Raw genomic sequence first — 69623 nt, forward strand, 5'->3', positions numbered from 1 at the left:
ACTTGGAGATTTGTGGGAAAAAGGTATCAAAAATACATCTAAGCCGTGGGAAATTGGTTTTACTTTCTACTCGATCGAATTTTGGAATTCATGAGCATGTTATAGTTATGCCGTATGCCATCTTTGCTTGTGAGATGTTAGAATTTAAAAGCAGGTTTTCAGGTGATAAAGAACATCTTGAAACGATGGAATTGATGACACTGGATGTACGGAATGTAAATGGTCACATGTATGTTGGAATTATTTGAAGGTTAAGCTATGCCTACATGTGATTGGGCTTGAAGGATTTGGAAAAAGGAGCCAGTGAATCTATGCTTGGAAAGGGACAAGCACTTGGTATATAATTTTGTGCAATCATCAGGATGAATTCAAGGATGTATTGAGGTGAATTGACACATGTATATGTCATTAAAAAATGGAGATGTCCTATACTCCTTGGGGAATTTTGTGTGTGAGTTTCCTTGTTAGATTTGGTACCTACTCTCACAGCTAGAAGTCTCGTACTTTCCTGGTTATACCGCACACGTCACGACAACGCGGGCATCGTTTATTAATAAATAGGCATAGTTTTCTTAGCAAATCATAGTTTGGTTTGCAATTTACATCATGGGATGAGGATGAATTTGGGTTTGGGACTTAGAAAAATTTGGAGCAAGATGTTATGTGCAAAAGATGATTTAAACGCATGACCTTGGGACCCCATTGGAAACATCTTACTATTACACAATACCTTCAAGCAACAAAACCATGTGGTTTTAAGCTAGTATACTCTATGTTTTTCACTCCTAGTTTACTTGGCATAGTTTACTCGGCGTAGTTTACTTGTCTGAGTTTACTTTATCCAACGGCCCAAAAAAGGCATCGTGATTTTGAACAATGCCATCCATCGATGCATGTGACAAGGATCTTTACGACCCCATGGGAGATAGTGTTTAGGCTGGTCCACCCTCGCTACTGGTACTGTTAGTATTGAGTGGGTTGAGACTCTTATGTCGACAATTTCAAGGACTCGGCCTACCCTCAGAACTAAGTGCCATGGGGTCTTAAAGACCCCGGTCAGGTGAAATCAATCGGCGAAGGGTTGATGCAAAAGTTGGCGTGCAAATCATGGCCGCCAATTCAAAAGTAAACTAGGGCCGATAACTGCATAGCACCAAGAACAGCGTGGGAAAACATGCTGAAGGAATAATTTTTAGTTGGTGAAATATAGAAGAAATAAAATGGCATGCACAAACTTTTAGGTGGATATAGCAGGAATAATCAAACTTTGAAACATGCAGAATTTTGGAATGAGAAGGGATTTTTAGGGAGAGGCACTTCAATGTTTTTCTTGTGTATGGTGTCCTAAAGTAAATTATGTGTCCAACGTGAAGGCTACAAGTCAAGGTAAACTAGGGCAGCTCATGGTAAACTAGGACAAAACCTAGGAATGAGCGCTCTGAAAACACAAACATGTAGACTGATGGAGGCAAAACCTCTCTCTCTCTCTCTCTCTCTCTCTCTCTCTCACACACACACACACACACACACACACACGCCTACTTGCTGTTGCCAGTTAGCCCGTTATGTATGCGGGGCGGCATGGGGCTTGAACATGAATGAGACAACTTAAGAAGCCCCCCTATATCTATGGAGGTAGCGTGGGTCTAGGCCCTAAGCTCACCAAAGGTGGGCTAGCATCTTGACTAAAGGGCACGAGATCTTTAATAAGAGGGGACAAGATCAACGATGCACTCACAATCACTTTTCTCGACTGTAATCTGGGAAACTATGACACCCATAGTAAACTCCAGTGAGCTGTTGATGTGGCTAAAACGGCCAAAAAAGGTCCCACGTGGCTAATTCACTTTAGAGAAGTGTAGATGGTGTAATGAAGTAGATTTGGTATGCACATGCACATGGGGGATGGGGCCTAGGCACTTGGTCTTATGGTCATTTACATGCGTAGTTTTAGGGGCCTTGGGATATATTAGGCATAGGGCTCATGGGAATTGTATCTTTTTTATCATATTTTACTCTATAGATATCTATGTCTTCTTGGTGCTCATGCTAAACCTATGTATTGGACTCCATGTAAACAATGTCCCGTGTTCCCGACTCCACATAAACGAGTCATCCTCTTCCTTCTTTCTTTCATTGGTATCAAAGCTCATGCCTTTGATCCATTTCTAGCACTTTCTTGAGTTTTCTTGATGAAGAAGATGGCTATAGTGATCTTGAATGGTGAAAAGTAACGTTTCTATGGTTAATTCTTGAAGCTTTTGGGCTATGGGCTTACTGGGGACCAAATTTTCAGAGAGTTGCACAAAAATTTCAAATTTCAAGATCAAAGATGGGGGAAAATCACCAATCTTAATTAGTATTGCTAATCAAAAATGTTTTTCACTTCTCTCTCTCTCGGTGCTTGTTTTTTGTGAGCTACGATGCCTTCACCTTGCAATCTTAGCTTGTAAAATCTTGGGGTTTATGTTAGGCAGAGCATAAGCTCTATTTCAAGGTCATATGGAGGTTTTCTTGCTCACCTTTTTCGTTGTTGTTAGGAGACCGACTGCTACACGCTTCATTATGGAGTACTATGGAGCTCAAGACTCACTATGTTAGCCATTATAACAACTAGTAAGATATCTAGTATGGCTAAGCTTCACAATGGTACTAATGGAGACGAATTTCAGTGCATTTTTTTCACCTTGAGGCTGTAGCCATTTTTGCTTAATTACATGGCATTTTGTAGCTTAAGGGTCACATTCAAACTTGGCTAAGCTTGGAAATATGTAAAGCAAGCACACGCTTCATCCCAAGCTTGGCAATGGTGTGATTCTTGGCTATTTTACCCTTGAGGAGGGCCGTGAGCTATGCACGAATTTGTGGAGATTTGGAGCTCTACTTTCACAAATTAGTTACATTAAAAATTTTGGAAAATTTCTTCAATAATCTCATTTTTCATGATTATCTCTACTCATATATGTGATTAATTGTTGCTTAAGCATGGGATTTCATGGGATTTTTCTCTATCTTGCATATCTTGAGAATTCTTGAGAAATTAGGTTTGCTCTCTTCTTTTTGGGGATCCATGACCATAATCTTGCTCATTAGCCTTTCCTTTCATCATCTATGCATTCATTGCATCAATATGATGGAAACATTAGGGTTTCTTGGTTAAAAAGGGGTTTTAGGGCAATAGGGTTACATTTGGGGATTTCTTGGCTTCAATTGCATAATCACATTTCCATTGACTTCATTGATTATGCCGTACATTGCTTTTACTTTGGGAATAACATTCATCAAGTTTTGCTCATTGAGACCAAGTGCTCTTCATCTTTGGGGGTTTCTTCATGCATTCATGCATAGCAAGCTTATTGCATATGTGCATTGAGCTACTTGATGAAGACGATGAAGAATTGGAGAGGAGTTTGAGAAAGAAGAAGCTGTGTGACCATTGAGCTTCATCATGTACATTAAACTCTTGTATTGGTTGAGTAGTATGGCATGCATCTGTAAGTGCCTTGGATGTAAGTCTCTTCTCATCGGCATTTGAATCATTGGTTCTCACACACACATTTGTAAACACCTCGAAATTGAAAAGCTAGTTAGAATGTGTGTGAGGCTAACCTTAACATCATGTGGAGGAGAGGCCAATGGGGAGCATGGATTGAATCCACCTTGCTGTGACTACCGTGGGAAAGGAGTAAGGTGGAGGATTAGGTATAAGGTGGCGAACACATGGCCCAAGTCCTTGCTCTTGGATTTTAAACTAAGGGGGTTGGAAGAGCTTGGCCAAGAGATCCAACAAGCTTCAACGCACTTCATCGACAATCATCTTATTGGTAATTGCATTTGGGCAAAGAAAGGGTACATGACATAAGTTGGTAATTACATTTGGGGCAAAGCAATGGCACAAACAAAGTGAAAAGGATTGCAATTGTTGGTATATGCATATTGCCCATGGTTGGGCATTGTTTATGGTCACATTTTGGATTGAGTTTCAATAGCAATTACCCAAAGGTCATGTTGAATTTTTTTTCAAAATGTGATGCCAAATGCTTCTCTTGAGTCAATACATGCTATTTAACATTGGTAAGTTCATTTGTGGTCAAGCTTGATGCATTGGAGGCTAGTGGGACAATTTTGACTAGGCAGTACAAAAAAGCTTAATTCAATCACAAACGATGCAGGCTGTTTTGAAGGGGTTTAGAGTGTAAGATAGAACTACTGAAGAGATTTCTAACAAGCATTAGAACTCCCGATTCGGAATTTGCAAAGGTGGTGAACTTTGACATTTTCCATCGCCTTGTTTTTTGGGGCAGATCGTACAAAATCTTGGCCCAGTCATAAATGCATTGAGTTGATGGAAAAGTGATCATATAGCATGAAAGTAAACATCATGAGCTTTCCATCAAGCCCAAGTATGCCTGGTTTGGAGACCATTTGATTGGTCAACTTAAAGCGGTTGACTTTTCCACTAGTCAACTTAAAGCGGTGGACTTTTCCACTAGTCAACTTAAAGCGGTTGACTTATCCACTGGTCAACTTAAAGCGATTGACTTTTCTATTGGTCAACTTTGGTCAACATGGGGAGCTGACTTTTCAAATCTATTTTCACACGTCCTTGATCTACCCCCATCAAGAGAATTCCAATGACCCAATGATCACGTAAATCGGGATTCATTTGAGTGGTGTAGTAGAAAATAGGCATGCGTCACAAATCTCAAAACAAAGAGGTATATGCATTCTTCTCTCTATTATAGACATGACAAACTAAAGCTCATCAAAGTTGGAGTGTGTTTGAGAAAATACAACCAATTTGGTGTTTCGATAACTTTTGATCACATATAGCAGAGCACTAAACCCTAATTCAGTCAAGGGAGTTTGGGGCTGATCCAAAATCAATCATTGGGATTAAATCTTCACTTTTCATAAGCTTTACAACAAGCTTTCAACCATGCCAATCGTATTTTGCTGCATCAAACCTTGTACCTGGGGCATAGTTGGACAGGTTTGGATGTGATAAGCCATGGGGAACTATGAAAGTGAAGATGATGATTGTTACTATGCGGAGGAAGATGGCTATAGCACCGACTCTACGGAAGCTACACCAATGATGAGGAAAATTGTATTGAGATTATGCTTTCAAGAGCTATAGTCTTGAAGACTCTACGAGCATAGAGGGCGATTACAATGAAGTGGTGGTCTATGCTAACGATGATCAAAGTAACCATACCTATGTCTATGATCAAAGTAACCATACCTATGTCTATGATGTTCATGGTAGTCATGGTTCTTCTTATGAGGGCATGTATGGTGAGGATTGGGACAACAAAAGTGAAGAAGGTTTAAAACTTGCCAATGAAAGTGAAGAAGATTCACCTGACACTGGTGTGAGAGAAACAATGTGGATGACCTTGTGGATAGATTTGATGAGACTGATGAAGAAGAGGAATATGAACATTTTGATGCAATGCAAGCAAGGATCTATGCATTGTCGATGCCTAATGATGGAGGAGAAATGAGAACTTGGATGTCCTCTAGGTAAGACTTATTTGATACAAGGAGACAAAAGTCTCAAGCTATGATAATCAAACCGCAAGCTTATGAATCTCTTGTTAACACTTCATATGCAAATGAAATACATAGCATTCAAGCTAATTTGCAACAAGGTGATCGGAATTGTGGGGTTCTATTTCTAGGAAGAAGAATTGGCTTCCACCATTGATGCATCAACAGGGGGGACAAGTGCATTCAGGATGCTTAAGCAACAAGGTGGGACAAATGAGTTTGATATGTATATGTATCAAGTTGGTCCAAATGTGTCGAGTACACCTATGCAAGGTTTATCTTTAATGCAAGTAAGAGGCAATGGGTTTGATGTAATACAAGCAAAAGGCAATGGTGCTCTTGCAACAAGTCAAAACACTTATGGTGAATCATTTAGTAGTCTAATGAGGTCCTTTAATGCTGCTCAAGCGGAGGTGTGCAAAAATGAAAGGATCTACAATATACTTTATCCTTGCTTAGCAAAAATGAGGCACATAGTCAAACAATATTTTCTTCAAAGGGAGTGATTGTAAGGAGGCAATGTGCAATGATTGATGCAAAACCTCTACAAGTGAAGCCAAGATAAAGAAGGGTAATATATGTGAATTTTTGGTACCTACACTTGGTCTTCCTCTTGCTTTAAGTGGGGATAGAAGATCTACTATGTGTGGATAGGAAGCTAGGTCCTCCACACTCCACCAAGAACAACTCCTCCCACTATCACCTCCAACTACCATCACTACTAGTGCCCTCCAATATCTCCAACCCATTAGGTCCTCCAACTACCAGTGGCACTTATGACGTGCATGGCAAACTCCGAGGATACTCATGGAGGAAACACCCCTCTCCCTTTCCCAAGGCAGGGCGAGATCCTCTTTGTGAGCACCATCTCCCTTTTCCAACAGAAGATCTTCCCTCTACACAACATGATGAGGGTTGGGACCTCGAGGAGGAGGACACCCAAGGAGAAGTTAAGGGGAGAACTCTCTCCTCCGTGTAACACATTCTGGCATGTAGGACATTCTCTGGTGTAGCAAATTCTCTCATGTATCACATTCTCTCTTGGAGCATAGTCTCTCTTGTATCATTCTTTTCGGCATTTTGATATACAGTGTTATGCTCTTGTGGTGTTTTTTCTATCTGTGTGTGTGTGTGAGGTGAATGAGTGGTTAGTGGTGGGTGTGGTGTGAGTGAGAGGCCTGTAGGAATATTGTGGTGCTAGGTGGTGGTCAGAGAGCACAGTAGATAATGTAAAGCATAGGTCTTGCATGTCTAGCCGGTGAGGTCGACTCTTCCTTGGGTGGGTATACTTCCCTGAGAGGATCCACACTCCATTTCCCCCAACCTAGTGTTTGTGTCAGTATTTTGCGAGTTCCCAAGCGAGCGAAGTCAACCTATGGAAAGGAAGCTAGGTTCTCTACACTCCACCAAGAGAAACTCCTCCCACTATCCCCTCTGACCACCGGTGCCCTTCGACTGCTCTCCAACCGTCATCACCACTAGTGCCCTCTAACAGCTTCAACTGCCATCACCACCATTGTTGCCATCGGACATCTCCAACCCATTGGGTTCTTTGACTACCAGTGGCACTTACGACGTGCATGGTCAACTCTGATGGTACTCATGGAGGAAACACCCCTCTCCCTTTCCCAAGGTAGAGATCCTCTTCGAGATCCTTTTTGAGCACATCTCCCTTTTCTCGACAAAAATTCTTCCCTCTACGCAACATGATGAGGGGTTGGGACTTCAAGGAGGAGGACACCCAAGGAGGAGTTAAGGGGAGCACTCTCTCCGCAATGTAGACATTATGGGGTAGCACATTTGCTAGTGTATCACATTCTATGTGGGAGAACAATCTCTCTTGTAGTAGCATTCTTTTCCACATTTTGGTATACAATGTTATGCTCTTGTGGTGTTTTGTCAATCTCTTTGTGTGAGTGAAGTGAGTGTGGTCAGTGGTGGATGTGGTGTGAATGAGAGGCTTGTAGAGATACTGTGGTGTTAGGTGGTGGTCAGAGAGCATGGTGGACAGTGTAGAGCATAGGTCTTGCATATGTAGCTAGTGAGGTTGATTCATCCTTTTGGCAGATATACTTCCCTGAGAGGATCCAGGCTCCCTTTCCCCCCCAACCCTAGTATTTGTGTTGGTAGTCCGCGAGTTCCCTGGAGTCATCCACACTATGCACTCAATATTGCAAGATTTTGTCTTGAGTAAATGCAAAATAGGACTTTCATTCACTATCACATTTGGTCATTGCATAGAGTATGACAATGTGGGTCTTTATGCACACATTGTGGGTGTTGAAGTGGGTGAGACACTTGCTGTAATTTGTGGACAACAATTAAATGAGGATATCTCGATGCCGATTCTTTCTCGACAAATCATCACCAATGTGCCTGTGATCAATGGGAATACACAAATTGAAAATGGAAATGCTTGGACCGCTTTCATAAGTGCATTGATTGATACATTTTCAGCTTATGATGTATAGAATTCAAGGAAATCTAGTATGAAATTCAGAATTTCGATCAAGAAGTTTTGGGGATTCTGATTCAAGAAATACTCCTTGTATTCAAAAGAAAATTAAACTGAAAACTTGCATAGAAATGAGATGTGATGTGAATCAGATAGATGTGAATGAATGGATGGATGTGTATGTGTATGTGATGAAAATGGAGGTGGATGTGTATGTGAAGAATGGATGTGAATGTGGATGTGAAGAATGGATGTGAATGTGTATGTGAAAATGGGTGTGAATGTGTATGTGAAAAATGGATGTGGATGTGTATGTGATGAAAATGGATGTGAATGTGTATGTGAAGAATGGATGTGGATGTGTATGTGAAGAATGGATGTGGATGAGTATGTGAAAGAATGGATGTGGATGTATGTGAAAGAAGGATGTGGATATGTATGTGAAAGATTGTGATGTGATGTAAAGAGATGTGATGTGACATGAATATATGTGGATGTGAAGTGATAGATATGAATGTATGGATAGATGTGGGTAGTCGTACATGTGAACGATTGGATGGATGTGGATGAATGAGATGAGATGTGTATGAATGAGATATGATGCGGATAGATGTGATGTGATGTTATGTGGATAGAATGTATGTGATGGGATGGTGATGAGAATGAATGTGATGGATATGAATGAATGTGATGTGATGGATGTGAATGGATGGAGGTGATGTGATGTGAAATGGATAGATGTGAGTGAATGAGATGTGATGTGAATCGGGATGTGAATGAATGATATGGGATGTGAGTGGATGATATGTGATGTGAATGAATGTGATGTGATGTGATGTGAAACGGGATAGATGTGAATGGATGAGATGTGATGGGATGTGAATTGGGATAGATGTGAATGAATGAGATATGATGTGAATGGATGAGATGTGATGGGATGTGAGTCGGGATAGATATGAATGAATGAGATATGATGTGAATGGATGAGATGTGATGGGATGTGAGTCGGGATAGATGTGAATGAATGAGATGTGAGGTGAAATGGATGTGATGTGAATGAGATGTGAGGTGAAATGGATGTGATGTGGATCGGGGTAGATATGAATGGATGAAATGTGAATGAATGTGATGTGATGAGATGTGGATATGGGTAGATGCGAGTGGATGAGATCTGATGAGGATAAATGAGGAAAGATGTGATGAGATGAAAATGATGTGATTGGATGAGAATGGGAATACATATGAAATGGATGTGGATTAATGTGGAACAATGTGGAAAGATGAGAGTTTGTTATAGAAACTGTATTTATGACCTGTTTTTAAATTACTGTTTTATGTCAAGAATGCTGGGGAATCATTTTGACCGTCTTATGAATGAGGTCGTGGAGACCTATCTGATAAAGTTGCAATAGCTGACAGACGGCGGAGAGTCAACGGAGGATGTCTCGCGTAGCAAGATTGGCTGAGGTCTTGAGCAGCCTCGGTTCAATTTAAATGGTGAGCTTCCGGTATGGTGGATGAGGGACCAAGGAAGCGGCCTATGAGTGAAGCGCTAGGTGACCTGTGAAGGATCCTAGAGGGTGCTGACCATACGGTGCTCGGGCTTTGGGTCGCCGAAGATATCCACACGTACATGGTGGAAGATATTGGAACAAGAAGATATTGGAACAAGGAGTAAGAGTTATTTTCTGAATTCGGGCATGGATCTGGTTGATTGACCTTGCTGGTCCTCAAACGGATGAGTCCATAGCTCTTTTATATGGATCTGTTGGTTGATCTTGCTGATATTCAACAGATATTCCGTTTTGATTTTTATAAGTGAATATATTGTTGGGTACTATGAGCTAAGAACTATCGAAAAGGCCCCTGTGAGTGGATAGCTGGTGAGCGTTCTAGTTGCCAATGATTCTATAGATACACAAATGAAGGAAAAATTAGAAATTAGGATTCAACCGAATATTTTGGGGGATTATGATCAGTGATACTATAGTTTCATTAAAAGATTATTTTAAAGAAAGCTGAATCTATGAAAAAGGCAATTTCATATTGGGTGTGTAAGTGGTGTGACTAGTTTTAAGTTTGCATGAATATCCGGCTAGGGGGCTTGGGAACTCTTTTCCCTGGTACCCGAGACAAAACCTAACAAAAATTCTTAAATGGATCCCATCAATACAGTGGTTGGGGGCGGTTGGCTAACCCACGGGACTGGATGGGGTTAGGGGCTGGACTGATGGATTCCTAAAATGAGACTCAATTCTGCTATGGTACGATAGATGAAGTAAATCCTGGATGAAAATTGTTCGATGGAAAAGAATTAATGGCTGTGCCTCTCAATGAGGAAAAAAGCGTTGGTCTCTATGATCTAAGTGCAATCTTTTCCTTGATTTGACTATGGGACTTATGGGTTCGGTTAGATCAGTTCAGTTAGTTTTAAGGCTCTTGACTACATTAGAGTAAAAATATCCTGGAGGAATCGCCCGTGTTTTTCGGGGGCAAGGGAAGTTTTTCCAGGTTTGCTTTTGGAAGAACCGAGGGATAAGTCTCTTGTCCAGATATACGTGGACGAGGCCCCGAGTGAGGGACCCTGCCCTGTGTAAGAAGTGATACTTCCGCTGCTAGCACCCCAGAATTTGTTGCGTGGTGGGGACAGGGATCTTTCAGTAGTTGACCTCTCAAAGTGGTCCTAGAGTATGCATATGCCACAAATAAGATTAACATCCTCCTAGAGGATGTCCATAAAGGGCATGTTCCAAGGACTTGTGCTGACCTTTATTATTTTCCTGTCCACCCTCGTGTCATAGCTTACCGCATGGATGACTTGTTTGATGTCGGAATATGTCATCATGTAGCCAATATGTTCAAAACAAAAGAGAGATTCCATATACAGATTTCCTATCCCCCTTGTTTTCGTATGGTCTTTTGCTTCTTCATGATCTTTAAGGAGGTTCAGATGGTTGCCTACCAAATGTGTAGTCAAGCATGCTAGACAATTATGACTTGTTTGGGAGTCACGAGTGCACTACGATTTTGATTGTCTCTCCTTGCTTTTTGTAGAGAAAATTTCATGTGAATATTGGGGGGAAATGTATAGGGACGCCCTTTGTTTAAAGGCAAGACAAGGTAGCTAGAAAAATCAATGTCATGCAACTTTGTTTGGCATTTTTCTATGTCAAAATTACGCACTTCTGTGGCTCAAAATTGTTGAGGTGCTTTATGTTCATATTTGTAATCGACATGCTAGTGAAAAGGAAAAAAGATCCTTCGTCCTCATCATTAAAGATGAATGGATGTTGGAGATGGCAATGTATTTTTTGCACCATAACGCTTGGGCTATGCATATCACATTTAAGACAAATATTCTCAGTCTACCTCTCTATGCAGTTGTTTTGCCCACCCAAAATGGTGTTGGTATTCCAATTTGGCTGATGATGTGCACGAGTGATGTTGGCAATAACTAGGTGTTAAAACCCTAAGATCTCTCTAGATAATTGTTATGCATAAACATGCATAAATTAGGCATAAACTCAACCACCCAACCACCCCCTGAGCCGCCCAAGGGATGCACACATGAATTATAAATGAAATACACCATACCTCTACCTTGATGTCCCATACCATCAAGAGGTATAACTCCAATCCAATAGCATGTAGCTATAGTGTGAAATGGTAGGTGAGTAGATATGGGCCTCTACACAAGAGACCATAGCCTAAGCCTATAAGCCCCCAAGCCTCCTGAGTGTGCCCCATGTCCCTATATTATATAGGAGGGACCTCAAGTGACTCTTGACTCTCCATTTCCCATGTGTGACCCTTGGATGCCTGACCCTAACCTTAACCCTTAAGGTTAGTCCTAACCCATGCTCCACTAGAGCTTGTTCCCATGCTCCCATGCTCACAAGCCTAATGTGGGTTAGCCTCCTAGTATATACACACATAATGTGCATATAACATAGCACACATAATGTACATATAACATACTTCCCCTCTCTCAAAACATTGCACTCTTGCATTGAAAAGAAGGAGAACTGCGCTGAACAATCTCAACCGACTCCCAAGTCGAATCCTCTATTTCCCTATCTTTCCACCTAATTTTAACCTCATGGATTAGTTAACTACAAAGTTTACTTTCCCTTAATTCAAGTACCTTATCAGGTTCATGTGGAACATAAGATAAATCTTTGACTTCAATGAGTTCTTGAGAAGTAACTGTGTTATCCTCACCTCCCAGTTTCCCTTTCAATCTATTGATATGAAAGACTGGATGAACTCTAACATGTGGAGGTAGTTTTAAGTTCAAACGCAACCGTGCCAATCAGATGTATAACTCTAAAATGGACCACAATATCTAGGAGATAAATTCGAGCATTTTCTTATTGACAAAGTCTAAGAATATTTAGGAACATTAAAATAAACCAACGCTCCTGGTTCAAAAGACCAAAATGAGCATCCCTATGAGTATAAAATCGTACTTTATCCTGAGCACTCCTGATAGAATCCCGAGCTTCGGTCAGCATTTTGTGCATATCTCGCAAGAAATCCCTTGATGCATCAAGCTCGATGTCCTTAAGACTGACATCAATAGGTGCCGTGGGTTGATACCTATACATAAGCATGAACGGACTAAAACTAGTAGCCGTATATTTAAAACTGTTATAGGCAAATTCCATCATTGGAAGATATTTTTCCCAATTTGATGCTTTTCTTGAGACATATGCACGAAGCATATACTCTACAATCTGATTCATATGCTCTGTTTGCCCATCAGAGCAATTCACATTCAAAGTAACCTCCTCGTTGTTTGTAAACCATTCGGAATAAAGTAGGAAAACATGGCATTATAACAGCAGAAACTAGGGATTCATCGGCGCCCCCGACATACTCACATCTGCATATGGAATAATCGACATCCCGAGTTACCCATATCAACATAGAGAGTCATCAGCGTCTCAATGAGTCACATATGTCCATCCGTAAACCATTAGGTTGACTATATAAATCACCTAACGTACGAAACTAGAGAAAGAAATGCCAACAAAGGAAGAATCCAAATTTCCTTATCCGAACATAACAAGATAAACTTGTTTGAACTCTAAAGAAAGAGGTTTCAACAAGTGAAATGTCGACGAGATTACCCTCATCAAAACATGCAGGTTATAGATAAAAGAAGTTTATCTAGAGAATGCCCACACTATAACTTCTACTAGTGAATTTAGAAAATGAGATTGTCTTTGAATGTTGAGGTCAACATACTAAGTGATGTAAGCAAAGCAACAATCTTGAACCCAGATTATCCCATAAGATAATATATGTGAGGGATCACTAGCGTCCCATACCACCATGATACCACCCATACATACCTTAACAATTTGAAACTCCCTAGTATGCCGTCTAGGAAAATATGAATAAAATCTTGTATAAAAAGAATAAGATGGCCTTATCTAAACTTTCACATACTAAAACCTGTCTCTGTATACCTGAGACTACATCAAGGAATAACTCTTTCCCAAGTGTATCATTAGAAAAGAAATTGAATTATTGGCGCCTTTCTAATGATAACTACCCAATAAACAATAAAGTTAGGGTAGAAAAATAGCTCACTTAGGTACATAAGCAACTAGGTATCCGAGTTGGAATATGAACAAGAGTACAAGCAATATACTCCAAAATTAAGTGTAAAAAACGAAGGCAAATCCTACCTTCAAAGCACATGATATTATCCAAAAGATCAAAAGATCCTTATAAAACCATGGATAAAAGCATAGAATCTCCTCAAATCCACAAAAATCATAGTTGATCAAAAAAATCAATGCATACCATCTAATGGACATTAATCATGCCAAAAGAAGTATTAAAATTAGTGGCCAACTCATCAATCCGGATTATATGAACGTGGTGTCGTTCAAGCAAAAATCCAAAGTAATCAAGTGAAACACATGTGTGTAGCACTCAATATAAAACCCCTAGATACAAGTGATCTAGGCAGAACCTGATGAGTCCATATAAAACTTGGAAAACATCCAATAAAATCCACCAAAAAAACCAATCAACTAATCCATGACAGAATTTATCTTAGGCTTAAGAAATTAAGCACAAACCACACTTAAATAAAAAGTGTCAAAGGTGAAACACACTTTGAACGTAGATTATAGCCATCAAAAGTATGGAACATGTCCAAAAAGAATGGCTAAACAATGGTAAAAAATCATGAAAACATTGTTTAGAATTAATCTTAACAAAAATAACTACTAATACGAGGTACAATTGTATTAATAATATGTGAATAACCCGCATCTATCTAATGTCAGCACGAGAAAACATACTTCAACATTAAATAACCCTCCAAAATATTAAATTCTTGAGAAAAAGATTTATCATGATTTTTTTTCCTAATTTTTCCTAATTTTCTAGGGCCTCAAAAAATGATAATTTTGAATTCCACCAAACCTATCTTATGGCATTCCAAACCTATATTTTTCCAAAAAATTTTCAACAAATAAATTTGCTAAAATACCATTGATATTTTAAAAAATACCAATTTCTAGGATTTCTAAAAATAATTTCTAGAAAATTCCTAATTTTTTCTGGAAATCCCATCGTTCACAAAATTTTCAATTCTACCCCTGACAATTCTCAAATCCAATGAAAATTTACAATTTTAATGGATTTTTTAATTTTTTGTGTCAAAAAATATATTTTAAAGGAATTTGAATGGTCACTCACACGGGCGCCCGAATGGACACACCACATGCCAAACACCAACCCCACATTTTCTCAAAATTTAAAATAACCTTTGTCTAATTTTTCACTAATTTTTAAGAGTTTTTTTAAAATTTTTAAATTACCCCGAAGAGTTTTTTTAAAATTTTTAAATTACCCCGAATGCATTTAGAATACAAATGGTCCAAAAATTTTAGAATCCCAATAGTTTTCCCAGAATACAGAAAGCCAAAAATTTTGAAAAAATGAAAAGATAAAAAAAATCAACATGTGAAAGGTCAAAAGTTTTGGGAATACGGAAGGTCAAAAGTTTTTCCAGAATTCGGAAAGCCAAAAGGTTTTTCGGGAATGCGGAAAGCCAAGAGTTTTCAAGAAAATAAATTCCAAAAATTTTCAGAGAAATTTTTCTCTCAAAATTTGGATTTTCCTCTCTTTTTTGGGCTTTTTTCCAAGCTTTTTTCAAAAGGTTTTTTTTAAATAAAAAAACTCATTTAGAAAAAAAGCTTTATTATAAAGCTTATGGTTTTTGATTTTTTAGGGCGGGGCGTTTTTTTTCCGCTGGCTGCTCTGTTGCGCAGCCCCCCTCCCCCGCCTGTGCGCAAAAGAGTGGGAGAGAGACAGAGTGGAAAAAAACTCCCTCTCTCTTCTCCCCTCTTTCCTCTCCTTCTTCTCCCTTTCATTCTCTCTCTTCCCATCTCTTCTCTCTCTTTTAACAGAGAGGTTAACATTAATCTTTTGATTAAGGTTTTTAATTAAACCCTTATATACATTAAAATTCTTAAAAAAGCTTGATTTGAGTTTAAAACAATCAAGTAGAGAGGGGTTGAGAAGAGAAGTTATTTGAGAAAATTTAACAAAAAACCATAAAATTCATTTTTACCTCAAGGATTAGCTTGCTTCTTTTTCTAGGAGTGAAGCCCCCAACCAATCAATTGGTTTAGCAAGTGGAGAAGAGAGCTCCAAGAGTTGTTGAAGAGAGAGAGAAGCTCCAAGCTCCCCAAAAGTAGAGGAAATTTAAGGGATAATAGAAAATATGATTATTTTAATGTAATACTGGCATGGTATAGCTCACAGATGAGAATACAAAAGAATGAGGGTCTATTTATAGGTGAGGGAGGCCACTAACTTGGTCCAACTGGGTTCTAGAATTTTCAAGCTTCAGTTTTTTGACTCAATTTGGACAAGATTTGGATCAGTTTGGCTCCCCTTTTGATCTAGTTTCATCCAGGAGAGAGGAGAGATACAAATATCACAATTTTTTTGAATTAAAAACCCTTCCACACATGTGAAGGAGGCGCCTACCTCAAAGGTCCCCCTCTCCTTACCAAGGTGTCAAAAATTCATCATTTCTCCAAAATATCTCATATTTTTAGTAATATCTCTTAATTTTTAACTAATAAACCTTGTACTCAGTCAACTCTTTATCTTATGTGAGAATTTACTCATTTTTGGGTATTTTCTTTTATTCATTGGATTTATCTCATCCCAACACTTGGATTAATCTTATTGGCCCATAGGAACCTTAATTGGACCATAATCTAGAAATTTCTGAAAATCTAGACCCTTAGGCTAAGGTCCCTTATATCATTTTTAATTGATTCCTAATGCACATTGGAGAATTTATTTTGAACTTCTGTTTTAGGGAAATATATTTTAGATATTAGGAGAGTTTTTATATCCAAAAATATCTCAATATTGAATTGCCTCTCTCTAGGCAAAAACAAGGAAAAATAATATTGAATTGCCTCTCTCTAGGCAAAAACAAGGAAAAATAATATTTTCTTGCATTTAGAAATAGGGAATGATTACATGGGATTGAGGTAAAGGCTTTTTCATTATTCAGGCTGAGGAGGAATCTTACAATTCTAGTGACCCAATCCCAAGGAGGATTGAATGATCTAATCCTTAAGCCAAAGTGGCCTTTATAGGGCTGACTAGCTGACATGCTATCGTGGCCACCTCTAGAACAAATACAATAGTATTTGTTGTGCAGATTGACAGAAGCAACTACTTTAACACCTGGCCAACAACCTCTTGTCTTTCCCACACAAGATTCTCCTACCCCAAACGAGTAGCACAAGATCTAAATTTTGGCTATGATCTACGTCTTATTCTTGTTTGCCTCTTCAAGATTAGCCTTGCGATTAACCAGTGCATGCCTTGCGCATGACATGTTAGCTGACAGTAGAGCAACTTCTTGTAGGGTTCACCTAAAAATATATAAGTATACCACATAAATTCAAATGAAGGGTTTTTTTAATTCAAAATTTCAAAAGCAACCTACTTTTGGTTTGCACATCTCTTTCAGACATTAGGACTTAGAATCCGTTGCATCATGTACTCTTTGTGTAAGATAGACTTAAGGATGTATTCCTTTGTTGTGCGTCATGTCTAGAAACACCAATGAATTGTTTAGCATGTTGTCTATTGAGGACAAGCTAGATGGAACCAGCTATTCCATGTGGGTATATATTATGTGTCATGTTCTGGTTGGCAAAAGAACCTATGGGTATATGTATGTTACAATGAAGGAAACCTAAGAATTGCACTCATTAGCATGGAGTACACACATGTTCCACTCATCATAGTAGGGAGTAGAACCTATTGCACTCATAATGGAGTACACACATAGCTTCTCAAGAGGGAGAAGTCCACCATGGAAGCTTAGAGCTCAAGAGTAAGAGTACTCATGAAAGTATAATGATCAAAAGGGTACAATGTCCATCCTCAGCCCTATGCCTCATATAGGGGGCCCCTAAATGTACACATGTAAATGTCCCTAAGCTCAAGTGCCTAGGCTCTGTTCCCCATGTGCATGTGCACCCAAACCTACTTCATTACAAACCATCCCCTCCTACAATGATTTCATCCTCAAAATCAAAGGGTGGTCGTGCCCAAAGAAAAGATATATACAAGTGGCTATATACAAAAGCCAAAAATCACATCCATGATTAAATGTATCGGAAGACCCGTGCATGAATCATATGACCTCCCTTGGGTCAAATGGAGAGGATATAAGGCTCCCGTTTGATGATGAGGCTATCTATGCAACCTCTTGGATCAAAGGGAAATCTGAGGCATGCAAAATCCAAGGCAATGTTCCCATGATAATTTGGTTCAAGTGAAGAGGATAAGGAACCATTGTCGATGACAAATCTAGTCGAGTATCCCCCAGGATCAAAAGGAAATATATGGTATACATCCCAAACCATAAAAGCTGAGATGGTAGTAGCTCTTGGATCAAAAGGAAAGCTTGACTCCAAAGAAATAGTAGCTCTAGGGTCAAAAGGAAAACTTATAAGCACATCCTCACAACCACACTGTGAATCTGGCATGAATGGTATATCCGCCAAAGAAGCTCAAAACTCGTGGCCAGAATGTCAAGTGGTCTTGGCACAAAAGAATCATTGTGTAGGCTAAGACTGGAATATGTCATAGATGCACCTGAATGTCGAGCCACATATCCAAAAACTATGATCCTCAAATGGCAAAGAATGCATACAAAGAAAAATGTCCCGACTTGAAAGAACATATAGGATCGTGTCGACATCCACAGGAGCCAAATGAACATAGCTTAAGATCAGCCTCATGTAGAGTCAAATGTGAACTCATGCCATCGTCACATGTAGCACCACTCAAAAAGTCAAAGGCATGATCCACCATATCAATGTATGTATGAGTATGATCCAACCCATGCACAATATATCTCCATGTGCAAGACACTCTATATGTGTGTGTCCCTCTAAAATAAAAGATGGAACATCATAAAGATCATCATCACTAAAAGTACTGACAAAGTGTCTACACAAGAGATAAGTGGAATCAGTAACTCACTATCAATGGAAGCTCCAAGGCCACTAAGGTCATCCCCAAAGGTATAGAAAAACTCCATCACTGGTGTCCCTATATGACCTAAATCCCATGATAGATTAATCTCTAATAGCAATGGATCTAAGGGAATCCTAGATTAACTGTAAAGCTCTCAAAGTCAATGTCATAGGATATGCTAAAAATATGATCGATATGCATACTCCTACGATGTCTCACCTCTATGAGCTCATCACTACTCTCATGAACTATCCCTGACTCTGAAAAGTAGGAGTAGTGGTCGTATCCAAAATCTCTCCACATGTAACAAATCTACAAGAGTAGCCCAACAAATCTAGAGGAGTAGCCCAACACATCTAATACTAGAACCTTAGGTCTATGCTCCTCATGGTCTATGATGTGCTCAACGACATATGAAGTGTCAATCCCATGTGTAACTAGGGATGTATGACTAGCCGAATAATTATGGCTAGTCAAAGGCCCATCAAGTTCATAGAATGCATCACTATGGTCATCTAATGTATCCCTATGATCACTAGGAATAGAGATAGGTAGCTCTATGATGCTCCTAATGCTCGATGTGCTCATTTGCCATCCCTACCCTTGAGATCATGTCCACATGATCTAACTCACACACATCACTCTCACTATCACTATCACATACATCATCATCATGTGCATATGTGTTAGTGGCATCATGTGCACGTGTATCACTATCATCATGTGTATATGTGTGTGATACATCAATACCATCATGTGTGTGTGCACAATACATCATCATAGGTATGTGGGTGTGATAAATCAATGTCATCACATGTGTGTGTATGAGCATCACCATGTGTACATGTGGCAACATCAATGTCATCATCAACATGATGATCATCACTATCCACATCATCATCCACTAAATGCATGTCATAATGATACCCATCCTCAGGTATATAGTCATCTCTTCTCACAAATGTAGAGCACTCAATCAAGTCCCAACATACATCATCCCATGCAAGCAATGCTAAACCATCCATGTAAAGATAACCACATAGATTCTCAACAAAATCACCATGTGTAGAACGTCTAGACCATCTAGCATAGACATTCTAGTGTCTAAACTGGCTAGGTAACAACATTTAAAGCTCAAACATCCATATGTGACATGAATATGATTTGTCATCATAGCATGATGTTGGTGAAGAAGGATCTAGAGGTCGAAGCCGCGATGTGCCAAATGACGTATGAACTCGGCAAATGATATGCACATCCTCACCTAAAATGGCAAATCAACATGATGGGCATAAAGCCAGAGTGATAAGGTATAAGCAGATGCCACATGATCAGTGTCTAGGATGGAGACATAGTGATGTCAACGACGATGTCAACGATGATGATGGTGGGTAGCATGGTGATCGTAGGTGGGGTAGAGGTAGTAATGGACCCATGTCATCCTGCCAATGCCCGAAAGTGTGGAAACACTCTCAAATGTGCTCAAGAATCCCACACCACGTGTGGAAAAGGCACCAATATGCTCAAATGGACACCCATACATGAGTAACGCCAAAACAATGACTAAAATGCTCAAAATGACCACCCGTGTAAAAAAAACAAGGGCTAAGATACGCATGTAAACGCCCTAAATACACTAAATGGCCAAAAAATGTACATGTGAATGTGTCCCCTAAAGGCCCAAAGCATGTGAACACCTCCCAAATGCACCAAATCTATCCCATGGCACATTAACAACTCTCTCTTGGCTCAAAGCGTATAAACAAACCCACACGGGAGTACTCAAAATGTAGGTGTCTAGGTGCCAATATGGATTGTGTATGAGTATAAAGGGTGCCCACAATTTGGAATGTCCAAATAATCCAAGGTAAAAATAGGGGTGTGAAGAATAAAAGCAAAACCCTAAACTCAAATCCTTACAAGTTATCTTTTATCCCCCTTTATTTCCCACAATGTGGTGACCTTTCTATGCTTCTTCTCTATTCCTACTCGGTGTGCCTTCTTCCTTTATTGGTTGTTGTTGGTAGCTATTGTGGCTCCTCCCTTTGTTGGCTGCTATTGGCAGCAATTATGGCTCCTACTTTTGTTAGTTGCTATTGGCAGTAATCGTGGTGGCTACTCCCTTTGTTAGCTATTGTTGGCAGCAATCATGGCTGCTTAGCCCTTCTCACCACCTAGCTATGGTTGCAATAGATGTGGCTAGGCATGCTTATCATCTGGTTGCATCGATTGTGACTGCTAGTCCCTCTCATCAGTTAGCTATGGGGCGGTTAGCTGTGGGGCGGCTGCAGTGGATGTGGCTAGGCTAAACGCCTTCCATATATCTGTTCTATGATACCTAGAGATGCAAACCTCTATGATGGCTAGAACCTCACATTTTGTTTGTTATATTGAAGATCTATATGGTTGTATGTGCCTTTGTTTATTGTACTGAAGAGCTATATGGTTGTATGTGGCTAACTCTGTACTATATTATTTTGATGCTTTTCTTTCTACCCAACATGTCATGTTGCATCTTGTTAGAGTGTTGGATTCAGGCATGTTTTTCTTGGAACCAAGTCAGCAAACCTTTTCCCCTTTGGTTGCAAGTTGCTTCCCCTTCTAGGACATTTGTTGAGGTCTTGTTTGGTCTTCTACACAATTGCTTACACAATTGCTTGATACACACATAATACCTAGACAATTGCTTACACAATTGCTTGATACACACATAATACCTAGACATGCACCTGCATCAAACCAGTACCCATGGATGATTGTCAAGAACCTTAGCAACACTTCTTTAGCTTGAATCTGATTATGTATTGTAACTGTTATGCTTTGATTTACTAGGTATCTTGCTACTAGTTCAATGATGTGAATCCTTGTAGGTACTAAAGTATGAAATTGTTTGATAGTATCTTGCTACAGGGAACTTTAATCACACGCTATTGACTAGTAGTAAGTTTCTTGACTCAATTCATGTTGTAAATGATATCTATGAGATGCATGTTAATCCTTCATCCCTTTCCAAAATGGCTGTAAGATTCCTCCCCAGCCTCTTAAGATGTCTACAATCTTCCCCTTTAATCAAATCCCTCTTCAGAAATATAAAAGATCTTGTTTCTACCAGTTTTGGCCTAGAGAGAGAAAATGTTTTAGAGAAAGAATATTCAGATTTGTTAAGCTAGAGGATAAGAAAATGGTATTTTTATGCTTTTATGTTAACAAAATAATGGCAAATTCTTTTAGAATATTTATAAGTAGTTAAAAACTACTTTTATTGATTCTAATTTTTGATAGAAAAATACCTCATCTTATTAAAATAAGTTTCCCTGAAACAGAAGTTCAAAAAGATTTTCAAAAGGTGCATTAGAAATTAAGTATAATCTGTTCAAGAGGCATTATCCTGGGGGTCAAGATTTTTTCGAAATTTTAAATTAAGGTTCCTATGGACCAATAAGATTCATCCAAATGTAAGGAGGAGATAAATAGAAGAATAAAAGGAAAATCCCCCAAAAATGAGTAAATACTCACATAAGATGAAGAGTTGACTAAGGACAAAGTTAATAGTTAAAAAAGAGAGATATTTAGATGAAATGATGCATTTTTGACACCTGAGTATGGGGGAATTCCCTTCATGAAGGAGGCGCCTATTTCATATGTGTGGAAGAGTTTTAAACTCCCAAATAATGATATATTTTTATCTCTCCTCTCTCCTGTTTCAACTAGATCCAAAAGTGGACTAAACTGACCCAAAAATGGTCAAAAATTGACCAATGGAAAATTCTAGAATCATTTGGCTTGGTAAGAAGCTCACTTTTTCCTATAAATAGAAGCCTTCTCCTTTGTTAAAACTTAATAGTGTTTTGCACTGTTACCCTGCCTCTCCCAAGTGCCAAAAACTGTGAATTTTACTCATAATTCATTAGTTTTTGACCTTCCCTCTTCTAAAAGATTGGTGGCCACTCTTGTTTCAAACAAGAGTAGAACCCTCAAACCATCAAGCCAAAGGAAAGCTCTCAAATTATCCATGTAAGTTGGAGATTCTTCTCTTTTCTATTTCTTTTATGGTTTTTTATGATTTTTGTCTTCTCTAAATTAAATGGATATTATGCCTCATTAAAAAAAGGCATTCCCCTCTCTTCTTTAGTAAATCCAACCATTCTTTATCCTAGATGATTGATTATTGGATAAAATCAAGTTTTCATAACGTTCTCTTAAATAAGTAAAAAATGTTTACGCTAGAATGATTTAAATACTCTTGGTGAACTTCTAATTAATTTTAGTGAGTTAAAAATTGAAAAATGGTCAGCCATTCAAAGGAGGTTATGGTAAAATTTTTTGAAAATTTGTGAAATAAATTTCATCTTTTATTAATCAAAAAGAAAATCCCCATCGTTAAAGTATTCTAAAAGTGTCATTTTCATTCATGCATAGAAAGATGCATATTGATTAATTTTTATAAAAGAATGATTTTCAATAGAATTAAATTCTATGAAAGATACTTATTGATAAATTTTTTTTGAAAGTGTTACTTTCTTCATTATGGATTTTTATGCATAAAATAATGCATAAAAGTATATATTTTTTTAATTACAAAAGAGTTACTTTCATCATATTGATTTCTATGCATAAAAGTATGCATAAAAGAATATTTTTTTATTATAAAAGTGTTATTTTTATCATTATTGATTTCTATGCATAAAAGTATGCATAAAATAATATTTTTTTAATAAAAGTGTTACTTTTATCATAAATAATTTTTATGCATAAATGATATTTTTTTATATATTAAAAGTGTGATTTTCATCATAAATGATTTTTATGCATAAACATATGCATAAAAGATATTTTTTATATTAAAAGTGTGATTTTCATCATAAATGACTTTTATGCATAAACATATGCATAAAAGATATTTTTTATATTAAAAGTGTGATTTTCATCATAAATGTTTTTTATGCATAAACATATGCATAAAAGATATTTTTTATATTAAAAGTGTGATTTTCATCATAAATGATTTTTATACATAAACATATGCATAAAAGAAATTCTTTTGTATTAAAAGAGTGATTTTCATCATAAATGATGTATATGCATAAAAGAAATTCTTTCATGATAAAAGAGTGATTTTCAACATAAATGATTTTTATGATAATAAAAGTGTGACTTTCATCAGAATTGGATTTTATGCATAATTAGATGCATATAGAATCTTTATAATTAAATAAGGGTTCTCCTTAATCCTCTGTTTAATTTTTGCAAAAATTGGAAAAATGAATAAGTAGATAATCTGTGAGAAGAAATGCTACCGTTTCATATTCACTAAGATGGTAATGAGAAAATTCAATTAAACTATCGAAGTCGGAGATCGAGATAAATGATTATTTTATTCCTCATAAGAAATTCATGTTTTAGAAATCTGTAAGCAAATATTCGTCGAGCAAAATTTAGAAAAAGAGAGATTGAAATAGTACCTTTCGAGAAAGATAGTTTAGGAAGAACCTTTCCAGACCCAAACTCTGATTCAGACTGTTGACCAAGACCTAATTCCTTCGTCAATTTCAATCAATGACAATGTGCCCAGTTCAAGAAAATGTACTCAAATCCTCCACCGAATCTGAAACTAAGTTAAGATTTTTGATTTTGATCTGAGGATCAAGTTAACAGAATTCGAGGAATTCTGTTTGGAATTCAGACTTGGATCTAGAAGTATTGGGATACGGATTAAAGATTATTCAGGGTTTTCAAACAAAATCAAAACTGAAAACTTGCATAGAGACCCTGTTTTCTTAAAGGACTGTCTTACCCAAGAATGCTGGAGGGCTTTAACCCATACAATGCTTTGTGTAACCTGCATACTTTATGTTCCTCACCAGGAACTACAAAACCAATGGGCTGATTTACATATACTTTCTCCTGTAAATCCCCATTTAAGAATGCAGTTTTGATGTCCAATTGATGCATTTTCCATCCTTTATGTGCAGTCATTGCAATCACTGATCTTATTGTAGTCATTCTCGAAGTAGGAGCAAAAGTCTCCTCATAATCTATTCCCTTTTTCTGGGAGTAGCCTTTAGCCACAAGTCTTGCTTTGTACCTGTCAATAGTACCATTAGACTTCCTTTTGACTTTGTACACCCACTTTGTTTCAGAGCATTTGGCATATATGTTTATATAAGGGAAGTTCGGTTGCAACAGCTGTGGTGGCGGGGAGTGTTTGAGAGATAGCTCATGCGGTAAGAACCTGCCCACGTCTTGACCAGCCTGGATATGGTGAAAAATGGTGTGCTTTTGGTACGATGGGCGAGGGCCGGCGAAGCAGTCCCTGAGTGAAGTACCAAGACACCTAAGGAGGATCTTGGAGGGTTCTAACTAGGCGATGTACGGGCTCGCGGTACTTAGCACACTCATACGTATGTCGAGGAAGATATATATATGTATGTTGATGAAATGATTATTGTAATATGTTATTGGATCTCGTTGTTGACCAGCTGGTCCCAACGGAGAGTCCAGAGCGGTACTGTTTTTGTGAAACAAGGGATTGAATAGAAATTTTGAGTTATGAAATCTGTGATCATATCTATATTGTCAATGGATTATGTTTTTTATATTAAAGTTTTAAAGAGGAGTGTGTGCGTATCTGTTTTCTAAAGCTAAAGTTAAGAAAGGCATTTCAATTATGGGTGGGTGAGTACTTGTTTGGTTCTACCGATTCCAGTGGTGGTAGGGTGGTGGGAAACCCATGGGCTGGATGGGGTTAGGCTGGAATCAGTGGAGTTTTAATAATCAAACTGAAAAATATTAGGATTACGCTAGGGTTCGAGTAGCTAATTAATTCCCTGATAAATTTCTCAATTGAGTGTTTCAACGGCTGTGCCTGATCTTGATTAGGAAAAAAGCGTTGAAATTACTCAGATGATCAAATTATATTCAGTGATAGTTTCCTTCTATCTGGTTTATTCAGCTGAAGGATAGTTTAGAATTGATCTCGTTAAAAAAATTCGTTAAGAAAAATTCAAAAAGGTGGAATCGTCCCTGCTTTTCGGGCATGGGAAATTTTCTCGGTTTTGGTTTTTGGAGTGACCACCAGCCTATTCTCGTGCCCAGACATTCGTGGGCGAGGCCTCGAGTGAGAAACCCTACCCCGTGCATGAGGGGACTGCTTCTGCTGTCAGCTACCTACCGGGAGTCCGGCGCGCGGAGGGGGCGCACGGAGGGGGCAGAGGGATCCTACAGATGGTATCAGAGCAGAAATTACCTAATTTTTTAATAGAAATCTGGGAAAGAAATGTTTTTCACTTGTTAATACTATGTGAATGAACTTCAAAAATTAAAAACTTATAAATTGAATTGGAAATTTATAGATGGACACCCCGAACCTATCTGGAATTCCTGGACTCTCTTAGAGTCAAGATATGATAGCTTTTGCATTTGATCACCTCATCAACTCTGTCTATGACCCGAATGAGCAGAGTGAGACTCGCTCGCCATTTTGAGAGTCTTTACTTTCCTGATCCTCTTGAGCGATGTCGGTATATGTGGTTCAATGGAGGACGGTGTATTAATATCAGTACCAGTCAACGTCAGAGGCTCAGGCAAAATATTTCCTTGGCCATGATTCTGATAAGACTAGGGCTTGTTCAGCATGTTCAACTCTTTGATCATTCACCCAGGAACTTCAGAACTTCATGCCGATTTTTTAGACTCCTTAGCCATTTTATCTCGAGAAATAGAATTACAGCACCTCTTTGTGTAATGAATCGTGTGTACCATGGTATGTCTTCTTCACAGTTTTGCTTCTTTATATGATTACGTGACTGAGGCAGTGATTCTGGAGCCGAGCTGCTCTATGTACATACTGCAACTTTTATATAAATATAGAAATGTTTTCTGGAGAAAAAATTCCCGGTTGTATAAGTGATTGTTTACAGAATCATGAGATGAGGAAACCATGAGATGAGGAAACCGTGGACGTCAGCAGCAACCAGACCCTCTCTTTGAAGATGATGAGCTTGACCCTGATGTTCGCAAGGCTCTTCATAGGACTCAGCTCTAGGACCCTTCAAAGGAGAAGGGGAGAACCTAGGCGAGGCTATGGAGAAATGGGTGGAAGCCATGGAAGAATATTTTAACGTCACAGGCTACAATGAGCGAAGAAAAATGGCTCTTGCCCAGCTGAAAATAGTGGAAACAGCAACGATAGCATGGAGGAATCACTGTGACACCAAAAGTCTCGACAGAAATACTCAGTCCTGGAATGACCTAAAAACCTATTTAAGAAAGAGATTTTGTCCCCTTGGATTTTTGGAAATCAAAATGAACGAATTCTTAGAGCTAAAGCAGGAGAGCAAAACCATCGAGGAATATCACCAGGCCTTTGCTCTTCTACTCAAATATTCACCACCTCTAGATGAAGAACAACTCATGGCTAGGTTCATTCGGGGAATGAACGAACCCTTGGACACACTGGTCAAAAATGCCAAGCCAGTGTCCATGGCTGAAGCAGTAAAAATGGCAAAGGATTTTGCCAAAGCCTTTGTAGTAAAGGTCCTGCCAAAGCCTGCACCCTCTAACTTTAAAAGATTCCAAGCCCAAGGAAGTACTTCAAACTTTCCACCCCGGAAGAGGCAGCAAGGCCCAAATCAGAATCAAGATGCAGGAAGATTCCAAAGTGAAGGAAGAACCTTCCCCCAGAATACTTTCTCAGGAGCCCCCCCCTCTTTCAAGAAATCAGAAGGATGAACTTAGAAGTGAAAACCGATGTTTTGGATGCCAAGGTTTTGGTCACCAACTGAAAGACTGCCCGACTCCTGCCATGTCAAGGGGACAGGGAAGTCAAGGACCCTGAGTTCAGAGACCAACCCCTTCATACCAGTCTAATCAAGGTTCATCTCGCCCAAGCCAGGGAAACCCCAGAAGAACTCCAGCTTAGCCATCTGCCTCTGTGTCCAGAGTAACCTCAGAAGAACTCCAGCTTAGCCATCTGCCTCTGGTCCAGAGTAACCTCTGAACTCCTTCCCAGAACTGGGGCAACCAAAGAGAAAGAGTTCCACCTCAGACTGCAGCAGCCAGAGTAGTCACAATTTCAAATGTAGTAGGAGAGGAAAGAGGGCAGATCTTTGCTGCAATTGAAAACCAAGGACCTAATTGTTAGTTCTTAGTCATCCATACTCCAGCAGAATATCAGGGTAAGCCTTTTAAGCTTTTGATTGATTCAGGCAGTTCTCCTTCATTCATTTTTCCTGGATGCTTGCGTAAGCTAATCTTACAACAAAAATCAGGGAAACCTATGCAAGTTGAATTGGCCAGTGGGAAGACTCTTTTCACTTACCATGAGATAGATCTTATCCAGTTCAATCTAGATGGTAATGTAACCGATTGTCAGTTCAAAGTCTTACCTCTGGGAGTTTTTGACGGGATCCTTGGAATGGATTGGCTCCACAAAAATCAAGCTGACATACATTGTCACAATGAAACCATTTCCTTCCATGACCTACACGGGAACAAAGTTCAAGGAACTGGAGTTTTCGGATCCCCAGACCTTCAGTTAGTAAAAGCTTCTAGGTTGCTGAAAGGACTTAGAAAGAAGCAGCAAATTTATGTTGTCAAAATTAACCCAGTAGACTCAAAGCTTAAGGCTAAAGAACCAGAATGGTTAAATGAATTTGATGAATCTATTCCCAGCAGAGCTAACTGAAATGCCTCCAATTCGGAAAGTAGATCATGTGATTGAATTGACCCCCCCCGGAGCTCAGTCAGTAGCCCTGCGTACGTACAAAATGCCAGTTCTTCCTGAAGCCATCAAACTCAAGGAACAGCTTAGATAGCTGTTAGAAAAAGGGTTTGTATAAGACCCAGTGTTTCACCTTGGGGTGCGCCAGTTCTCTTTCAGAAAAAGAAAGATGGGACGCTTAGACTCTGTGTGGACTAGAGAGGTCTAAATTAGTCCTGATGACAGTTAAGAATAAGTATCTTATCCCAAGAATTGATGAGCTTTTGGACAGGCTAAATGGAGCCTAGATCTTCACAAAGATAGATCTCAAATCCGGGTATTACCAGATCAGGATCAATGATCAAGATATACCAAAAACAACCATCAATACTCGCTATGGGCATTATGAATTTATTGTCATGCCGTTTGGATTAACTAATGCCCCAGCTACATTCAATCGCCTAATGCAAGACATCCTCAGAGAATACTTGGATGATTTTGTTCTAGTTTTCTTTGATGACATTCTGATTTATTCAAAAAATGCAGCTGACCATGAGACTCATGTCAGAAAAGTTCTTGAGATTCTAAGGAAGCACCAACTCTTTGCAAAAAAGAGCAAATGCACTTTCTCTGCCGACCATGTTGAATACTTGGGCTTTCTGGTATCCAAAGATGGAATTTCTCCAGATTCCGCAAAAGTCCAAGCAGTCATAGATTGGCCTGAACGAAAGACAGTGAAAGAAGTCAGAGGATTCTTGGGATTGACTAGTTGGTATAGGATTTTTATACCAAAGTATGCTCTCATAGCTTCCCCCTTGACTAACCTTCTCAGAAAGAATACCCCATTTCAGTGGTCTGCTAGGTGCCAGAGTGCTTTTGATAAGCTGAAGACTGCCTTGGTAACCAATCCCGTTCTGAAGCTGCCAGATTTCTCTCTACCCTTTGAGGTAGTAACGGATGCAAGTGGTTTTGCCCTGGGAGGTGCACTCATGCAAGAAGGTCATGCAGTGGCCTATAAATCTGAAAGCTCCGAATGCATGAGAGGAATTATGCTGTCCACAAACTGGAATTACTTTCAGTAGTCTATGCCTTAAAGTTGTGGTGGAGACATTACCTACTGAGAAAAAGATTCACTTTGATGACAGATCATTAGAGCTTAAAGTGGATCTTTACTCAGAAGGACCTCAACATGCACCAAAGAAGGTGGATGGAGACCCTGCAGGAATTTGATTTTGAAATCAAGTACCGCCCAGGCAAAGAAAATGTGGTAGCAGATGCCCTCAGCAGAAAAGCCTCCTTGCTTGCAATTACTATGATATCAAATCCTTTGATTATTGAAGCAAGAGAGAAGATAATGCTGGATAGATTCTTTGGCCCTATTGCTACCCTACTTATGCAGGAAAGCAAAACTCCACAGGAGTTGAACAGAGTTCAAGGGTACAGCCTGGATGATGGCATTATGTATTATAATCGCAGGCTATGCATTTCCAATGATGAGGGAACCAAGGATCAAATTCTGAATGAAGCCCATGACAGCCTTATAGAGCAGGACATCCAGGTTTCATCAAAACCTACTGTATGTCTGTAAAGAAAAGCTTCTTTTGGCTTGGTCTGAAAAAGGATGTACTGAATCATGTACGTCAATGTCTGACATGCCAGAAAGTCAAAGCTGAAAGAGTAAAAATGCCTGGGAAGTTACATCCATTGGACATCCCCCAGATGAAGTGGGAATGTATCAGTATGGACTTTATTACTGGATTACCTTCAGTGTAATCAGGTTACAACTCCATTTTCATGGTAGTTGACAGACTAACCAAAGTTTCCCATCTGATCCCCGTAAAAGAAACCTACACTGCAGTGGATGTGGCTAGAGTGTTCCTCAAAGAAATCTTCAGATTGCATGGCCTACCCAGGAGAATAGTAAGTGATCGAGATCCCAAGTTTACTTCAAGGTTTTGGACTGCATTTTTCAAAGCAATGGGAACTTTCTTGGATCTCAGCACAGCTTATCACCCTCAGACTGATGGTCAAACTAAAAGGGTAAACCAAGTAATCGAAGATATACTTCGGTCATGCTATGGTGGCAGGGAACCCAAGAAGTGGCTAAGCTATCTGCACCACCTAGTCGAGCTCGCCTACAATGCTTCTTATCACTGAAGTATCGGGATGAGCCCTTTTAAAGCTCTGTATGGACAAGATTGCTTAACTCCATTAACTTGGTCCGACCCATTGATTAGGGTTGAGATGTCTAGACAGATGCTTGACGACATGGAGCAGTATATGTAGCCAATTCGTAAAGATATTAAAGCTACCCAGGATCGATAGAAGCAGTATGCAAATAAGAAGAGGACAGACAGAAAGCTTGAAGAAGCAGATATGGTCTTCAAAGAAAGTAGGTGACTTAGCCTACGAGCTTCTTCTGCCTCCTCATCTCAAAGTTCATAATGTATTTCATGTAAGCATTCTAAAGAAATATGTGCCAAGCCCAAGTCATGTACTTGATGATGAAATCCTAACCTCTTCAACCCAAAGGCAGATGGAACTCCAACCTGAAGAAATTCTTGATGTTCGAGAAAAGATTCTTAGGAACAAAATTCTTAGAGAATTATTGGTAAAATAGAAGTTTTACACTTTTGAAGATGCCACCTGGGAAAATGAAGCCGATCGAGTGCGGGATTACCCCCAGTTTGCGAGATGAGCACATCTCGCGTTTTTCAAGTGGGAGAGAATGTAAGATTCCTCCCCAGCCTCTTAAGATGTCCAACATCTTCCCCTGTAATCAAATCCCTCTTCAGAAATATAAAAGATCTTGTTTCTACCAATTTTGGCCTAGAGAGAGAAAATATTTTAGAGAGAGAATATTTAAATTTTAAATATTTCTGGATAGAAAAATACCCCATCTTATTAAAATAAGTTCCCTTGAAACAGAAGTTCAAAAATATTTTCAGAAGGTGCATTAGAAATTAAGTATAATCTGTTCAAGAGGCATTATCCTGGGGGTCAAGATTTTTTTAAAATTTTAAATTAAGGTTCCTATGGACCAATAAGATTCATCCAAATGTAGGGAGGAGATAAATAGAATAATAAAAGAAAAATCCCCCAAAAATGAGTTAATACTCACATAAGATGAAGAGTTGACTAAGGACAAGGTTAATAGTTAAAAAGGAGAGATATTTAGATGAAATGATGCATTTTTGACACCTTAGTATGGGGGAATTCCCCTCATGAGATATTTTTATCTCTCCTCTCTCCTGTTTCAACTAGATCCAAAAAGTGGACTAAACTGACCCAAAAATGGTCAAACATTGACCAAACTGATCTGCAAAATTCTAGAAACAGTTGGCTTGGTTAGAAGCTCACTTTTTCCTATAAATAGAAGCCTTCCCCTTTGTTGAAACTTAATAGTGTTTTGCACTGTTACCCTGCCTCTCCTAAGTACCAAAAACTATGAATTTTACTCACATAATTCATTAGTTTTTGGCCTTCCCTCTTCTAAAAGATTGGTGGCCACTCTTGTTTCAAACAAGAGTAGAACCCTCAAACCATCAAGCCAAAGGAAAGCTCTCAAATTATCCATGTAAGTTGGAGATTCTTCTCTTTTCTATTTGTTTTATGGTTTTTTATGATTTTTGTCTTCTCTAAATTAAATGGATGTTATGCCGCATTGAAAAAAGGCATTCCCCTCTCTTCTTTAGTAAATCCAACCATTCTTTATCCTAGATGATTGATTATTGGATAAAATCAAGTTTTCATAATGTTCTCTTAAATAAGTAGAAAATGTTTACGCTAGAATGATTTAAATACTCTTGGTGAACTTCTAATTAATTTTAGTGAGTTAAAAATTGAAAAATGGTCAACCATACAAAGGAGATTATGGCAAAAAGTTTTTAAAAATTTGTGAAATAAATTTCATCTTTTATTAATCAAAAAGAGTAATCCCCATCGTTAGAGTATTCTAAAAGTGTCATTTTCATTCATGCATAGAAAGATGTATATTGATTAATTTTTATAAAAGAATGATTTTCAATAGAATTAAATTCTATGAAAGATACTTATTGATAATTTTTTTTGAAAGTGTTACTTTCTTCATTATGGATTTTTATGCATAAAATAATGCATAAAAGTATATTTTTTTAAAATTTTAAAAGAGTTACTTTCATCATATTGATTTCTATGCATAAAAGTATGCATAAAAGAATATTTTTTTATTATAAAAGTGTTACTTTTATCATTATTGATTTCTATGCATAAAAGTATGCATAAAAGAATACTTTTATTATAAAAGTGTTACTTTTATCATAAATGATTTTTATGCATAAAAGATATTTTTTTATATAGTAAAAGTGTGATTTTCATCATAAATGATTTTTATGCATAAAAGATATTTTTTATATTAAAAGTGTGATTTTTATCATAAATGATTTTTATGCATAAACATATGCATAAAAGATATTTTTTAAATATTAAAAGTGTGATTTTCATCATAAATGATTTTTATGCATAAACATATGCATAAAAGATATTTTTTTATATTAAAAGTGTGATTTTCATCATAAATGATTTTTATGCATAAAGATATGCATAAAAGAAATTCTTTTATATTAAAGAGACATAAATGATTTTTATGATAATAAAAGTGTGACTTTCATCAGAATTGGATTTTATGCATAATTAGATGCATATAGAATCTTTATAATTAAATAAGGGTTCTCCTTAATCCTTTGTTTAATTTCCACAAAAATTAGAAAAATGAATAAGTAGATAATATGTGAGAAGAAATGCTACCGTTTCATATTCACTAAGATGGTAATGAGAAAATTCAATTAAACTATCGAAGTTGGAGATCGAGATAAATGATTATTTTATTCCTCATAAGAAATTCATGTTTTAGAAATCTGTAAAGCAAATATTCGTCGAACGAAATTTAGAAAAAGAGAGATTGAAATAGTACCTTTCGAGAAAGATAGTTTAGGAAGAACCTTTCCAGACCCAAACTCTGATTCAGACTATTGACCAAGACCTAATTCCTTCGTCAAAATCAATGACGATGTGCCCAGTTCAAGAAAAATGTACGCAAATCCTCCACCAAATTTGAAACTAAGTTAAGATTTTTGATTTTGATCTGAGGATCAAGTTAATAGAATTCGAGGAATTCTATTTGGAATTCAGACCTGGATCTAGAAGTATTGGGATATGGATTTAAGATTATTCATGGTTTTCAAACAAAATCAAAACTAAAACTTGCATAGAGACCCTGTTTTCTTAAAGGACTGTCTTACGCGAGAATGCTGGAGGGAGCATTTGGCATATATGTTTATCTAAGGGAAGTTCGGTTGCAACAGCTAGCGGGGAGTGTTCGAGGGACAACTCACGCGGCAAAAACGTGCCCAGGTCTTAACCAGCTTGGGTATGGTGAAAAATGGTGTGCTTCTGGTGCAATGGGGGAGAGCCGACGAAGGGGTCCTTGAGTGAAGTACCAGGACACCTAAGGAGGATCCTGGAGGGTTCTGACCAGGTGATGCACGCGCTTGCGGTACTTAGGACACCCATATGTATGTCGAGGAAGATATATATATGTATGTTGATGAAATGATTATTGTAATCTGTTATTGGATCTTGTTGCTGACCAGCTGGTCCCAAAACGGAGAGTTCAGAGTGGTACTATTTTTGTGAAACAAGGGATTTAATGGAAATTTTGAGTTATGAAATCTGTGATCATATCTGTTTTGTCAATGGATTATTATTTTTATATTAAAGTTTAAAGAGGAGTGTGTGCGTATCTGTTTTCTAAAGCTAAAGTTAAGAAAGGCATTTCAATTATGGGTGGGTGAGTACTTGTTTGGTTCTACTGATTCCAGTGGTAGGGTGGTGGCTAACCCATGGGCTGGATGGGGTTAGGCTAGAATCAGTGGAGTTTTAATAATCAAACTGAAAAATCTTAGGATTACGCTAGGATTCGAGCTAGGATTCGAGTAGCTAATTAATTCCCTGATAAATTTCTCAATTGAGTGGATCAACGGCTGCCCCTAATCTTGATTAGGAAAAAAGCGTTGAAATTACTCAGATGATCAAATTATATTCAGTGATAGTTTCCTTCTATCTGGTTTATTCAGGTGAAGGATAGTACAGTTGTATTATTTTTTTAATGGATTGAAGATGGAAATAATAAACGGTCTCTATTTTAGCATATTTTTTTGTTAGATTTTCAATTATAATCTCAAAAAGTAAGCAAAACGAAGTCTTTTTTTTCATGTTATTTTTTGTAAGAAACGTGTAAAGTGCCCAAAATATTATCATTTTTCGGCAGTGTTGTACATATGCGTAGACCACTTTTTAGCGTATGACGTAGTTATGGTTCCTCATAATCATTGCTACACCATCACTAGTTGATGTGCCTTTCCTTGAGTGCGTCAATAAAGCGAGCCCAGAGCAGCGAGCCGAGAGCCAAAAAATCACACAGAATACAAAAATAAGAGCAAAAATCACACAGAATACAAAAATAGATTATCCCCTTCAAGCGAGTAGATTTGTGCTTGTGCTGCTCTCTAAAACATTGACATAACACTGAACTTAATTATTAAATGACTGAAAACATTGACATAACACTGAACTTAATTATTAAATGACTGAAAACATTGACATAACACTGAACTTAATTAAATCAATCAATATAAGTGTGTTAATATATAGCGCACAGAGTACAAAAAGTTTAATTGATATTCTCAAAATATTCTCAAAACATTATAAGTATATCCTATAATTGTTGTGGGTGGCTCCTCTGAGATCTTGTGAGCATCTCTTTCAAAATATAATTAGGAATCTTTGGCTGATGGATATGCATATTATTGTTCACATCCTGTCCAAGAATCATCAGGAAAACAAAGTAGATATGTTTGCAGGCAAGATATGGTTTTCTTTTGACCAACCTATCATTGAATTCTGCACACGAACATATTGGGTGGTTCTGAATGGTTACTTCAATGGGTAGGGCTTCTTTGTTCTGGATTTCCCTCACTTTAAATATTTCCTTCTGCCCTTCCATTTGAACATGTCCTCCCATAATTTCTACATTCATATCTAATGCAGCACTGATCTGTGCATATGCAGCTTTAGATATACCTTTTCGATAGGGGTATTTTTGCTTATCTTCCTCAAGAATTTTTTGCTTGTTTTGTTCACTCTCTTGAAGCAAACTATTTGGAATCTGTACACCAATCTCAAATCCAGCTTTTACTAAATCATGAGCTTCCCTGACTTTCAAGTGTGTACCTGTTGCTATTGGCCAAACATTAGGAACACTTGCAGGTGGATGTAAGATTGTCTTTGTAGGCTTCCAAGTGTGTCGAACATCATTATTACAGAAATAGCAGTACTTTTCTTTCCTCCAAGAAGATAATTGACAATCACTCCAAAAGCATGGTGCCACTTCTCCGCCTCGTAGCTTTCTGCTACATTTTTTTCCTCCTACCCAATGGTTACATTCTACTCTATTGAAGATCGGAATCCTGCGCAATGCCCACTTTGTCTGATGAATATCTTGCTCTAATGATTGAAGTGCTACGTCACCTTCTTCTGGATTTATTGATGCTTGCCCTTTTTCATGCTTATCCACTGTCACATAAACAAACTCTGGTCGGTGGCTAGAGCTCCCTACATTCCCCTCATGGACCTCATGAAGTGGACGTTTAGCTCGAATAGTCTTTTTCTCACCCTTGAAATTTATCCTGTTTGTAAACATTGGAGTGCCCATCACTGCATCATCAATTGCCCTTGAAGTAGCAGCTGGAGAAGGGCTTGAAGTTTGTCTGGAAAGAGCTCTCTCAATTAATATCTCTAGGTCAGGCCCTCCACCTATATATTTTCCTTCCATAAAAGCCATTTGACGAGCACACTGGAAGTAAGCATTGATGAGATCTGAAACACATGCATCGTACAAACTAATTTTATGTTTGTATCCTTCTCCTGCTAGCCAACTAGCATGCTTGGATTCAGAGAGGTTCGTCCGTGGTACCAGAGCATTTACAATAGGCTCACCATCCTGTTCATTGAAAACCAATTGCACAAAGATAAACCCAAACCAGTAGGTTTTTTAATTACTGCTATTGAATTAAGTTCATAGAAAAAAAAACATACATAACATACCTTAATAATAAAATGACCCCAACGACTTGCTCTATAGTGCCACCAACTAAGCCAACTATCTAGCTTGGGAATGTTTCTGTCTGCTGCCTTTCCTGTTGCCCACCATGCACGTATCTTACGGAATAGCACTAAAGCATCCTCTTTGGTTGGTGTAGTCCTCCACCTCTCACACATTTCATTGTGTTTTTCCATATGTTGAGCATATATATACTTTTGTGTATGCACTCGAAGATTGTCCTTCCAATGAAAAAGGCAAGATCTCTCCTTTCCTACCATCTCATCTCCATTGTTATATACTGACCTAATAGCATTCCAATTTGCACCTGCTTCGTCGGCCATGAAGCCAAAAAAGTTTGCTGATTTCCCAGTATGGTCGATCATAACTGCATTCAAATTTTCCCAAAACATTATCTGTGCTGTCTCATCCTCCTCTCTAAACTCACAAGTTGCAATTGTGAGTAGCTCTCCAATCCTGCAAGAAGAGTATTTGGACGATTATTGTATTGTAACAACTCAGTCGAACAGTCATTTCATTTTGAAAAGAGAATAAAAATTAAAACATACGTGTGATCATACACATGTGCACCCATTGTGTGCCAATCATTCTCCACTCGGTGTACATGATCAGAACAAACCCATGAATGTCGCAGGTCTCGATCCCCCGCAGCATCCATTCTATTGACAATATCAACGCCAGAGCCAGGGCTAGTTGTGGACATCTTGAAAAGATAGCACCTCTCATCACTTTTGGTTGCTTGCAAGGGAAACCTTGATCCGTGGAAGAACTGAAAGTGGCATTTTCTTTTTAACTCTAGGATAGCCTCAAATCCATCACCTAGTGCTCGACTTGTCTTTCGACTTTGCATTACCATCTGCTTCACCCTACATTTACCAAGTTGGTTAAGAAATTACATATATATATATATATATATATATATATATATATTCAATAGAGAAGAACTCACTTTTTGAGATTTATTAAAGATATTAGCTCTTGAGACATCTCCTGGAGTTCCCTCTCTGACATAAACTCTCCAATCACTTTATCATCGTCAGTGAAAGCCTTCAAAACGAACTCCCTGGCAACAATCATTTGTACCTTTCGTGGATCCGCATTATGGTCCATCTGAACAACACGAGCTACTAAGGCTTTAATGTTTCGCATAGATGCTCGACACATGCCTCTAGCAATTGTGTGTGTATGTTTCCCATAGTGAAGGAACAATCTACTATGGGAGTGATCTTTAGGCATAAAATAGTAGGCAGACACTGAACATGTTTTTATGCACATTGGAACATGCTTACAAAAGAAACACTCTAAGTTTCCATAACTTCCCAAAGCCAAACATCCTTCATTTGGGGATTTCAATAATTGGCCATTCCAATGGAGCCTATTCGGTGATTTGTTTCGAAATCGATAAGTGCATCTTTCATTCATACATTGGAAGGTACCCCCACAAAAACTCTTTCTCAAAATAAAAGATTTATTAGTTCTTGTTTGTGTCTGGGGTTTTGTCCATGCATTTCCTTCATATTTGTGCTCCATACCCTCCATGCCCTTCCCATCTAAAAGCTCATAAATGCAATTTTCTTCGTACTTCTTAGGGAGCTCCTTGACTTTTCCTTTGAATGTGCATTCATTTATAATATTATGGAATATGTCATTGGGCGGCAAAGTACGAACAATTTGGAAGGCAGATACTGCAGTGTCAAATGCAGGATCACCTTCCTCAATGTCAATTAAATTATCTGCATGCACCACCTTTTCCATGTCCTCTTCATCCAAGTCACTAGGAAAAAAATCAACAATCCAAAGTCAACAATTGAAACAAGAAAGATAACCTCACTATATTTTACCATGTTTCAAAAGTTGAAATCACTCACATAGGTGAGGTCTTGCTGCCAGATCCAGAAGGAATATCCCCAGGGGTAGGGAGTGGTGTTGATGTAATGGCTACTTTTGCAACATAAAATGATGACAGGGTATTATCTAAGATATAATACCCATGTTCACCAATCCCATGGTACAAGGGAATTGTCCCTATGCTCTCAAAACCATCATCAGTTTGCAATAGACCTTCAATAAAAATTTCATGTTCTGCACCTAGTTTTTCTTTCATTAATTCGGCTGATAATAAACATTTCCCATGTGAAAATGATAGTCTAAAAAGAGGGCCTCCAACTTTGTGTAGAAAAATCTGAACATCTGACTCAGAATCCCTACATTTCAGGAATACATTCCAAAAGAAAGTATAATGTGAGCACACATATCCAAAACAAAGTAATACTATATACATTACACGTGAGAAAAGAAAGTATAATATTCAAAACAAAGTAATACTATATACATTACACGTGAGAAAAAGGCATAGGCTTCCTTTGGAATGAAAGTCTAATGAAAGGACAAGCTATTTTTTAGTATATTTACTCCTAAAACAGACTATTTCTAGATGTTGCAATCAATCAACTCGTGGTAAAACTCCTTCTTCTCTTTATATGTTATTTCTCATGCACTGTTTTGCCATTGCTTCTTATTAGGTTGCCATTGCTTCTTATTAGTTCACCCTCAAGCTGCTCTCAGACCACCCTCCTCTTAAGATACAATGGAGCTGCTCTGTCTTTCTATTTATATATTACTATCTCTAGTTTTCTCAACATTTTCAGAGGGTGATACCTCTGAAGAAGAAAATAGTGAAATTAGTGAAAATAGTGAAATGGCTCCAGAGGAGCCAGATACCCCACCCGCTGAATGGTATGAGAGCTGCCATGATGGAATCGCAGATAGCGATTCCACCACAGAATATTCTCGGGTGGACTGGTACAATTTTCCTTTCGAGGAAGAAGAAGAGGAAGAAGAAGAGGAAGAGGAGGAAGAGGAGGAATATGAAGAAGTGCCTGAAGAAATGCCCGAGCAGGAAGAGGAAGCAGAACATAAAGAAATGCCCAGTGAAATGCCCAAGGCAGACACAGGCACAGGCTATGATGCAGATGCAGAGAACATCCCCGACTCCCACGGTGAGAAAGATGACAATAAGGAAGATAGGGATGACAGTGAAGAAGATGACAGTGAGGAAGATGGGGATGCATAAATTTCCCCACAATTTTGTCCTGCAATTTTGTTCTCATAAGGGATTTTGTCGATTTTGCCCTGTAATTTTCCCAGTAGGACTCCAACTAAATTTGCCCAGTACGTTTTTGTTTTGTAATTTTCCCCAGTAGGATTTCGTTTTTGTAATTTTGTACTGCAATTTTCCCAGAAGGATTTTGTTTTGTAATTTTCCCAGTACGATTTTGAAGTATAATTTGCACATTTTTCCTTGTACTACAGTGGTTTAATTTTTAGTGGTTTAATGTTCAAGTAAGCACAATAATATATATTCACACGAATATTTACACGACTTTTAGAAGGTCCTTTTTAGAAATATTTACACGACTTTTAGAAATATCTACACGACTGTAATCTATTTACACGACTGGAATATATCTGCACAGTAACGTTGTGAAGTACAACAACGTTGAAGATGAAGATGTCTGCTGCGCTCATGTTGCAACTCTCACCCTCACGACAAAGGGCATCACCTGCCCGAGCATCACCTGCCCGAAAGAGAGTATGTTCTTTTACGTTTTTTAAATGTGCGTTTTTTCCTTGCGTTTGTATTTTGTGTGTGGGGCCAAGATGGTCATTGTACTTGCACAAGATGGTCATTGTAGAGCTTTAAGGATCAAGTGCGCTGAGCGCACTTGATCTAGGAGGCCCTACACAGGCATGTCTTGTCTATCCATGGAGGCATCCACATTAGCAAAAGATGTCTATGTTTTTGATGGGCATGTTGAGCCCTTGGCCACTGTAGAGCTAAACATTGGCTTATGCTTTATCTGCAGAGCTAAAATGGTTATTGTAGAGCTTCCTGGATCAAGTGCGCTCAGCGCACTTGATCCTGGAGGCCCTACACAGGCATGTGTTGTCTATCCATGGAGGCATCCACATTAGCAAAAGATGTCTATGTTTTTATTAAAAATAAGGGCTCAACATGCCCATCAAAAAATTTAGACCTCAACATGGCCACTGTAGAGCTAAACATTGGCTTATGCTTTATCTGCAGAGCTAACATGGCTATTGTAGAGCTTCCTGGATCAAGTGCGCTCAGCGCACTTGATCCTGGAGGCCCTACATAGACATGTCTTGATCCAGTAAAAAAATTCACCTTACATAGACATGGCTACTTACTGTAGAGCTAAACATGGCCACTGCAAAGCTATCTGGAGGCTTCATCTGCAGAGCCATTGTAGAGCTTCAAGGATCAAGTGCGCTCAGCGCACTTGATCCTAGAGGCCTTACATAGACAGACCTACATAAACATGGACCTACATAAACATGTCAACCTGGACCTACATAAACATGTCTTGATCCAGCAGAAAATTTACACCTCAATATGGCCACTGTAGAGCTAAACATGGCCACTGCAAAGCTATCTCGAGACTTGCATGTGTAGAGCCATGACTATGCCATCATAGTCATTGTAGAGCTTCCAGGATAAAGTGCGCTCAGCGCACTTGATCCTGGAGGCCCTACATAGACATGTTTTGATCCTCAATATGGCCACTGTAGAGCTAAACATGGCCACTACAGAGCTATCTCGAGACTTCATCTGCAGAGCCATGACTATGCCATCATAGTCATTGTAGAGAATGAGTTTTTACATTGGCCATTAAAATCCAGATTGTAATCAATAGCAGTACATTATTACAAGCAGAGAGCTAAACATAGCCACTGCAAAGCTATCTCGAGACTTGCATGTGCAGAGCCATGACTATGCCATCCTTGTCATTGTAGAGCTTCCAGTATCAAGTGCGCTCAGCGCAGTTGATCCTGGAGGCCCTACATAGACATGTTTTGATCCTCAATATGGCCACTGTAGAGCTAAACATGGCCACTACAGAGCTATCTCGAGACTTCATCTGCAGAGCCATGACTATGCCATCATAGTCATTGTAGAGAAGGAGTTTTTACATTGGCCATTAAATAAAAAAATCCAGATTGTAATCAATAGCAGTACATTATTGCAAGCACAGAGAGATAGAGAGAGGGGGACTTACATGCTTGCAAACACGCAGAGGATATTTGCAGGTGATAATTGTAGAAGAGGATAGTTGTAGACGACAGCTGCAGAGAATAGAGTAGAAGATAGTTGTAGAAGACGATAGCTGCAGAGGATAGTCGTAGAAAATGGTCGTAGAAAATGCACGAGTGTACCTTTCCTTCCAGCCGTTGCAGAGGAATGAAATCCTTTTTGGGAAACTTTGTTATTAATGATTAGGAATTTACAGCCTTGAATAATCCGTATACTTTGTGCCAACCCGAGATTATTTTCAACCTTGAATAATCCGTATATTTTGCGCCAACCCTGCCAACCCATGATTATACAACCTTAAATAATCCGTATACTTTGTGCCAACCCATGCCAACCCATGCCAACCCATGATTATACTACCTAGAATAATTCGTGTAGTTTACTTTACTTTTTGTGAGAAGAGTTATATCTTTGAAAATGGACACCAACTCCCAACGTTATGTGACTAGATCTTCTTGTTCTCAAAAAGATTGTTGTTTTGCTGGTATGGATTCCTTACTACCTCCTACTAAACGCTCCAAAAAATTACAGGCAAGAACAACCGACAGGGTGTCTCGAGGATTGTTTGATGAGGAAGTTCAGAGTCAAGGCCAAGTGTTGATGGAGAATGATAGACATGAGAATGAGAGAGACAGGGATGACAGACAAGAAGAGGATGAGAGACAGAATGATAGAGAGGATGAGAGACAAGAGGATGAGAGAGAGGATGATGATAGAGAGGAAGATAGACAGGAGGATGAGAGAGAGGATGATGACAGAGAAGATGATAGAGAGGATGATAGAGAGGAGGATGAGAGAGAGCATGATGATAGAGAGAGACAAGAGGATGATAGACAGGAGGATGAGAGAGAGGGTGATGATAGACAAGAAGATGGGAATGATAGAGAGGATGATAATGAAGAAGAAGAAGGTGGAGACACATTGACAACTGAGACAAGAAAAACAGAGAGCATCAAAGCAGAAATTTTCGGGAAGATCCTTAAAACCTCTACTCCAACTGCATTCATCGATCGAATTAGAGTTAGATTCAGCACCCCCCCCCAAGATCCCCTTGTGTAGGCTTCTTCCAACAGAGGCCATAAGGAGACTATGCCCCAGTACTGATAAGAACCTTGGTCGAGCATTCAAGAACCTTGGTGGGTATCTTGAAAGCAAGGGGCCGTTCACGGTGTCCATGTTTGATTTGGATGGAGAGGAGACTCCTCTGACTGAAGAAACAACATTGTCCTGGAGTTCAACATGGAGGGATGTGAATGGAACTTTTGAAGAGTCTCTCAGAAATATGCCAGAATGGGGACCGTTCATCCAGGGTAAAATGATACATGTACTGGATGGAAACAACCGCTATAAATCTTGGATGGATTTGATTGCTCAAGGTGAGGGTGATTTGAAATGTTTTTATCTATTTATACAATTTTATGTATGCATCTAATATAATTTTATCATCTTCTTTCCTTTTACTCAGAATTTCCAAATGACATCTCTAAGCATTGTCTGGTGGCCTGTGACTTTCTACAATTCGAGAAGGCTGACGTTGGAGAGCTGATGTTTTCTCTTTCCAGATTGAATAAGTATATGTTTTATTATTTTTCTCTTTTTTGCTCTTGGCATTGATTGCATGATGTTGCTTCAACTCTCTGCATTGGTTGTACTAGGATGCATGACTATGCCTTTGTACCAACAACTTTTGGGGATAGGCTCTTCCAAATAAGGAGAATTGGTGAGTCCGATAAGACTACCCTCCTTTGCAGAGCTCGATGATGAGGACAAGGCTTGGATGGAGAATGAAATGAAAAAGTGCCCCACTCGTGGCAAAAAAAGCTGGTTTTCTGTTCCAATAAATATATTGGCATGGCTTGTGTTTAAGGTATGCAAGATATTAAAGGTATGCAAGATCTACTTAATTATGCGAAATATGTTTAATGTATGCTCTTAAGAGTAATTTTGTAATTAAATGGACTCTGTAGGACGATATGGAGATGAAAATCGAGGTCAAGGCTAAGGGCATGGATGTAGACGGAAGGGCTAAGGTGATAAGAGAGGTAGAAATTCTGTATAAGAATAGGGTGGGAAAGTTTGCCCGCATAGCAGACCCTGCCAATGGAGAATACTTTTGGCGTGCTGTTTTGTCACTTCCTTGGCATGCAGCAGGGACCCATATTGCGACAGAAGAGAAATTGAACATGATTGGGGCTGCACAAGTTAGGGATGAAGATAAGGCATTCTTAGTTCGAATGTTGGATAATTCACAAGCTAGCATTCGAGAGATAGAGTACTTGCCTAAAGACAAAGCAAAAGCTAGAGAGTGGCTACATTCATTTGTGTTCTGGCTACAAATAAGTTCTTATGGCTCCAAGCTTTTGGAGGAGATTGAAAATTGTGATAGAATCTCCTTACCTTCCATTAATTCCTTTATAAACTATGTCGTCTTTCATCGACGAAAGTATTTCAAAAAAGCTTTCAGAGTTCATCAGGGGGATATAAAATTTAGCAATGATATTGACACACAAAAAGGGCTACGCTCTGCAACACATCGAGTTGTTTATAGGTAAAAAAAAAAACTTGGTCAATTTTATTTCTTCTCCTTATGCTTCTTATATAGCCTATTGACTTTAGTTTTCCTTTCCATTTGGAATTTAGATGGCTGCTGAAAGAGGTGGATAGTGGTGTAGTACAGGCCATACCACCTCTTGTGTTGTTATGGATTTGCGAGGATACTCCACGATATATATATGCGGATCTGCACCTTGGGAGAGTAAGTGTTTTCTGTAATCATGGTCATGATGATAAAATGTATGTATGATGATAAAACGTTTCTATTTTTGAAATGCATGGTTAGCCTCTATCAAGTGTTGAAAAGACAAGATGCCCCTGGTGGCTAGACATGGAGAGGTTTGTTGTGCCAGATGAAGAAATTCAATTACATGATCAACACTTAGCTATATTGGCTAAGATGACCATAGTGGAGGGTTCTGATGAGGTAACCATAAGTTGTCTTTGATTTTTGCACGATGATAAAGTTTTTTGATGAGGTAATTTATAACCATAAGTTGTCTTTGTGTAGAGTATACCATTGACTGCAGTGCGTGGCTGCTCTACGAGCTCTCATGCCACATCTATAGCCTCTACATCTAGAATGCACCCTCTACCAGTTAACCTAGGGAGGGATATAGTGAGTCAAGCATTGGATGCAAATAGGAGACAAAGAGAAGTACATCAAACAACAAGTACTTCGGGCAATGTACATGTAGCCTCGTCTATGATCCAACCAGCACCTTTGAAAGGTGATATCATGCCGTTAACAGTAGTGTATGTTTATTGGGGTGATAAATATTTTTCTCTTACCAATCAATCTTCTTCTGTGTTTCTTCTTGCATTGTGGGAATTTGCAGGCATGGTATATGCATTCAATACCTCCATCGAGGACCTTGCAAGGGACTGTAAGAACATAGAAGGGCCATCCCCTCTATTCAAACATGTTTTGGAAGCCATGAATGTGCTTTGTAATAAAGGAAAAGTCCATGGGAAAAGGACTGATTATTGTGTGGAGATGGTGTTTGTAGACTTCCCCTCAAACCTCGTTGTTGAGGGTTGTTTGGGACACAGAGTGCCACCTTGGAATGTGGTTAGCAAAAGTCTATATGAGGCAACTTTTCAATTTGTAGACTTTTGTCTTAATGATCATGGCTTCATAACATGCCTTTATACAATGGAAGAAGGAGTGAAGATAGAGCATGAGGCAACATCTAGAGGATTTGTGGTCTTTCATCGACAAGTGGTCAAATGCACTCCACCAGTGGGAAAGAAGATGGGACAACTTGTAACAAAGGTAGCTGCACCCTTCTCTTCTACAAAAATTCTTATGTCTATGTCTATTTCAACTTATAGCCTAAGGAATTCACTACTATTTGAATGGATTTCATTACAGGTTGCATGTCTTATTCTATCTGTTTTTGTACGCTCAAGTACACCAAGGCAGTATTTACGGATGTATGGAGATAAGGTGGAAGAGCAAAATCTTGGGAGTGAATTAGATCTGGAACAAGACCTCATTCAAGATATGTAAGGGATCGACTCTGGATCTGTGATTAAAAACAATGTCTATGTATTTAGGGTTTAGGTTTTTGGGTCTCTCATCTCTGTGTTTATGTAGTGTTCCTGAAGAGGATATGGTAAAACGAAAGGGAAAGCCTTGGAGAGGTGGTTGCCAAAGAGGGCAGAGGCTATGCAAGTACATAGTATCTCTCTTTTCAAAGACAGGGGATACTATTGTTGACTTGTTTGCTGGGACTGGAACTCTTGGACTTATTGCAGCGGTCATGGAACGTAATGTTATTATCTTTGAAAAGGACCATCGCATATATAATAAGCTATTGGAGCCATATTCTACAAAGGTAATTCCCAAATTAATAAGACAAGGCACTATTAATACCCCATAATCCTCTATAAATGCAATGTTCATTAATTTCTTACTTTTTTGCAGTTTGAAGAAGACTAAAGACATTTTGGATCTTAGCATTTTTTGTGAAGACAGAAGACATTTTGGATATTAGCATTTTTGGTGGATGTAGCGTGATATTTGAACTTTTTTTTAAAGACATTTAAAGACAGTTTATATATTAGCATTTTTGGTGGATGTAGCGTGATATTTGAACTTTTTTTTAAAGACATTTAAAGACAGTTTATATATTAGCATTTTTGGTGGATGTAGCGTGATATTTGAACTTTTATTTAAAGACAGTTTGGATGTAGCATTTTTGGTGGATGTAGTAAGCCTGCTTTTATTTTGTGTCTTGAATACATTGTCTTGAAGGTGGTATGTCTTGAAGGTGGTATGGCATGTCATGTAGTAAGCCTGCTTTTTTTTTTGGTATGTCATGTGTCATTCTTGCTCACTTTCAATGGATACATGACAAGAAACTGCTCGCATCTCGTATTGATTTGAAAATAATTTGCAAATTGGCTCGCTGCAATGGGCTCGCTCCGTGGCCACCCTCCCTTTCCTTGAGAAGATAGACGAGGCATCCTCTTCTTTCCTATCCACAAATATATTGTTTACACTTGAAGCTTAGACTCCTTAGGTCATCTGCTGTGTTAGCATAATTGAGGATGTGCTATAGAGTGCAACTATAAAAAACTATTTATATACAAAAGCGATATCTTGATACAGTTATTATCTTAATTATAAAAACCTATTTTGGCTCTTGATGAGAGTAGTATTAAAATCCATTTTGAAGCCCTTGAGTATCACAATTTCTTAATTGATAATATATACTTTTTAAAAAAGAGTTCGTTACGTATAGATAAATTTTAAAATATCATAAATAAGCTATTTAAAAGTTATTTAATTTAGAAAAATAATTACACACTCATTTTTAAAGAAGATGTGTCCTCAATGTGACAAAGGGGGTTGAATGGTAATTTAGTCATTAAATGAGTTTAGAAAGCATGAAAAAGCTCGCTTTAAGAAAAAAAAAATTATACTTTCCAAAATACTTTTTTGTAAAATATCACACAGGAACTTAGGTTCGAATCCTACTGGTTACTACACATGGTAAAGATGTTTTAGCTACAACATTTACAGCCAACTTAATGCTAAGTAAGAACTTCCACTCTACAAGAGGTGGGGCCATTATCCATGCTTTTTTTGACGCTTTAGAACTAAGCACAAAATCCCCTAAACGTCGAAATACCCGTCGAAAAAAGCATCGAAATAGAAACGTCGAAATAAGTGCCGAAATAAGCATCGAAACAAGAGTCAAAAAAAGTAATTTTAACACACACTTTTTGACGGTGTTTTTGACGACTATCTCCACTGATATTTTAACTACTATTTTGCAGTTATTTCGACTAAAATTTTGGCACGTATTTCGACACTTATTTCGACTTTCATTTAGACGTTGTTTTCCACGGATGCAAGAAACATTCGACGCTATTTTCACGACGGATGCATGAAACTTTCGCTTATTTCGACGCGTGTAGGTGAATTTTTTGAAAAAGTTAGAGAGAGTGCTATAGTGAAGCTACCAAAAGCACCTTGGGTCGTGGCAAAGGATGAGCAACGGCATGTAAAGAAGTGCATTAGTGAGTTTCGTACCCCTACAGGATGCATGCATTGCTTGAAGGGAGCATTTACAAAGGACGATGAGCTTAGTGGCTTGAAGAGTCATGATTGGCACAAATTCTTGCAATTCGTGCTTCCTAAAGCCATCAAGGATTGCCTCAATGATGACATTAGAGCAACAATTTATAAAATTGGTGCAGTGGTACATTGGATATCAAGGAAAGAGATTAGTAGAGACACATTGGAAGCAGCACGATTAAACTCCATCCAGGCTGTTACAATGGCTGAAAAATACTTTCCAACAAGTATTTTAACCATTCAATTGCACTTGCTAGTTCATGTGGTTGATGAAGTTGCTATGGCTAGGGTTGTCCATAGCTGGTGGATGTTTTTCTTGGAGAGATTTATGAAGACACTTAAAGGATTTGTTCGTCAAAGAGCTCGTCCTGAAGGTAGTATGCCAGCGGGATGGCTTGTTCAAGAATCACTTGTATATATAACTGAATTTTGCACTACGTTTGATCTTGATATGCCAAGATTATGGACACAAGAAGAAGATGATCGACTAGTTGGGGAAGAGCCACAAAAGGAAAAGGCCTTGTGAGATCAATGGATGTAGCATTGAATGAGAAGATTAATAAATTTTGCATCTTAAACTCACATGCTATGGAGAAATGGATCCAGAGATATAACTTGGTGAAGGAGGCTGAAAGGGACCAAGCTCGTTTGAGTTTTAGAAGGAGTCGAACAACGCGCACACTACCGTACCCAATAGAACTTGCACTTCTTCTAGACTTTGATTTCCAGACTTTCCTTCTAATAATAAATGGCTCGAGCAAACCATACTACAAGCTAAATGCAATGGTGAATCAATAAGTGATAAGGAGAAGGAACTTGCATATGGTTGTGATTTCCATGTATGTGAGCTAGAGATATCTACGCATTGTCTTTTATGCTGTGCTTTCATGAATTTATACAATAAAGGTACTTATTTATTGTGCTTGCAGTATCATAACTTTGGGGCAATTTAATCACGTGGACGTCACTTTCGAGTAGAAGGAATAGATAAAAAGAGAACAACATTTGATTGTGATGTGAAGGCTAATTTCATGCAAGAAAGTCGTTCAAGTGCAAGTGATGGCAATACTGAAGTAGGCATGCTAGATTATTGTGGAACAATCCAAGATATTATCAAGGTTGGATTCAAAAAGTTTGATATGTTCATTTTTGATGTGAAATGGTTCAAGTTGGTAACTCAAGGGGCGCAAGTAATTGTACGCAAAGACAAGTGTGGATTTCTTCAAGTAGACACCGCACAAAGATAATATGGACTGACCAAAGGGATACATTTGTGCTATTAGAGCACTCTGAGCAAGTCATCTTTGTGGAAGACCCGACAGATCATAAATGGTTGTTTGTGATCCAAATAAATCCACGTGGAAAACAAATATTTGAAGAGGTGAAAATAGGAGTTGACTGTTTTGCCAGATGCTGATGCCAGATGCTTGAGGAACTCCCCCCAGATCATGTGATGGTTGAGCATACACCACTAGCACCTATTGAACAATAAGAAGAACAAGAAGAAGACATACTAGTTGAGGAAGTAGGTGAGGCTCACACGGGATTAGGATCGGATGAAGGTGTAATCATTGAGCAAATACATCTTGAACGAGAAACAAACACTAGACATAATCCAGAAGAAGAAGAGATTCAAGCTAAGTATGATCATGATGCATCGACAGCTCTCATGCTAGAGCTAGAAGAGGCCCATGACAACATGGATGAGTTACCTTCTACTACTATAGGACAGCTGGTTCCACCAATTGAAATCAATGATGGAGTATTTCTAGAAATAGATTTATTTGGAGCCGTGGATCTCGCTAAGGACGAGCAAGTTGATGATGAACCTTAATTTCATTTGTAAAAAATAGAGCACTTTCTTAATTGCACCTTAGTTGAGGAGGAGCTAGCATTTTTTCTCCTTCAAAGAGCGTGATGGAAGTTATACCCTCCTCTCTCCCCTCGGCTCCTTCAAAGAGCATGATGGAAGTTATACCCTCCTCTCTCCCCTCGGCTCCCCCCCCTCTCTCTCTCTCTTTATCTATCTCTTTCTCTCTGATCATCTCTCTCTCTCTAGCTCTCTCTCTCTCTCTCTCTTCTCATAGACACATATGCTTGCAAAGAGGTAGAAAGAGAAGGCTAAAACACACCCCAGGATGGGAACTAGCAAATATAATATATAAATTTAATTTTTTTTAAAAAGAAAAATTTCAATTGTTATTTCGACGCTTATTCCAATGACTTTTTCCACGCATCTTTCGATGGTTATTTCGATGCATTTTCCACGCATATTGCGATGCCTATTTCGATGCACATAGTGATGACACAACCAGGTGTGAAAACTAAGCGTCGAAAAACAATGATTCTCTTGTAGCGTTCTCAGCTAGAGTTGATGTTTTTCATCAACTTGATACAAAACGTCAACTTTTATGAGAATTTGATATTTTGAATCAAGTTGATGTAAAACATCAACTTTTTACATCAACTTTCTATACAAAACATCAACTTTTTTACAATACTAGATGTTTTATTATGTAAAACATCAACTTTCCACAAAACTTGATGTCAAGTTTTATGAAAAAGTTGATGTTTTACATCGAGTTGATGCAAAACATCAACTTTTTTCCACAAAACTTGATGTTTTGCATCAAAGTTTTTCCACAAAACTTGATGTTTTGCATCAACTTTGATGCAAAATATCAAGTTTTGTGGAAAAAAGTGGATGTTTTGCATCAACTCGATGTAAAACATCAACTTTTACATCAACTCAAGGTAAAACATTAACTTTTGCATCAACTCGATGTTTTACATCGACTCGATGTAAAACATCAACTTTTGCATCAACTCGATATAAAACATCAACTTTTTCATAAAACTTGATGTTTTGCATCAACTTTGATGCAAAACATCGAGTTCTGTGGAAAAGTTGATGTTTTGTATTAACTCGATGCAAAACATCGAGTTGTGTGGAAAAGTTGATGTTTTGCAAGTCGATGCCAAAAATCAACTTTTAGGCTAAAAGTTGATGTTTGGCATCAAGTTGATACAAAACATCAACTTTTCCACACAACTCGATGTTTTGCATCAAAGTTGATGCAAAACATCAACTCTACCACAAAACTTGATGTTTTGCATCAAGTTTCATTTGCTCTTGAGAAGAAAGTTGGAGGATCGGAGGTCGATTTTCACAAACGCCCTGTTTTAGCACTTCCATTTATGTTGGCATGCTCAGACAACCTGTTCCACAAATTTTGAGTATCAACACAACTATGTTTTGATTGCGATGTGCAGTCGTCACTCACAACACGATGTGCTACATGTTGATTATCACAAACGGCCTATTTTAGCAATTTTATCCCCGTTAGCATGCTCAGACAACCTGTTCCAAAAATTTTGAGTATCAACACAACTATGTTTTGATGCGATGTGCAGATGTCACAATGCGATTTACTACATGTCGATTTTCACACACAAACGGCATGTTTAGGAATTTCGTCCGTGTGAGCGTTGGCATGCTCAAACGACTTGTTTCACAAATTTTGAGTACGGAATTGCTAAAACAGCCTGTTTGTAAAAATCGACCTCCGATCCTCCAACTTTTTTCTCTGGAGATACAAAACATCACGTTTTGTGATGTTTTGCATTAACTTTGATGCAAAACATCGAGTTGTGTAGAAAAGTTGATGTTTTGCATCAACTTTGATGTCAAATATCAACTTTAGGGGGGCTAATTTTCTTAACTTTGAAATATTTTTACATTTTTATGAGAATTATTTTTTTATCACTAATAAATTTGTAAAAGCTCATTTCGAATAGTAGATAGTAGACAATAAAATCTCAAAAATTTTAAAAAAACCTTATAAATCTTAGAATTAAAAAAAATATGCCTAGGATAAGGTGATATAGGTTGAACATAGGTTGACCTGAAAAACACATATGGTCGCAACCTTTGACTACAAATTTGAGAGGAGGTCATTAAAGAAAATGATTGTTTATGTAACCATGTAACCTTTGTATCATAAATAATATCGCTACACAGTAGATACCGAAAATTCATGATAACATAAGAGCTAGATGAGATAATCCATGATGACCTGTAATCCATTGGTGTTAATCTAGATGTGCAAGGCTCCATTGATTTGGAAAACCACGAGTCGATTGATTTGCCAATCTTGATTTTTGTTCTATAATTCAATTTTAAAGCTGAGGAACTATAAGCAAATACATGTGGTGAGACCATCTATGTTGAGGAGGGGGGTGCATGTGAGCCTGGACTCTGCCATGCCTATGTGCATTAGTATGCTCTCCAACATAGGAGACCTTGAATCTACCGTCATCGTGAAAGCTCCACACTCTTCTCTACATTCTAGAAGCCCTAAGCTCCTCTCTTTTCTCTTTGTACACAAAGACAATGTCGCGAGAGCGAAGATTGCATCTCTCACAGCATCCTTTGCATGTCCTCCAAATTATTATAACCAGAGTTCATTCTACGCTACCCTTAGACATACCATCTCTCAACATTCTTCACATGTACTCTAAATAATTATAACTAGAGCAGCTCATTCCTACACTACTCTCTTAGATATACCATCACATACGTTCATGATAATGGTGGCTATCTGGATCAAACATCAACATATGCATACTATGTATTTTTGCCACCACCACATATGTATCCATACTGCATAACCAAAATTTCCTTCATGAAAACAAATGCCTATGTGGGTCAAAATTTACACCCACAAGCTATATGATGTCTGCCTCTAAAATTATCCCGTCGAAGAAATATTTCAATTTCTACTCTTTTAATATGCTTAGGTTTACTCAGAGCCTCCATAGTTACCATCTTCTACATATATATATGAATCGAAGTCTATCTTTGCACACCTATAAGTTGACCTCTTTAAACTCTTAGTAGCATTGGTTGTATATCTTGCCCACTATCTGCTTATAAATAATAGAGCAAATAATTATGTCATGCAAACTGCCAAGGTAAGTATATACTAAAGGCTTTGCTATTTGAGTCTACTAAAAATAGACTCAAGGACGTTTATAGATTTTTTCATAAATTATGGAGCTTATATTGTTATGTATTCTAATATTTTTTGAGTGCTTATCAAATAATGTGCATATTTATGCATAGTGGTAGAATTTTTTCCAAAAACGTTCATTAAAAAAAGTGTCTTACATTCATAAAATATATAAAATAAAATTTTATTTGAAAAGATTGATATTTCTTTAAGTTATGTAGACTCCTATGTCATTTTGTAAGTCAAGTTTATTTTTATGTCACAAACCACAATAGTTTATAAATCTACGAAGGTCACACATGTTCTCAATCTTGAAAAAAATAGCAAAATTCATGTAATTTTTAAATTTATACATGGAATTCTATGATGTGTTCTCAAAAAACTACATTTTTAAGCCATTTTTGAGATTTCACACATTTTGGTAGGGAATCTTTTTAGGTGACCCTCGTCACTTACCTATTTTGCTTGCAACAATGTTACATATTAACTAATAATAATGTGATGCATAAGAGACTACATCTTTGTAAGATATTATCTACATTATAGTGATGGTCCTTCAAATAGGAGTTCAAATAGGAGAGACTCTCCTAGCCATAAGCTACCACCACATATCCCACATGTTAAGATGATGTGCCAAGTGTCCACGGCGGTGTTGCCTTTACACAACATCATTGCTAACTGTGACTATCTTGAGGTTTGATTGAAGCGCCGGCTAGGGAGCCTTGGAACTCTTTTCCCTGGTACCCGTGGCAAAACATAACCAAATTTCTAAATGGATCCTCTCACTACAGTGGTTAGGTGGTTGGCTAACCCATGGGATTGGATGGGGTTAGTAGGCTGGACTGATGGATCCCTAAAATGAGACTCAATTCTGTTAAGTTACAATAGTTGAAGTAAATCCCGGATAACCCTTGTTCTATGAAAAAGAATCAACGACTGTGCCTCTTGATGAGGAAAAAAGTGTTGGAATCCCGGATAACCCTTGTTCTATCAAAAAGAATCAACGGCTATGCCTCTTGATTGAGGAAAAAAACGTTGGACTCTATGATCCAAGTGCAAGTCTCACTACAAAGGATCGGGCTCATACCCGCGCTCCTAGCCGCTAAAAATGACTCGTGGAAAAAAAGTAACGGGTCCGTGTATCAGCGCGTGTATCATCGCGGCCAGAGACATGCGTGTAAAAGCGCGTGTATAGAACCAATCAGACGCGCTGAGGGCATACACACGCGTATACACGCATTTTGTCAGTTTTAGCTGCGCTTAGACGCGCTGATACAAGGGTGTATACACGCATTTTGTCAGTTTAGCTGTGCTTATACATGCACATTTCACAGAGTATTCGCGTATATACACGCGACTTTTGCAGAGTTTACGCATCTATACACGCAAACAGAGAGCAAAAAAAAAAATCCAGAGAGTGCTATTTGGTACCTGAATGCTGTTCCAGCATTCCAGCACCCAATAGCACTCTCTAGATTTTTTTTTTTGGGTGCATTGCACCATCCACGAGGAAGAATTAGTGCATTGTCATTACTACACGATTCAAGAACGATCAAAATTTGTATCATAATCAACACAATTTGTAAGATTAAAACAATCATAGAATCAATGAATTAAGTAAACAATCAAATAAAGTGGCAAGATACTTATGAACTCTGTCTCCCATGACTCGACGCCGCCAGATCCGAAATGCGAAGATCCAATGGTCTCCATCTAGATCCGTCGTGCCTCCACATGCTACCTGCTCTTCACGCCACCCTCTGCTCATTTCTTTGCCTCCTTCCACTCGCGTTTGTGCGCAGTGGCAAGTTTCTCGGTAGGATAGCCACCCGCAGCTACATTTAGCCCATCATCGTACGCGAGTTTCTTAAGGTGAGATATTTTATTACTTAAGATCTCCCTTATTTGCGTCCTTCCCCATACATCCGAGAATGTCGCATGTGGGGGATTGGGGTACCGACTATGTACATCATCTATCACCTCCCCAACTAATCGGCTTTTTTGATCTTTAAATCTAATAAAAGAATTTCTATACAAGTTTGAAACTACCCCATGCATGTACTCCATTAGCTCTTTCCCCCTCGCATCCATCACTACCTCGCCCCTATCTGTCACTCCCTCTATCTCCTCTCTCACCGCATGCCCTACTACCTCTCCCACCAAAGCACCCGTGCCGCCACATCCTCCACTCCCACTCTTCCTACTGCGGCATTTGCTCTCCTGTGGAGTCATGACTGGGGGATTGTCTACGTGACTATGGCTGTGAGGGAGTACGTGATGGTGGCTAACTATGAGCCCTGACGTGACGGTGCCTGGGAGGGTGTGCGTGAGTGTGTCTGGGACGGGGTATGTCTCCTTGGTGGGCGTGGAAGAGGAGAAGCTGCATGCCGTCTCGTCGGACTAGCAGGCATAGACGACAGTGGAGTGACATGGATACTCAGGGCAGGGTATAGATACCAGGCAATCCAGGAGGGGGATGGGCATACATGTACTCTGTAAGCTCAACTGGACCAGGATGGCGCCCAAAATGATTTAGCATCTCCATCATCCAAGAACCTGGATCCATGAAGAATCTGTAAAAATAAAAGTATATACATGATTTTATCAAAGCACAAATACAAGCTAGCATATATGATTTTGTGAAGGCAAGCCATATGCAGATGGGATCATCTCTCTAAAGAACCTGGATCGCAAGCATCGGTGAAACACAGTCGCGTGTAAAAATCCATCCAAAAACGCGTGTATATGCACGTGAACGTCTGTGCAAACAGGGTACACACAGACATACACGCGTTCCTACATGTGGCCTGCGCAAATTTTTTTTGAAAGCGACCGACCACCGACAAATCGTCCTTATAAAAAAAGCCCAGGCTGTCACAATCGTTCACAAAAGTACTACCAGAGAAGGACAGAGACAATCGGATAAGGAAAAGAGACAATCGCATAAACAAATGAAAGGAAAGAGACAGGAGAAAGGACAAACTGACTCACCTCTAAAAAAGTGAGTCTTCTTTTTGGCTCGTTTCCTTCACCCGTGTCTGCTCCTTTTCTGCTCCTTGCACTTAGGTTTAGTGCTCTGTTGGAAGAGGCCGCGACGAAGGAGAGGAAATCTTAGTTTGAAAATGTTTTTTTGGAGAAGGCGGCGGGTTAGGTCGTCGCGTATAACAGCGCGTGTATTTTCGCGTGTATAATAAAACAGTCGCGTTTATACACGTAATTTTAAGGATGTAGCCGCGTTTATACACGCGATTTTAAGGATGTAGACGCGCTGATACACGCGATTTAAAACAGTCAGATGCACTTTTACATGCAATTAACACAAGATACAGCTGCGGTTATACACGCGATTTTAGACGCGCTGTTACACGCGATTTATAGAAACTTTTTATACTTTCATTAAAAACTGATTATGATTATATGTTTGCTCTTTTGTACATAGGATGTCATCAACCTCCTCAAGCAGTTCTGGTGAGGATATGCATCATCGTAATCGCGATATGTGGTTGGGACAAAGGATCAAGTGTATGTGTAATCGATGTCAAGGATGCATTGTACGAGCGCGTCGAATTACCTTGAATCACATCTCCATGTATGGAGAATGGAATCAAACAGGTTTAGAGGTGAGTAGCTGTAAATTGATAGTATTCAAGTGACTCATGGTATCCAAATTAAATTAATGGAGTTGTAATATATATACTCTAATTGAAGCAGGATGCAGCCACACCCTAACATGGTGCCCTACGCGCGGCGAGAGCACGCAAAGCGTCTACGAGATGATGCTGGAGCTTCGGGATCTATTGTCAGAGATGAGTGGGAAAGGGGTGAAAATAGCCCTGCACCCCACGAAGTTGTGGAAGAGGAAGTGTTTGATAATATGGTGCGGTATCTTTTTAGGGATGATCCCAAAGGTATGGACGACGATAATATGGAACAAGAGCATCTTTACAAGGCTTCATCGACATCGGTTTTTGAAGGGTGCACATTCTCTATTTTACGTGCTTCACTTGAACTACTCAATATACAAACAGTTTATGGATGGAGCAATGCAAGTCTTGACCCATTATTGAAGTAAGCATTCTAACTTGCAAATTTCAATTAGTGGTTTAGGGTTTAGGGTTTAGGGTTTAGCATCAACCATTGTGCAAATAAGAGTTTGAGAAAATGTATTTATAAGATGGGCGAGCTTGTGAGGTATGTAAAACCCATGTTAGATCACCCTTCATTATACCTTGCAATTATACCTTGCAAAATGAACGTGCATGAGGTATAACGTACTATTCATTTATTTTTCAGATATGTTAGTTCCAAAGCAATTGATCCAGCCACGTTGGATGATGTGCGTGTTATGGCAGTGGAGGTGGTTTGTTTGGTAGAGGAGACTTTTCCGCGACCACTCTCACAAGTCAACTACATCTCATTGTGCATTTAGTGGACGAAATTGCTTTATGTGGCACTGTGCATGCACGTTGGATGTTCTTCCTAGAGTGCTTCATGAAGACCTTAAAAGACTTTGTGAGGAAAAGTGCAAGGCCCGAAGGAAGCATGGCCGAGGGTTGGTTGATACAAGAGTCTCTTGTATATATTTCAGAATTTGTTAGTCAGGTGGACAGCTCTTTGCCATGACTATGGAGAAATGAAGAGGATGACCTCTATTGTGCCTCAAGGAAAAGGACAGAGTAAAGTAATTGACAGAACATTGATTGATGATCTCAATTTCACTTGCATCCTTAATAGTGATGTGATGAGCAGATGGGTTACAAGATATGAGAATGCAAAGACAAAAAGGCAAGCAGAAAGAGCTCTCTTTCGGAGGCAACATGGCTCTCGTAAGGCATACCCTAAGCATCTAGCAACACTTCCGAATGATATCCATGTTAATTGGTTGCATGAGGAAATGGAGAGAGCAAAGAGTGGCGAGGGGTTGCATATCACAGCGGAAGAATGGGAGTATGCACAAGGATGCATGTTAAAGATACATAGAACTAATGTTTTGCATTAGTTGTAAGTGATTTGCTTTTAATATTTATTCACATTGCTTACACAAATATTGCTTCTATTTTGGTCCTGTGCACTATGTTCAATTCTATATGGTGTGAAGGCAAGCATTTTCGAACACAAAGAATTGATGAAAAGAGGAATACACAAGATTGAGGTGTCATTAGTAGCTTTGAGGGAGCTAATGGAAAAATGGATGATTATTGCCAAGACATATTTAGGCTTGACTTTCGTCACTTCTTTGTGTATATTTTGGATGTCAAATGGCAAATGAACGTGGTGGAAAAAGGGCCTAATGTAATGATAAAACGCCATGCAAGTGGCTATGTAACTACTATTGACTCTACAAAGTTTTGGCAAACAAAGAAAGATAGGCTCGTATTGCCACAACAATGTGAGCAGGTATGCATTTTTTTACTAATGTGTTTCATGTACATATATATCTAAGCTCGCGTACCCCTTGACTTTTGATATGCTAATTAATTACTGCAGTATGTGTATTTGAGTAGGTTATCTATCTGCCAATGGTGCATGACATTAAATGGTGGTACGTCATCCCTATTGCACCACGTTCCAAAGTGATGTATAATACATTCACTGATATGGAGCATATTAGGATGTAACAAGCCGTAATGAAGATGTTGTCAAACATGCCAATGAAGATGTTGTGATCGATGATCAAGAAATAAGAGATGATCATGATAATGAGGATGAGCGTGCCATTTCTCATGATCATGAGAATGACCCTACCATTGAGGATGATGGTGATGTTGATGAGGATGATCAGGGCATCGATGCTTAAAGTGCACAAATCTATCTCATATTGTCCATGTCTCATTTCTCTAATTACAATTATGAATTACTAATAAAACAATCAATCAACCACCAATAACAAACAAGCAAAAGGAAGACCATAGCCATAATAAAAGTACAATGAAAGAACTAGAGTTCAACCTCATTCTCATGTATTGAGTGAAGTCTTGCATGCTTGTTGATTGAGCTTAGTGTAACTATGTAGGAATCACAAAATTTGGGAAAGGTGCCTAGAATATGTTTTAGCTATATTGAGCGATATTTGTGCATGACACCATTTCACATCGTAATCATCTATTGTGGGAGAATGTTGTAAATTTGTTGAGTTAAATAGATGTATTGCAAAAAGCTCAAGAATAGTGCTTTCGATGGTCATTATATCCATTTTTGGGCATATTATCCATCTCAATGTCCATGCCTATATCCAAATCTACAAAGAGATCAATATTCCCACTACTAGATTTATCACCACGAGGTCAACCCTTGCTAAAGTATCTATCCAAATCTACAAAGAGATCAATATTCCCACTACTAGATTAATCACCATGAGAGGCAATATCATCATCTCCAATAGCACGATCATCATCTCCAATGGCACGATCATCATCAATGTTTTTCAAGCTATCTCCCTCCATAGTTGAGTTGACATGCTCGTCCATATGCTCAATGTGGGTGAATGTACTATAAATGGCTCTTGAACGTGGTGAGAATGGGATTATATGCCACCATCTCTTATTGTCATTTATTGGTTGATACACAACCTATTTAAGCACAAAGATACATCATACAAAAAATTACATCTCTACTATCTGTAAATGCTGATATTGTAAATACCAATAATTATATGTACCTGTTCACAATGTTGTGGTATTACTAGAGTCCCATCCTTTCCTTGCCAAAACTTTGTAGAGTCAATGGTCTTACAAAGCCACTTGCATAATGCTTGATTGTTGCATTAGGACCTCTTTCCACCACATCCATAAACCACTTGACATCCCAAAATATATACAAAGAAGCTTCGAAAGTCAATCTTAATGATATTTTGGATCAATCCACAATAATCATCCATGGCTCCATTGGCTTCCTCAAAGCTTGCAATTACCCCACAATCTTGGGTGTTCCTATTCTCATCAATACTTTGTGTGCAAAAATGTTTACCCTCTGGCCACAAAGCATTCAACATTGTGCACTATACCAAGATAAAAAAAGCTATAAATACCTCAAAATAAATTTTTGCAAGTTTAACATACTAAAATATGATTGAGAACACAAGCTTGTTTACCTTTTTGAAGCATCCTTGGCCATACTCCCACTCCTCCAATGTGATATGCATGTTTTCCTCTTGCGCCACTCTTTCCATCTCCTCATATAGCCAATCTACATCAAGATCCTTGGGAAGTGATCCTAGGTGCTCAAGGTATGGCACACTATGTCCATGGCGCTTACAGAATGCCGACCTTTCACTTTGTTTTCTTGCCTTTTGATCCTCATACTTTGCCACCCATCTTCTCATCACATCACTATTAAGCACACAAAAAGTATTAATCTTACTATGCATCGCTGTATCCCTGACTTTGGTCTTTCCCTTTCCTTGAGGAACATGAGAGGTCATCCTCATGTCTTCTTCGTTGCTCCATAGGTGAGGGAGAGAGGGATTCACTTCGGCAAGGTATACTGAGATATAAATAAGTGATTCTTGTACCAACCCCCACCCTCATCCATATTACCTTCTGGCTTTGCAATTTGCCTTACAAAATCCTTCATGAAACTCTCAAGAAAGAACATCCATCGAGCATGCATAGTGCCATAAATAAAATGATCATTTATCTTGATCTTCGACTTCGATAGTTTATTTGAATTTTCTCATTCCCATCTTAGTGAATATGAAACGGTAGAATTTCCTCTCACATATTATCTACTTATTCATTTTTCCAATTTTTACAAAAATTAACAGAGGATTAAAGAGAATCCTTATTTAATTATAAAGATTCTATATGCATCTAATTATGCATAAAATCCAATTATGATGACAGTCACACTTTTATCATCATAAAAATCATTTATGATGAAAATCACTCTTTTAATAAAAAATTATCTTTTATGCACATAAAAATCATTTATGAGATGAGAATCCTACTTTTATTATATAAAAAAATATCTTTTATGCATATGTTTATGCATAAAAATCATTTATGATGAAAATCACACTTTTAATATAAAAAAATATCTTTTATGCATAAGTTTATGCATAAAAATAATTTATGATGAAAATCACACTTTTAATATAAAAATATATATATCTGTTATGCACCCATTTATGCATAAAAATCATTTATGATGAAAATCACACTTTTAATTAAAAAATATCTTTTATGCATATGTTTATGCATAAAAATCATTTATGATGTGATATAAAACAATATATCTTTTATGCATATGTTTATGCATAAAAATAATTTATGATAAAAGTAATACTTTTATAATAAAAATATTCTTTTATGCATACTTTTATGCATTAAAATCAATAATGAAAAAAGTAACACTTTTATAATAAAAAAATATTCTTTTATGCATAGAAATCAATAATGATAAAAGTAACACTTTTATAATAAAAAAATATTCTTTTATGCATACTTTTATGCATAGAAAAAAAAATTGATAAAAGTAACACTTTTATAATAAAAAAATATTCTTTTATGTATACTTTTATGCATAGAAATCAATAATGATAAAAGTAACACTTTTATAATAAAAAAATATTCATAAAAATCAATATGATGAAAGTAACTATTTTGTAATAAAAAAATATACTTTTATGCATTATTTTATGCATAAAAATCCATAATGAAGAAAGTAACACTTTCATAATAAAAAAATTATTAATAAGTATCTTTCATAGAATTTAATTCTATTGAAAATCATTCTTTTATAAAAATTAATCAATATGCATCTTTCTATGCATGAATGAAAATGACACTTTTAGAATACTCTAACGATGGGAATTACTCTTTTTGATTAATAAAAGATGAAATTTATTTCACAAATTTTCAAAAAATTTCACCATAACCTCCTTTGTATGGCTGACCATTTTTCAATTTTTAAGTCACTGAAATTAATTAAAAGTTCACCAAGAGTATTTAAATCTTTCTAGTGTAAACATTTTCTACGTATTTAAGAGAACCTTATGAAAAACTTGATTTTATCCAATAATCAATCATCCAGGATAAAGAATGGTTGGGTTTACTAAAGAAGAGAGGGGAATGCCTTTTTTTAATGAGGCTTAACATCCATTCAATTTAGAGAAGACAAAAATCATAAAAAACCATAAAAGAAAAAGAAAAGAGAAGAATCTCCAACTTACATAGATAATTTGAGAGCTTTCCTTTGGCTTGATGGTTTGAGGGTTCTTCTCTTGTTTTAAACAAGAGTGGCCACCAATCTTTTAGAAGAGGGAAGGTCAAAAACTAATGAATTATGAGTAAAATTCACAGTTTTTGGCACTTGGGAGAGGCAGGGTAACAGTGCAAAACACTATTGAGTTTCAACAAAGGGGAAGGCTTCTATTTATAGGAAAAAGTGAGCTTCTAACCAAGCCAACTGATTCTAGAATTTTCCAAATCAGTTTGGTCAATTTTTGACCATTTTTGGGTCAGTTTAGTCCACTTTTTGGATCTAGTTGAAACAGGAGAGAGGAGAGATAAAAATATCTCATTATTTGGGAGTTTAAAACTCATGCAAGCATGTGAAATAGGCGCCTCCTTCATGAGGGGAATTTCCCCATATTGAGGTGTCAAAAATGCATCATTTCACCTAAATATCTCTCTTTTTTTAACTATTACCCTTGTCCTTAGTCAACTCTTCATCTTATGTGAGTATTTACTCATTTTTGGGGGATTTTACTTTTATTCTTCTATTTATCTCCTCCCTACATTTGGATGAATCTTATTGGTCCATAGGAACCTTAATTTAAAATTCTGAAAAAATATTGACCCCCAGGATAATGCCTCTTGATAGATTATACTTAATTTCTAATGCACCTTCTGAAAAAAATTTTGAACTTCTATTTCAGGGGAACTTATTTTGATAATATGAGATATTTTTCTATCCAAAAATATTTAAAAACTGAATTACCACTCTCTAGAAGATTTTCTCTCTCGTAGAAACAAGATCTTTTATATTTTTGAAGAGGGATTTGATTACAGGGGAAGATGTTGGACATATTGAGAGGCTGGGGAGGAATCTTACATTCTCTTCCACTTGAAAAATGCGAGATGCCCTCATCTCGCAAACTGGGGGTAATCTCGCAACAAGTTGGCTTCATTCTCCCACGTGGCATCTTCAAAAGGATAGAACTTCCATTTTACTAATAATTCTCTGAGAATTCTGTTCTATAGAATCTTTTCTCAAACATCAAGAATTTCTTCAGGTTGGAGTTCCATCTGCCCTTGGGTTGAAGAGGTTAGGGTTTCATCATCAAAAGTACATGATTTGGGCTTGGCACATATTTCTTTAGAAGGCTTACATGAAATACATTATGAACTTTGAGATGAGGAGGTAGAAGAAGTTCGTAGGCTAAGTCACCTACTTTCTTTATAATCAGATATGGTCCACAATATCTGGGGGATAACTTCTTGTACTTCCCAAGAGATAGAGAACTTTTTTTGGGCCGGACCATATCTGCTTCTTCAAACTTTATATCTATCCTCTTCTTATTTGCATACTGCTTCTGTCGATCCTGGGCAACTTTAATATCTTTACGAATGGACTGCATCTACTGCTCGATGTCGTTAAGCATCTGTCTGGACATCTCGACCCTAATCAATGGGTCGGACCAAGTTAATGGAGTTAAGCAATCTTGTCCATACAAAGCTTTGAAAGGGCTCATCTCGATACTTCGGTGATAAGAAGCATTGTAGGCAAACTCGACTAGGTGCAGATAGCTTAGCCACTTCTTGGGTTCCCTGCCACAGCATGAACGAAGTATATCTTCGATTACTTTGTTTACCCTTTCAGTTTGACCCTCGGTCTCAGGGTGATAAGCTGTGTTGAGATCCAAGAAAGTTCCCACTGCTTCGAAAAGTGCAGTTCAGAACCTTGAAGTAAATTTGGGATCTCGATCACTTACTATTCTCCTGGGTAGGCCATGCAATCTGAAGATTTCTTTGACGAACACTTTGACCACATCCACTGTAGTGTAGGTTTCTTTTACTAGGAATCAGATGGGCAACTTTGGTTAGTCTGTCAACTACCACAAAAATGGAGTTGTAACACCTGATTATACTGAAGGTAATCCAGTAATAAAGTCCATACTCATACATTCCCACTTCATCTGGGGATGTCCAATGGATGTAACTTCCCAGTCATTTTTACTCTTTCAGCTTTGACTTTCTGGCATGTCAGACATTGACGTACATGATTCAGTACATCCTTTTTCAGACCAGGCCAAAAGAAGCTTTTTTATACACACATGTAGGTTTTGATGAAACATGGATGTCCTGCTATAAGACTGTCATGGGATTCATTCAGAACTTGGTCCTTGGTTCCCTCATCATTGGGAATGCATAGCCTGCGATTATAATACATAATGCCATCATCGAGGCTATACCCTTGAACTATGTTCAACTCTTGAGGAGTTTTGCTTTCCTGCATAAGTAGGGTAGCAATAGGGCCAAAGAATCTATCCTACATGAGCTTCTCTCTTGCTTCAATAATCAAAGGATTTGATATTATAGTAATTGCAAGCAAGGAGGCTTTTTTGCTGAGGGCATCTACTACCACATTTTCTTTGCCTGGGCGGTACTTGATTTCAAAATCAAACTCCTGTAAGGTCTGCATCCACCTTCTTTGGCGCATGTTGAGGTCCTTCTGAGTAAAGATCCACTTTAAGCTCTGATGATCTGTCATCAAAGTGAAGTAATTCCAGGTCGTGGACAGCATAATTCCTCTCATGCGTTCTGAGCTTTTGGGATTCATAGGCCACTACATGACCTTCCTGCATGAGTGCACCTCCCAGGACAAAACCACTTGCATCAGTTACTACCTCAAAGGGTAGAGAGAAATCTGGCAGCTTCAGAACGGGACTGGTTACCAAGGTGGCCTTCAGCTTATCAAAAGCACTCTGGCACCTGGCAGACCACTCAAACGGGATATTCTTCTTGAGAAGATTAGTCAGGGGGGAAGCTATAAGAGCATACTTTGGTATAAAAATTCTATACCAACCAGTCAATCCCAAGAATCCTCTGACTTCTTTCACTGTCTTTGGTTCAGGCCAATCTATGACTGCTTGGACTTTCATAGAATCTGGAGAAATTCTATCTTTTGATACCAGAAAGTCCAAGTATTCAACATGGTCGGCAAAGAAAGTACATTAACTCTTTTCTGCAAAGAGTTGGTGCTTCCTTAGAATCTCAAGAACTTTTCTGACATGAGCTTCATGGTCAGCTGCGTTCTTTGAGTAAATCAGAATATCATCAAAGAAAACAAGAACAAAATCATCTAAGTATTCTCTGAGAATGTCCTCCATTAAGCGATTGAATGTAGCTGGGGCATTTGTCAATCCACTCAATCCAAACGGCATGACAGTGAATTCATAATGCCCATACCAATTATTGATGGCTGTCTTCGGGATATCTTGCTCATTAATCCTTATCTGGTAATACCCGGATTTGAGACCTATCTTTGTGAAGATCTGGGATCCATTTAGCCTGTCCAAAAGCTCATCAATTCTTGGGATAGGATACTTATTCTTAACTATCAACTGATTTAGACCCCTGTAGTCCACACAGATTCTAAGCGTTCCATCTTTCTTTTTTTGAAAGAGAACTGGCGCACCCCAAGGTGAAACACTGGGTCTTACAACCCCTTGTTCTAACAGCTGTCTAAGCTATTCCTTGAGTTCAATGGCTTCAGGAACTGGCATTTTGTACGTGCACAGGGCTACTGGCTGAGCTCCGGCGGGGGGGTCAATTCAATCACATGATCTACTTCCCAAATTGGAGGCATTTCAGTTAGTTCTGCTGGGAATAGATCATCAAATTCACTTAAACATTCTGGTTCTTTGGCCTTACGCTTTGAGTCTACTGGGTTCATTTTGACAACATAAATTTGCTGCTTCTTCCTAAGTCCTTTCAGCAACTTGGAAGCTTTTACTAGCTGAAGGTCTAGGGATCCAAAAACTCTAGTTCCTTGAACATTGTTCTCGTGAAGGTTATGGAAGGAAATGGTTCCATTGTGACAGTGTATGTCAGCTTGATTTTTGTGGAGCCAATCCATTCCAAGGATCCCGTCAAAAACTCAGAGATAAGACTTTGAACTGACAGTCAGTTACATTACCATATAGTTTGAACTGGATAAGATCTGTCTCATGGTGAGTGAAAAGAGTCTTCCCACTAGCCAATTCAACTTGCATAGGTTTCCCTGATTTCTGTTCTAAGACTAGCTTACGCAAGCATCCAGGGGAAATAAATGAATGAGAATTGCCTGAATCAATCAAAAGCTTAAAAGGCTTACCCTGATATTCTGCGAGAGTATGGATGACTGAGAACTGACGGTTAGGTCCTTAGTTTTCAATTGCAGCAAAGATCTGCCCTCTTTCCTCTTCTACTACATCTGAAATTGTGACTGCTCTGGCTCCTGTAGTCTGAGGTGGAACTCTTTCTCTTTGGTTGCCCCAATTCTGAGAAGGAGTTCTGAGGTTACTCTAGACAGAGACAGATGGCTGAGCTAGAGTTCTTCTGGGGTTTCCCTGGCTTGGGCGAGACGGACCTTGATTAGATTGGTATGAAGGGGTTGGTCTCTGAACTCGGGGTCCTTGACTTCCCTGTCCCCTTGACATGGCAGGAGTCGGGTAGTCTTTCAGTTGGTGACCAAAACCTTGGCATCCAAAACATCGGTTTTCACTTCTGAGTTCATCCTTCTGATTTCTTGAAAGAGGGGGGGCTCTTGAGAAAGTATTCTGGAGGAAAGGTCTTTCTTCACTTCGGAATCTTCCTGCATCTTGATTCTAATTCGGGCCTTGCTGTCTCTTTGGGGGTGGAAAGTTTGAAGTACTTCCCTGGGCTTGGAATCTTTTAAAGTTAGAGAATGCAGGCTTTGGCGGGACCTTTACTACTACAAAGGCTTTGGCAAAATCCTTTGCCATTCTTACTGCTTCAGCCCATGGACAGCCATGGACACTGGCTTGCCATTTTTGACCAGTGTGTCCAAGGGTTCGTTCATTCCCCGAATGAACCTGGCCATGAGTTGTTCTTCATCTAGAGGTGGTGAATATTTGAGTAGAAGAGCAAAGGCCTGGTGATATTCCTCGATCGTTTTGCTCTCCTGCTTTGGCTCTAAGAATTTGTTCATTTTGATTTCCAAAAATCCAGGGGGACAAAATCTCTTTCTTAAATATGTTTTTGGGCCATTCCAGGACTGAGTATTTCTATCCAGATGGTTGGTGTCACAGTGGTTCCTCCATGCTACCTTGGCTGTTTCCACTATTTTTAGTCGGGCAAGAGCCATTTTTCTCCGCTCATTGTAGCATGTGATGTCAAAATATTCTTCCATGGCTTCCACCCATTTCTCCACAGCCTCGCCCAAGTTCTCCCCTTCTCCTTTGAGAAGGGTCTTGGCTGAGTCTTATGAAGAGCCTTGTGAACAATTGGGTCAAGCTCCTCATCTTCAAAGAGAGGGTCTGTCTGACGGCCACGGTTTCCTCATCTCATGATTCTGTCAAAAACTTATTTATTATTAAATTTTTATTTTGATATCATCCACGAGATCCTAAGACTTAAGACGTTTGGAAAACAATTTCTTAAACAAGACAATGATCTTATTGGAGATCTATGACATATGTCCAATAACAGATTTTTCTTTATCAGATCGTCCGTAAACAATCACTTATACAACAGGGAGTTTTTCTTCAGAAAACATTTTTATATTTATATAAAAGTTACAATATGTACATACAGCAGCTCGGCTCCAAAATTCAAAATCTCCTCGGGAGTCGCATAAGACGACGGTAATGGGCCATAGCCATGCCCTGATACAAACGTTCACTTACTAACAAGGGAGGTATTATTTTCTCCTTAAAAACATGAATTTCTTATGAGGAATAAAATAATCATTTATCTCGATCTCGGACTTCGATAGTTTATTTGAATTTTCTCATTCCCATCTTAGTGATTATGAAATGGTAGAATTTCCTCTCACATATTATCTACTTATTCATTTTTCTAATTTTTACAAAAATTAACAGAGGATTAAAGAGAACCCTTATTTAATTATAAAGATTCTATATGCATCTAATTACGCATAAAATCCAATTCTAATGAAAGTCATACTTTTATCATCATAAAAATCATTTATGATGAAAATCACTCTTTTAATAGAAAAAAGATCTTTTATGCACCCATTTATGCATAAAAATCATTTATGATGGAAATCACACTTTAAATATTAAAAAAATATCTTTTATGCATAAAAATAATTTATGATAGAAAACACACTTTTAATATAAAAAATATCTTTTATGCATAAAAATCATTAATGATGAAAATCACACTTTTAATTTTAAAAAATATCTTTTATGCACCCATTTATGCATAAAAATCATTTATGATAAAAATCACACTTTTAATATAAAAAATATCTTTTATGCATATGTTTTTGCATAAAAATCATTTATGATGAAAATCACACTTTTATTTTAAAAAAATATCTTTTATGCATATGTTTATGCATAAAAATCATTTATGGTAAAAATAACACTTTTAATATTGAGAAAAAATATCTTTTATGCATAAAAATCATTTATGATGAAAATTATACTTTTAATAATCAAAAAATATTTTTTTATGCATAAAAATAATTTATGATAAAAATCACACTTTTATTATAAAAAAATATATCTTTTATGCATATGTTTATGCATAAAAATCATTTATGATAAAAGTAACACTTTTATAATAAAAATATTCTTTTATGCATACTTTTATGCATAGAAATCAATAATGATAAAAGTCACACTTTTTTAATAAGAAATTATTCTTTTATGCATGCTGTTATGCATAGAAATCAATAATGATAAAATTAACACTTTTATAATAAAAAAATATTCTTTTATGCATACTTTTATGCATAAAAATCCATAATGAAGAAAGTTACACTTTCATTTGAAAAAAATATCAATAAGTATCTTTCATAGAGTTTAATTCTAATTAAAATCATTCTTTTATAAAAATTAATCAATATGCATCTTTCTATGCATGAATGAAAATAAAACTTTTAGAATACTCTAACGATGGGAATTACTCTTTTTGATTAATAAAAGATGAAATTTATTTCACAAATTTTCAAAAAAATTTGCCATAACCTCCTTTGTATGGCTGACCATTATTCAATTTTTAACTCATTGAAATTAATTAGAAGTTCACCAAGTGTATTTAAATCATTCTAGTGTAAACATTTTCTACTTATTTAACACTAGTTTGGTACCAAAACAGGACACTTGAGTGTCCTTTTTTGGGGGTTGCGAAAAAAAATCAAACTCCTAATGTAGGCTTTAAGAACCAAAATGCTTCATTGGGCATGTAGAACATAACCCTATGCTTATGTAAAAAATGCTAAACATATAAAATGCCTTTTTATTTGGAAGTACATAAGCAACAAAGTAGCATATGTCTTGAAAATGAACATTTTTCAGGATTTTTCCAAATATACAAGCATCATTCTCTCAAAAAAAAAATCCAATGATATCAATAGCATTTTTCCCAAGATATTTTGATAGCATACATCAGTCCAAGGAGGTAGAAGTTCACCATGTAAAAAATATGTTCTTGCATGGTGATTTGCAAGAAGAAGTGTATATGGATTAGCCACCTGGTTTTGAGGATACAAGTCACCCAGAGTATGTATGTAAGCTTCGTAAGACCTTGTATGGGCTGAAGCAAGCTCCACAAGCATGGCATGACAAGATTGCTGAGTATCTTGTCACTATTGGTTTTCATATGGCAGATGCAGATCACTCTTTGTATGTGTGCAAGAGTGATAAGGTTTTACGTGCATGACCAGGCTTCTTATAATACCAGCAAACAAGTAACCTACTTTGGCTTATTGGAATCAACCTTAGCCTCAGAAGATTGGTTTGAAATTG

The 69623-nt window shown here is 37.9% G+C and overlaps 2 protein-coding genes across 2 annotated transcripts; one reads left to right on the forward strand and one right to left on the reverse strand.

Annotated features, from left to right (window-relative positions):
• Window positions 1-35007: 35007 nt before the first annotated feature.
• Window positions 35008-38166, reverse strand: LOC147602811 (uncharacterized). Its single transcript, XM_086797751.1, has 6 exons — window positions 38080-38166; window positions 37361-37521; window positions 36960-37070; window positions 36719-36867; window positions 36396-36487; window positions 35008-36291 (listed from the first exon to the last, which is right to left on the reverse strand). The coding sequence occupies exons 1-6, from the start codon at window positions 38164-38166 to the stop codon at window positions 35008-35010; spliced, it is 1884 nt and encodes a 627-aa protein (XP_086653877.1).
• Window positions 38167-44411: 6245 nt separating this feature from the next.
• On the forward strand, window positions 44412-46025 carry LOC147602812 (uncharacterized). The gene is made up of 5 exons (XM_086797752.1): window positions 44412-44507; window positions 44592-45356; window positions 45456-45589; window positions 45681-45921; window positions 46011-46025. The coding sequence occupies exons 1-5, from the start codon at window positions 44412-44414 to the stop codon at window positions 46023-46025; spliced, it is 1251 nt and encodes a 416-aa protein (XP_086653878.1).
• Window positions 46026-69623: the final 23598 nt, after the last annotated feature.

Source organism: Cibotium barometz, chromosome 66, assembly GCF_041138505.1.
Source record: "Cibotium barometz isolate CiBa-2024 chromosome 66, ASM4113850v1, whole genome shotgun sequence".
NCBI lineage: Eukaryota > Viridiplantae > Streptophyta > Polypodiopsida > Cyatheales > Cibotiaceae > Cibotium > Cibotium barometz.

Bases quoted from the DNA above. Each gene is read 5' to 3' on its own strand.
- LOC147602811 (XM_086797751.1), bottom strand. From the start codon at position 38,166: ATGGAAAAGGTGGTGCATGCAGATAATTTAATTGACATTGAGGAAGGT. The intron at 37,071-37,360 runs GTGAGTTCTTCT...TATTGTCAATAG, and splicing joins TCTTTAATAAATCTCAAAAA to AATGGATGCTGCGGGGGATC. The intron at 36,868-36,959 runs GTATGTTTTAAT...CTCTTCTTGCAG, and splicing joins GCACATGTGTATGATCACAC to GATTGGAGAGCTACTCACAA.
- LOC147602812 (XM_086797752.1), top strand. From the start codon at position 44,412: ATGGAGAGGTTTGTTGTGCCAGATGAAGAAATTCAATTACATGATCAA. The intron at 44,508-44,591 runs GTAACCATAAGT...GTCTTTGTGTAG, and splicing joins TAGTGGAGGGTTCTGATGAG to AGTATACCATTGACTGCAGT. The intron at 45,357-45,455 runs GTAGCTGCACCC...ATTTCATTACAG, and splicing joins TGGGACAACTTGTAACAAAG to GTTGCATGTCTTATTCTATC.